The sequence below is a fragment of the Diadema antillarum genome, unplaced genomic scaffold (genome assembly GCF_040938485.1).
Source record: "Diadema antillarum isolate AM-2024a unplaced genomic scaffold, OU_Dant_1.0 scf00000065, whole genome shotgun sequence".
NCBI lineage: Eukaryota > Metazoa > Echinodermata > Echinoidea > Diadematoida > Diadematidae > Diadema > Diadema antillarum.
In genome coordinates this window covers 698,424-766,339 of record NW_027270954.1, presented here as the reverse complement: position 1 = coordinate 766,339, position 67,916 = coordinate 698,424, and the positions used below count along the sequence as shown (strand labels likewise).

Genomic DNA, 67,916 nt, shown 5'->3' with positions numbered 1-67,916 from the left:
TGGAGCTATCTACAAGAGCTACTTGAACTGAATAGCTGAATCTATAGCTACTAAATAGCTAGAACTACAAGAATCTACTTGAATTTTTGTGTTTTTGTCATTACAAATGCATCACCATATTTGCCTAGAATTTCATGTTGTACAGTATCATAGATGCACTAGTCTGTAGTAGACCAGTGAAATCCACCTGTTTGTTTGCATTTGAACATTGTTTCTGATGTTCATTTCTATTTAATAGGAGAGGTCTTGTATCATGTGTATTCTGACATAGATGGAAGAGAGGAAGGTTCAGCTGTGAGATGTGTAAAGAGTGTTGCGGAGCACTGCTGATGACACACAGCCTTCGTCTTTTGACTGCATGTTTGATGAACTTGTCAAGCATGCAGCCACCCCCCAGCTACGTGTTGCATTAAGAAACCCATTTGGACGAGGCGACTCCTGCGATTACCCCATGAATATTTGATTTCTCCGAGCCTTGTTTGAACCATCCCCGTTGCTCTCCCCTAATGGCCTGGCTGATTCAGTGCTCTAACACAAACAACCTTCAACTACACTTAGCAGAATTCTGGAAGTTGATTACTCGCTACACTGAGCCCAGTCGTGCTCTGAACATCAAATCAGTGTGTTCCATTTCCTCCATAACAATCAATTTATCTACCCCCATTTTCTCCCTTCTTGGCGCTCTTGTCTGAAAATGTATGTGTGCATCTGTTCGTCTGTCCATCTGTACCTCTTTTCCCTTAGGAGCAATTCCATTTAACTTGCTGATTAAACCCTTTCCCCATGATCGGTGAAACAGTCAATTATATAAGAATCACCCTGATGCATTTTTGTTTGAAGCATATCCTGCCTTTTCTTTTTTATTTTCAATCTTGTAGGATGATTGCCATTGTTGACCTTAAAACCATTTTCAATTTTGAAGTATTTCATCATTATGCATCGTACGTGTGACCTAGATGTAAGTGATTGTGTATTTGCAATGTCATGGCTGTATGTTTACAGTGGTATATAATGAATCTTATACTAAATTTGGAGTGTATGCTATAATCGATAACCTTGGCACAGCATTATGAGCATACACATGGTAATGATTGACAGGGTACATGACGTGCATGGATCACAATATTTCTGCTTCTTGTTTATTATATTATGTAATCTTTGTGATGTACAGGTACTTGTAGATGTTTTTTCCTTCATTTTCCATGGAAGAAAAAAAATATCAATGCTTAGTGATGAATTATTGACAACTGGTATATGACAAGTTTATATGTAAAAAGTGGGTATATCAGAGGTCTTCCTTGTCATTGATAATTATATATTATATTTGTACATTAGATTATCAAGGAGGATGTACGTGTATTGAACCCAAACACACACTTGGCAAAATTAGTAAAGAATTTTATTTTATTGTGCACTCTGAAAGGGCTATGGAAAAAGTGCCATGGAGACATTCTGTGCAACAGGAGGAAAAAGGTAGCAGATTGATCCAAAACAATGGAAAGTAAAGGTTCCATTATTCTTTCTACTTGTACTAAGGACTTCAGTTTCCTTTAATATTCAATGATTATCTTGGAAGTATGCTTTAAGGTCATGAAACTTACACGTGACCTTTTGGAGAATGCAGAGCTGATGAATTTCACAGGCTCTGCCGGCACCCTGTTCATCAAATTTTCGAAGATGGGACTTGTGGCAGACACCATGCCTGCCCCAGTGGACCACCCGCACAATGTCTCAGCAGGTGCATGTGTGAAACCAGAAAGCCTCGGAAGGCAGAAACAATATCCCACAAACTAAAAAGCTCCGTGTGATAAAGAATAAAGTATTGGTTTTAGCTATATTCACGCCAGTGGTGTTTTTTGTGATATTTGTAATTCATATCATGGCTTAGTTCTGTGGGGTGAATTGGAGAAAAAAATGAATACTAGTTTGGTTAGTTTGCCAAGATATTCAAATGAAGGCCCTATAGTTTTGTGTTTCTTGTTTTTTTCAATTGAGGATCTAGTGCTAAGATCTTGAATTGTTCCCACTATAACATATCAAGGGGGGGGGGGACAACCCCAACCCCCGACCTAGACCCCCCCCCCCCCAGACCTAGACCCCCCCCCCCCAAAAAAAAAAAAAAAAAAAAAAAAAAAAAAAAAAAAAAAAAAAAAAAAAAAATCTGCTACAGAAGTTTATCAGTCAAAAGTGGAAAAGTCCAGCTTTGATGCCTTTGCTCTATGAAGTGTTGCCGGAGGCATCATTGCTTTCACACTTTACATTTGACCTTGAGATGGACAAACTTTCTAGAAGTGTGGTAACCCATCAAACCAAGACTTTGCTCTTAAAATGTAAAACATGTTACATAAGCTATAGTGAGCATTGTTTTGTTGGAATTCAAACTCCTGTGTAATGTTTTGGCAATTATTCTTTTGCCTGTGTGTGAATCCCATTTGCAAGTGCACAGTGATGCATTAAAGATGTGTTACTTGAAACTCTGGTATTCATTGCTTGTGGGTATGAATGCTCATCAGTTGTATCAATTGGATTCAGGGCTGTCTCAGGGTTGCTGTATTCTTGTGGCTTTGAAGCTGTGACAGGGACATAGATACATGAATTGCAATGTCACTGACCAAAGCAAACTGACCGCTCAATCCGATGACCAGTCTCAAGTGGTAGTCTGCTGCATCCACAGAGTTTCTCTCTCAAGTGATCAGGCTGTGTTTCAATACCCCCTCAAAAGAAACACGAAAAAAAAAGGATGATTGTTTAATGATGTCTCACATTTATAATTCACTGCTGGCAACTTATCTGCGTGGGATGCCGATTGCATTTTGAAATTACGCTTTTAAAGTGATGAATAAAATACTGGTAGATGATTTGCATAGTTGGCTGACTGTTATGAAACCATGGAAACTTTTTAAACTGATTTTATGTTGCAGTTGTTAGCAGCTGTTAGCAGCTGTCTGAAGTAGAACTGCAGGACTGGACATACAAGATTAGCAAGTGATTGTAAAGTTTGCTAAATGCATGGGTAGTCATCGGGATGTAATCAAACCTCAATATAAACCGCAAGTCTTTTAATGCTGCGTAAAGAGCCCTGACGCACACATTCAAGTGTTCATTAATGTCTGTAATGTGAAGCACTAATTTCCAATCTGTTCTGACAACAATCAACAACACATTCTGAAGAATGAATTTGGAGTGGGTAAAAGTGGTGGTGTATTTGCTGGTATGGTGTACTGTTCAAATGGGGGAAACAGTAATTATTTCTACAGTACTTGATCTTGCCATCACAGCACAAAGAACCACTGAAGCTCAGATAAATATTATTGATTTATTTGTGTGTTTTTTGCTTTCAGCTGACATAGAAGTAGTAATTCAGGAACCTCTTTAAATTTGAGTGTTAGGTTCATTTTATTTAGTGTGAATCATATAATGGTTATCTCTCTCCCACCGGTGAGAATGTTGCCAAGAAGAAACTTAGATAAGATAAAGCAAGCCATTATTATTTCCATCAATTATGTAATATGTATGTACATAGTATATGCACAGTTCTTCACATGATGAAAATATTTTTTGCTCAAGTATGATGTGTAATTTGATTGAAAACAGACAAAAGGTTCTTTCTAATGACTTTCGCAGATCGACCACTGCAAGGAAAGGATATTAAATAGTTTATTCGTGCCTCCTTTTCGTGCCACGAGAAAGCGTGGTCAAAAATTCATAAGGTTTTAATGAAGACACATGACGGCAGAGGAAGAGATAAGGTATGGGGTGATGTGAATGTTATGGACAGAGGGTCACTCGCTGGTGTGTCCCGACATAAAAAATGACCGTCTCACCTATCGGTCTGGTGTTTTTGAAGGTCCCGAGGGATTGACCCTTCCTCAATTAAACATGGACAAAAGCTCCATGTAGAATTGATGCTGCAAAACAACACTTGACGACAGCTGGTGATAACACAAACTTGGCAGTGATTTGTTGCTTCACGAGTTGTATCCCAGGGGAAACTCGAGCCACCATCCGCTGCAGTCAAGTGTTGGACCTGAATCATATTGAGGAGAGTGGAAAGCCTAGCCCTCCCCATTATAATCTTTGGGCAGAAAAGAAATGGATACATGTGTACCTTTTCATGCCGCATTGGAGACATACTGATATTTCTTTATAGTGTGAACCATTGACATTTCATGCTGTGTTTTTGTTTTAAAAAAAAAAATGTATTTTTTTTTTTTTAAAGTGACATGCTGCTCAATGTCCCTATATACCAGTATGTATGATATGTGTTGATGAAAGGAATTGTCAGTGTCACCTTGCCCAAGCTGATTTCTGCAAATTTTTGTCGGCCAGATAATTCTGTTTACTCAAGGTTGACCATAATTTGGAGCACTGTAGCTAAAATATTGATGCCATTTTAGTTAAATTCTGTACAAGTTTGTGATGAGCTTTTCATATCATGTTTGAATTATTTTGTAATCATTCCTTTGTCAATGAGACCAATCTCTATTTTCAGCAAATAGCTACCTCGGAGTGATAAAATGGAGAAGTTTGTCTTGATCAAGTGTGTGATTCTGTTATAATATTAGAGTGTTTGTGTAATTTCAAGAGCTATTTTTGGTACTCACTTGTGATTATGAATTCTGAGCATAACTTCCATTTTTTTTTTTTTTTTTTTTGTTTGAGATTCTTTCAGAACTGAAATCAAGTGCACATTGAAATTGATTTATGTTCAATATTTTTTTTCTCTTCCAGCTGTTTTAAAGAAATGTTCTTTGCTTTGCCTTGTGGTGCCATGCTATTGTACATTTATGTTCGATTGTTAACTGCACTTTATTTTGAAATATTCGCCTTGTTGCTACATTATTACAATTTGTACTCATTCTTGAACATTTTCACTCAATATTATATACACATGTACTCATAAAATTTGATAGGTGTATAAAAATAAAGTTAATACATAAAGCTCAAAAGATATCAAATTTTAGTCTTAAGTTTTTATTTGCTTGTATGTGTCACTTTGCTGTAAAGTATTGTTGTGCTCCTGCAGTTTAGTGTGTGTATACAGCATACATCAATTTTAGATTGATTCTGGGGAAGAGATTACTAAAATTCCCATTGCTTCAAAACAAGGGGCACTCAATTCCCGTAGACAATGGGTTAAAGAGGAAATCCAGTCCAAATGTAAATTAATCTGATAAAAAAAGGAGTTAAATCTTACGAGTGTAACTGTTAAAACTGGCTGAAATTGGATGAAAAATAAGGAAGTTATGACATTTTGAAGTTTTGCTAATTTCTGCAAAACAGTTCTTGTACAGTGGATGTGAATATGCAAATGAGTGAGCTAACCATGTCATAACCTCACAATTTTCCATTGATAGTGTACAAAAAATGACAAAAATGCAATGTTTCTGTCATTGAAGTCTGAAACATGATGTTATTCCTGGTTGAATAACATCAGAATAGTGATCAATTAGATATACATCAAGGATTTGAGCCTGGGGCATAATTGCCTTTGAATGAAAAACTGGAAGTTTGAATGAAAAATGGGAAATTCCAAAATTTTATGTACGAACTATAATTATGGTAAGTTGTGAGGGAATGACATGCACACTTTGCCATTTGCATATTCATATTGACTGTTCAAGAACTGTCCCCCCCCCCCCCCCCCCCCCCGAAATAGCAAAACTTCAAAATGTCATAACTTATTTTTCATCCCATTCCAATCAAAATTATACCACTGAACTCGTAATATTTTACTCTTTCTTATCAGACTAAATTATAATTATTTCGACTAGATTTCCCCTTTAAGCTATGGGAAGCTTAAGTAAGAGAATGTCCATGCAAGCTCAACAGCCTCTCTATCTGTCAGAGGTAATTTGCATGGTACCCTTTGCATGCAGGCAGGGTACCCTCATATGGGTTTTACAAGACATGTAAGAACTGTGGAAACATTGTAAAATGAGAGCTCTAAAAATTGTTACTGTTGAAGTAGAGCTCATCTGCATTCTACACAATAAAATATTTTATGACAGGATGCATGTTATGTGGATTGAAAAGCCTACAGAAGACCGAGTAAATTCTGTATCCACCTGCACAACTCGTAGCAGGGTACTGTATCACTAGGAAAACCTTGCAATTGATTGCAGTTACCATGTTAGCAACTATGCATTAACTAATCAGCTGTGGTCATTTAACCCTAAAAGGGCCAGTCTACCATATTCAACAATTGTACATCACAAAAACTTCCAAAACTCATTTAATTTCTTATGTATGTTATTGTTTTCAGAATTTCTTATGTATTTCGTTGTTTTTCAACTTTTGTTTTTTTCTTAGATTTTTCATTGGAAATTGTCACTGACCACTTTTCTACCATAATTAGCACAAAATTAATCAATGAAAGTGATTAATTGTGACCCTGCACCACAAAACACACAAAAAGTCGCCAGACATGGATTTTTAGTTAAGGACAGGTTCTGAAAGAGCAGACTCTAAGCTTTAAAATGATGTATAACTCAACTCAAATGGACTCTCCTAACCTATCTAAATATAGGAAAGAAAGCGCACACTCTGGAAAAGTGTGAACTGAGAAAAGAGGCAGGGTCTGAAGTACATGGTCTATCTGTCTGTTGAAGCGCTTCAAACCGTGCTGGCTGTGTGATGAATGGGACAAAAAACAGCATGTAAACCACTGGAGCAACAAAAATGAAGGGATTATCAGATTAAATTGAAATTGAGCATGCTCTATCAACACATTCTGTCCATGATTAATGCCAACTTTCAAAGCAGTAGTGCTATACCTTCAAAAGTTATCAGACTTGAAAGTGGAGAGTGTGCAAAGGGTCATCAAGAAATGAAAAGGGGCCTCTAAGACATATCTCACTACTCTACAAAAAAGTGTTGTAGAAAAACTATTGAAAATGTACTTTCCCATTCATTTTATGATCCCAAACTTAAGAATTGTGTAGAAGAAGAGTTGCTCTTTAAGAAGGTATGAAAAACTGAATATTGACTTGGTTGACCCATTTCACCTTTTTTGAGTCCTCACATGAAATCAAGGGGTGCGACTTTTTGTTCGTTTTGTGATGCATGGTCACAATTGTAAAAATAATCAGGTTTTTATGACTTTCATGACAGAGCACTATTTTCCATAGGAAATGTACACAAAATCACAAAATTGTGCCTGTTTTGGGGCGACATTCCGTTACAAAAATGGGCATGGCTTCGTGAAAGTATGCGCGGACGTTGCAAATTTGGTCTCAAAAGTTGCGTGAGACATGAACAAACAAAGTCAAGAAACCTCGCGACGAGGCCTTCTCGCATTACAGAATTATAGCGCGAAACGTCAGGGGGGGGGGGGGCGGATTCCCTTTTAGGGTTAAAATGAAGTACCACTCCATGTCCAATTTGACTGTCTAAACATTCTTTGGTGAGATCATGAGAAACCTCTTATAAAATATGAAAGAGTATGTAATTTTTCAAGAAGGACTCAACGTTTATTTGATGAAAATTTGCCTTGAAATGGCTGAGATATCCAAAAAAGCGATCCTACTATGAAAATTGACAGGCCACGACTTTTATTAGTATCTTTGTTTTTCATAGTTTTTAGAAATCTCAGTCATTTCAAGACCGATCATATAAACTTTTGATTCCCATTAGAATTGTATGCCAATAGAGTGGTTTCTAAATACATGTATCTCGCAAAACGTTAGAAGCTGAATCTTCACCTCAACCAGTACTGTACAGTCCCTTTAACCCTTTTATGTGCCAGGCTTTAGACAGTGAGTATAAGGCTATGGGTGTTTCTGTGCCTAGAGCATACAAAGGGTTAAACAGAGAGAAATCCACCCAACCCAGCAGAAAGGGAGAATGTTTAATTAATGAAAGCCTTCCTGACTGTTGGGATAGGAAAAAACTGAGTTTATTGCCAGGCTAGATTAATTCTCCAAATAATCCTTCTTGTCCCCTGCACTATGATAAGTTGAATACAAGCCCAACTCATCCCCCATCAAATAATGTCCTTGTTTCTTTTTGAGTCTCTTTCTGTGCTGTGGCTGTGTCCTACTTCTTACCTCAAGTACAATCAATCATAGCAAAGTTAGAAACTTTACTATGACCCTCAATGAAAATTCATTGTACAAGTATCACAAATATACATGGCACATAAGAATACCAACCCCACAAGCAAATAAACAATCACACAGAAAAACATGAAAACCAAGAAAACACAATTTTTCATAACAAAATTGCTGAAATTTATATCCTGTACATTATCAGTCTAACTGACTTTGACATAAACATGTTTATAAGGCTCTCGTGGCTGGTACATGTACAATGATAGAGCACGGCATAGCTGACACAACCCCTGTGAACTATCTACCCAAAGCACTACATGTATATTGCCTTTGGGATAAATAGTGAAATGTAAGACAAGAGGGGAGGGTACACAGTGCAGCAATGTTCACGCAAACCATCCAAAATTCTGAGCCACTTGCATTATCAGTAGGTCACCTAGCATGGCATCTTTCAAGTGCAGTTTTTTTTTCCTTTTCAGTAAATTGAAGATTACCATGAGTAAAAGGCAATTCTACACAAGATTAAAGTTAGTCTGTAAGGAAAGCAAGATTTGTAAAAAGCACAACAGTGAAAGCACTGTATTTGACAAAATTGGATAAGAATTAAGGACTTTATATGGAGATATGAATTTTTGCTAATTTTGCAGTTCTTTACCAGTTGATATGAATATGCAAATGAGTGAGGTGATGATGTCATCCTCTCACAATTTTTTTTCCATATAATAATTATTTTCCACAAAAAAAAAACAATGACAACCAAAAACTGATAAAATCCAATTTTCTGCAATACAAGTGTAGATAAGAAGTGTTATTCCTCTTGGAATATCCTCAGGGTAATGATCAAAAGTTTAAAAATTTCATAACTTCTGTAAAAGTTTTATCTGATTTTGATCAAATTTTCACTATTGTGCCTCATGAATTTTACTCTTTCTTTTCAGACTGACTTTTAACTAATGCAGAATTGCTCTTTAAGATGTCTGTGTGGTTCCTAGAAATGAGCACTTATATATGTGACCCGCGACAACGGTTTCAGGCAAAAGTCGCAAGGGCAAATTCCCTCCTGGCGGGGTACAAAGATTTTGGCCATTATTTTTGTCGATTTAGGGTTTTTGCAGAAATCAAATCTTTGATATGTTTTCTACATCTACACTAAATTTCAGAGCATAAGACTAAGGTTTTCCTATCGAAAATGGAATTTTAAGCACCCTATGTTGGATCGCACTCGTCAGTTTTGAGCTTCTTTCGAACGCCGCGCCAATATCCCCAGCGTTGCTACGGCGCAGGGTCGCGCATGCGATTGGCTGGTGCGTCGCATACATTTACATAATTCGGCTTAACGGAGACACCAGTTGAAGCGTTTGGGGGGGAATGCTTTGTCCACGCGTGCACGATTACATGCTTCATTGTTCTTGCTATAGTGGTTTATATACGCTCGCTCTGTAGTGCGTGCTCTTCGTTTGGCTGTCTATCCAAACTACTAGTATTCTACCGCAATGTTCGACAACGGAATTGAAACAAAAATCATGTAGCATGACATAATTGTGTGAAAAGAAAACTAGTTATTCTCAAGTTTGTCTACTTGTGCATGTAGTAAAAATTATGACAGCAGACTGACTCAATGGAAGTTAGATGAGGAAAGGAGCAGTCACATGTGACTAATTATATTCAAATACTACACGTCAAGGATGCACCAAACTAATGAGTCATGTTTTTTTTTTTATTTCATTAACACCATCGAACAAAGCAACATATGAATGTCTTGTAAAAGCAAGACAAACAGAAAGCGTTACCCTCGCCAGCACTAGCAATTTTCTGCCTTTCGGGTCGCCAATGATAAAGACAACTTCAGACAAGTCAACCACAATGAAAACGCGATTTGTACATGTGTGGATTTGCCACCGCTCCTGTTACATGCACACGGTCATGGCGTGTGGATGCCATTGCGTAATGCGCGCACCATACACATGTGCATGTACATGTACACCATACGTGCAATTACCGTATTCGCCATCTTGAAAGACGCATTGTAAACAAACCCGAGCGAAACGCATTGTTTTTCGGCTCCATCCGCTGAGCTCCGAGGAAGGTGCCCGGGAAATTTGAGTCTCTCAGTGAGCCAATCAGAAGGCGATACGGTTGCTAGAGGTGGAGCTTAACATCGATTGTCACCATTGTACGGATGGGTGATTCTCCCCTCACATCGCCGCTCGGACATTGTCTTTGAGAAAGAGGTGAATCTTCAAAGCCTGTTTTCTCGCAATTTTGTCAGGCTAACAACTTAAAAATTGCATTTTATTTCTCTTTCTATGCCCACTTATAGTGCCGGAGAATACAAGTGTTTTATATCAATGCAAAGCTTAGATAATGGGCAGTTTGATTCAGTGAAAAAATGAATTTTCAAAATTCCCGACTTTTGCCTGAAACCGTTGTCGCCGGTCACATATTATAATGTATACATTCATCCTTTAATCCTGCATCCATTCATTACAAGGTCTCATCATCATGCTTCGTAATATGGAATTGACTTTTCTAAATTCTACTTCAAACAATTGTCCTCAGCCTTTGTTTCTGCCCTATGTTTGTTGTACTCTTCATTAAGTCAGATTGATTGATAAACTGCAAGAAATGCAAACATTAAGCTTCCTGGTTGTGAAATGCTGACAGTGCACATCAATCAAAGGAAGCTTAAAGAATTATTTATCCTATTCACTCCAGATACACATCTACATTATGTCATAATCTTTAGAACAGTTTGAGACAATTGCTCTAATTTGTTCCTGTTTTGAAATTCTGTAGCAAAATAATATATGACAAATAGGTGCATTTGAGTGCAGAGTTACAGAACAAATCGCCACCAAACTACTGTCACCAATAACATGATGAAATTAGACCTTAAAGGGATAGTACAGTTTTGGTTGAGATGAAAATTGAGCTTTTAAATTTTTGCAAGATACCAAGAAAACACTTATGATATAGTACAGAGCATACCATTTTAAGAGGAATTCAAAGTTTATTTGATGAAAATCGGGTTTGGAATAACTGAAACATTCAAAAACAAAGAAAAACAAAGCGATCGTTACAAAGTGTGGGTCCCACACTTTATTGGAATCGCTCTTTTTTGATATCTCAGCCATTTCAAAACCAATTTTCAACAAATAAACATTGAATTCCTCATAAAATTGCATGCTCTTTTATATTTTATATGAGATTTCTCATTATCCCACCTGAAAATGGTAGAAACCGGAAATAAGGTCTCAACCAGAACTGTACGATCCCTTTAAAAACAAAAGATCTAGTGGTTTGAGCAGTCTTGGGTTTCACATGTTTTGCTTTCCACACATTTATCTTCAATATCAATCTTAGGGAAGATCTGACTCGACCTAGAAAAGTGTTAATGTACGAGGATCTCTACTTTGACATTCAGCAAACACAGCTCTACAATTCAGATACATGATGATGACGTTTTGCACCAAAACTGACAGGATGTGGGCTGAGGGTCCTAACCACTGAAGGACTGGATCTACCAGCAGGAAAAAAACAAACAAACAAACAAACAAACAAGAATGTGGGTTGCTTGTGGGCGATTTGATTGCAAGCCCTCTGCAGCTACTCCCGTGTTAACATTGTTCTTATGGAGGTATAGGTTTCATGCCATTATTTTACCAAAATGAAGAAAGGTGAGCAGCTGTGAGAGACAGGGCACACAGACCAACAGACAGAAAGACAGCCAGAATTCTTCTCTTTGTTATTTCTTCTTCTTTTTCTCTCAGGCCTGCATTCAGTCCTTGACAGAGAAGAGCTCCTGAGGGAGGGGTGTGGTTTTGCTACCAAAGGAAGCCGGTATCGCCTGGTTGTCAGCGAGGGCAGCAGACGGAATGAAGAATAGGGGTACAAAGGTCACCTTGCCACTCTGCCAGCACTGTAAAACATGACAGCATGCAGTGGGATAGAATGTCAGGATTTAAAACAGTAAATTCAATTCAAATTCAATTCAATTCAATTTTATTGTCCGTTTCTGGAAATTTGTTTTGTTTGCATGCATACCCGGTTACATCGATATATTATACATATACAAAGCACACGTATTACATACTGCAGATACATAGACATGATAGACATACAAGAGATACATGTATACAGCAATACAATATCACTATCATTGTCAAAAATACATAACATTAAAGAAGTATTAATCTGTATGAGTCAAAATTGTATTGGGTAATATACACGGGTGTATAAATATGTGTCAATTAATAATAACTATATAAGAAATTAAAACGCAGTATATGAGAGCCTGAGATAGGGTTGTGTTTTTCACAGAACAGTCATATGCCTGTTACACAGCATACAGCATGACGCAGAAAATACATTACAGTCTGCATGAAAAAGAAAGTGACTTGAGGCAGATGCATTGACAAACAAACCATTTTGGAAACAAAAGTTACTTTTAGGACCCCCATCATATATCTATATCTCTGTTGGTTCCTTCTGGAGTACACTTGTGCTGTTTAACAGCACTTCAGGACAATCAAATACTGGTCATATTTGTGCCATGTCTACATGATTAAAAAAAAAATTATTGAGAATTGTGTATTTTACCCTACTTGGTAAAATCTTGTTCACATTCTTCTTCACCCCTTGAGTACTCTCAAGTATACTAGGGCAAACGTCTACGGGAAATGCATGTAGTAGCAAAATCAAACCGTCCTCAATGGGTTAAAGTTTTCAGTCCAAAACTATAGTTGATAATATTTATTGGAGAAATGATATTACAGCATCACCTAGTCAAACAATATCAGCAACCAAACAACCAAGTTGGCTGGTTTTTAATTTATCAGTCAATATTACTAGTTACACAACATGAATGTTTATGGCAATATCACAGCAATAAAAGTAATCATAGCAGTGATAGTCATGACAGCAAGAATGCTGCAAAAGCTTTGGAGTAACTACAGTGATAATTGTGATCATTACGATCACAATGATGAAATCTAGAACATGAGAAGAGGAATATGAAACTCACAATGGTGAGGAGAGCTCCATGTTTGAATCCTGGCTTGAAGGAGATGAGTTCTGGAATCTCTCCTGGCTCTCCGCGGATGAAGCCACTGTACGGTCAAATATGGTCGTATGAAAATAATTGACGTTGACAGAATCTGAATGCCAACGGGATACTATGTAATACAATGGTTGCACTAATAATTCAGTACACATTGAAAGTAGGGGTGACTCAGAAATCTTGTAACCCTTCATTAAAAGCAAATATGGGAGAGAATTGGGTATGACAAGAAATGAATCTTGATATGTGTCTGCTATATTAAATCCATCTTCTTTTCTTTCTTTTTTAAATTTTTGTGCAAGACTTCAAAAACATGTCAGATTCAGAGGGATTTTTTTTTCAAACTAGCCAAATATCAGTGATGTAGTTTGCTAGCCATCTATGCCCATGGCACTGTGCTATAACTTGAAAAGCTAAAATATAAGCTTTTTCCTAATCTTCTAAACTTTGGCCAACCATTCACTTGTAAACAATGTAATGAACACATCTACGCATAATGTCAGTAGCAATTTGAGATGGTGGCTCTGAGAAGGTTAAGCAGCTACTGATCAATTGGAATGTGCTGAGCACAATAATTCACATCTGCTGACATTCATTGGGGGCTCACCCTTAAAACACAGGGCATACACGTTACCTCTATTTCCAACACACAATTGGTCAGTCATGATATTCAGATAGTGAATAGTACAAAAAGACCACTCAACAAGGAAAAGTAGAAATTACGCGGTGCGTAATATATGTCCCCGCCGGAAGTAGCATTTTGTAACAAAATGTGCAATATAGGTAAAAAATCAAGGTCAAAGGTCAAAGAAGTCAAAGGTCAAAATTCTGTGTAGAAGTGTTGAAGCCCTCACCTAGTGCCATCACATAAAGCAAACGGAATCGAAATCGGGTTAGAAATGGCGAAGGAGTAGCATTTTGTAGCAAAATGTACAACACAGGTAAAAAAATCAAGGTCAAAGAAGTCAAAGATCAAAATTCTGTGTAGAAGTGTTGAAGCCCTCACCTAGTGCCATCACATAAAGCAAACGGAATCGAAATCGGGTTAGAAATGGCGAAGGAGTAGCATTTTGTAGCAAAATGTACAATACAGGTCAAAAAATCAAGGTCAAAGGTCAAAGAAGTCAAAGGTCAAAATTCCGTGTAGAAGTGTTGAAGCCCTCACCTAGTGCCATCACATAAAGCAAACGGAATCGAAATCGGGTTAGAAATGGCGAAGGAGTAGCATTTTGTAGCAAAATGTACAATATAGGTCAAAAAATCAAGGTCAAAGGTCAAAGAAGTCAAAGGTCAAAATTCTGTGTAGAAGTTTTGAAGCCCTCACCTAGTGCCATCACATAAAGCAAACGGAATCAAAATCGGGTTAGAAATGGCGAAGGAGTAGTATTTTGTAGCAAAATGTACAATACAGGTCAAAAATCAAGGTCAAAGGTCAAAGAAGTCAAAGGTCAAAATTCTGTGTAGAAGTTTTGAAGCCCTCACCTAGTGCCATCACATAAAGCAAACGGAATCGAAATCGGGTTAGAAATGGCGAAGGAGTAGCATTTTGTAGCAAAATGTACAATATAGGTCAATGGTCAAGGTCAAAGGTCACGACTGAAATTCTGTGTAGAAGTTTCAAAGCTCCCATGTAGTGCTATCATATAAAGCAAACAGAATCAAAATTGGCTCATAAATGACAGAGAAGTAGCAAATTGAAGATTTTGATCACACACGGACGCACACACGGACGGACGGACACACGGACGGACGGACGGACACACGGACACACACTTGTACGGAGCCCGTTTCATAGTCCCCTGCTCGAACTCGTTCGGCGGGGACAAAAAAATCATTACCAGGAAACCGGCTCAACCCTTCATCACATCTCCATTAAAGGAGACCTATGGATGATTTTCACACTTTTACATTTGAACTACATGACATTGTAAAAGAAATTAGATATACTGAGAACAGAGTTTGAGAATCTATATTGATTGGGTTGAAGAATAAGAATATTTTCAAAATATACGATAAATTGCAATGAACAAGGGTGATGCATGAGTTGGGCCTCAAGGAAGCACAACAAAAGAAGAAGGCATGCATAGATTTTACACAGGTGAACTTATCAAGCAAGTGGTATTGTAATGGAGTTGCACTGCTACATTTCTGAAATATGTGTGGCTCCTATGTCATCGACACTGTTCAGTGTAATTTGTTTAAGATTTTTCAGAGTATTGGTTTCTCTGCCCAAGGACCACAATAAATTCCACAAATCTATACATGGAGCTGTCAATTTATGTACTACATGATGTAAAATTATGAAAATCATCTGGAATGCCCCTTTAACATCTGCAGCCAACACAGTAGTTGCAAATGCATTAAATGCCAGTTTCCACTACGACCGAAAAAAAGCATTCCTCATGCCCAAAGTCCATTGCTTGGATGCACTAACTATAGTGTAGCAACTACTCTTTCTGATTCTGACAGGACTGTTTCTTTACTGGCACAAGACAGAGTGAATCTGTATAAACTCAAACATGTTCACACTTGTTACAGTGAAACGTCCTTCATGCATGCCTACCTCGGTATGAGTTGCAATGTCGGAGTGAGTCTGGTGTTGAAGATAGCGATGAGATCCCCCATATTCTCTGTTTCTTTGTTTGCCTTGAAGAGGACAGCAAGTCTCTCACCGGTACAGTTCCACACCATGTCTTGAATCAAGCCTCCAATCCTACCCAATATTTAAAAAAGGAGACATAAAATGATTGATTATTCAGAATCAGACTGTATACTGCATTAGCTATAAGCATCACAAATTCAATCATTCATCTATTTTGCAAGAAGCAAGTATTTCTGACATGTTCAGCTTCAGAAGAAATAATAAAAGATAGAACATATGCAAGTTTCCTTGTATTCCATTTCCGTCATGGAAAGCAGGCTGAAATCAGTTTCTGGGGCAGAATTTATGACAGATATTGAAACATATGACGGCCGTAATCTGGCAGAACTGCGTATCTCCTTTAACACATTACGCCAGAAATCGGGTTTAAAGATTCAATGTTACACCTTTCTAAACTGAGATACGATGAGTTGCATTTTTCCTCTTTTCTCGGTCATAATTGGTCTAAAGAATTTATTTCCAGCAAAAAAATGACAATTTGACCTTTTTAAGTAGTAAAAATTACCAATTTAAAAAACTTACGCAGTTCTGCCAGATTAATCGTCGCCAAATTTTTGCGATCGTAATCTGGCAGAACTGCGTATCTCTGGTCACGTGCCCGGGTTGATCAGCCAGAACTGCGTAAGTTTTCGGCCATGCGGGGGGTTTTTCAGGCAGAACTGCGTATCTCTAGGAGTTACGCAGTTCTGCCTGATAAGCACGTGTTTTATCAGGCAGAACTACGTATCTCTTTTCGTGGTCAACCACGTGCTTATCAGCCAGAACTGCGTATCTCCTAGAGATACGCAGTTCTGGCTGATAAACACGTGGTTTATCAACCAGAACTACGTATCTCGGTCTATTTTCTGCGGGTTGTCTATCGTATTTTACCATCCATCCTCTCACTATTCAGCGGATGCAGTGTCAAAACAATGAATATTTTAGATCGAGTACAATTTTGTTGAAATATTTGTATGTATAAAGTCATCATTATTGATTCACATTTAATTTCATTTTATCCATTCATTTGTATGTGGAAAATAACTTGCTTTCCCCAAATGTTGTCAGTCTGTGTTCATGTTTCAGTATTATTTAGCGGCACAAGAAGTACTGCTACATCAAAAGCCTGGCTGCTGCTTGGGTTATTGTCGATCTCATGAAGCATTGCATTTGGATTAAGAATATTATTAGACTAGGTTCTAGATGTTAAGCTATATTGTTCATGAAGACTACAGGTACTACACTGTAGACCGTCTAGACCATAGTCTATTCAGGCCTATAAACGATACACTAGACATCTAGAGACTAGTAGAGCGGTACGTAGGAATCTGCATACGATAGGCCTACTGATCTCATTATCCTAGTATACCTACTCTATGCCCAAAGTAAGAGTAAGCCTAGACCCTTTTGGCTGAAGGCCTAAACTCTATTTAAACTAAAGAATACTAGGAGCTAGGCCTGACTAAAAGTTTATTTACAGCTTTATCAGAAAATAAAAAAATAGACCCTAGTTCTCGTTTGTGTCGACTCCTACTGTAGGCCTTATTGTAACTACAGTACTAACGTTAGGGTAGTAGTGTTCTAACCGTTACTATCTACGCAGGCCTATTAAAACGTACGAGAACTCTCGAACTCTGTCTACTCGATTGTCTAGGTCTATGTAACATCCAGACGTCTATTTTGGGGCGTCATTATAACAGAGACTAGTAGATCAATAAAAATGAGTTTCTAGATTTTCTAGTCTAGACTCTAGATCTCGACTCTATATCCAGGTAGGGGCTAAATCTACAGCTAGACTGTTTATTGGGGATCTAGGCCTAGAAGGTACTAATGTTATAGTAGATCTAAGAACAACGTAAAGCCTAACCTGCCTATCTATAATGACTAACAGCAAGACTATAAAGTCTATAGCCTATAATGTCTAGTAGTACTAGGCCCTAGTAGTAATGTATAGAACACGGATCTAAATCTAAGTTTCAGATCTATTTCTAGGGCTAAATGTTTATAATTTAGCGTTTAACCTGTAGATTCTAGATTCTTCATATTACAGATTTCAAGAATGTCTGGCCGAATCAAATCTAGAAAAATAGAAAATTGAGTAAAGACAGAATAACCGGCGATTCAGCCTAAGTTAAGTAACGGTAGGCCCCAGTAGTCTAGTAGGCCCCTACTGCACAACTCTACTGAGAGTACCGGTACGGTACCCGTATTAAAAAGTAAACTTTAAAAGTGTTAGTATTGGTCAATTTCTGACGTCTGTAGGATTGGATCGAAAATGCCATCGTTATGGACGGTATCCCAGATATTCATTAAACTTCTCGAGATCAATCCCATAGATCCAAGCCCACTAACCGCTTATTACAATGAAAAACAAAATAAGAAGCTATGGTCAATGGATTACAGATATTGTTGTTCGCGTGACCTACGCTACCGCACAGTACATTGATTTCACGTACACTAACAATGGACAAGTGCTGCAGCAGTACTAAGTAGGCCTAAAGTTGACTGGAGAGTGATGTCAGACAAGATGCAAACTATAACGTTTGTTAGATCTAGAAATGCTCTAGGCTTAATAAGCATTAGATTGTAGCAAAACTTAATAGTAAGGCATACCGCATATTGACCTGTTTTGAAGCCTGCCAGTCTATGAAGGGAAAGAAAGTGGCAATTTCCCCCAAGAGTAACGAGGGCTATTGCTTTAGCGCGACTGTCGTCGTGTACAATACACGTAGCCGTACGACGTGTCTAGCTAGGTAGCTAGGCACTGCTAGCCTGAACGCGCAGCGCGTTCGTCACTACCAAGGTCGCGCACGCGCGTGTTAAGATATACCATGTCCGTGCGGGATGCAGGAACACCTTGGTCCAAGCGTTGTCGTAAGTCGACTTACGCAGTTCTGCCTGATTAACATCGGAAAATTCATTTCGAATCTCGACTTACGCAGTTCTGCCAGATTAATCGCCCTCTCTCCTCAGGAATTTTGCCAAAATTACTTTCTAAAAATAACTTTCTGTACCGATTCACAACTTATTTTTTGGCCCACTTGAAAGAACATGAGAAAAAACACACAAAACACTCAAAACCTGAAAATCGACCAAAATCGACTTAGGGAGTTCTGCCAGATTACGGCCGATGAGGCATTGGGGGGGGGGGGATCTACAGAAACTGTGTATCATCATAAAAGCCCCTATTCATTACAATACAATATAGATAGAAATATGCTCATCAAACCTTCAAGGGGCATCAATGTCCACATGCCTATTAATAACAGTGTTTCACTTCAATTTTTTTTTCATCAAAAACTACGGAACTGAATTTGAAGGGTTTTGTGACCTTCCCCCACAAAAATTCTTTATACAGCACACAGCATGCATTTCTTACAAACAAAAAAAGAAGAAACAAACAAATGCAAAAGATCACTGGGAGTACTATGGTGCCCTGATCTCTGATTGTGATGTCATAATCACCTCACTTCCTGGTCCCCACACATCATGGTGACCTCAGAAGTGTCGGCACACTTGATAGCGTTCTCCGCTCCGCCCGTCTTGCCTGCACTGTGGAGGAAGTTGAGACAGAAGATTGCCGGCTCGCCCTCAGTGCAGAAGAGGAGGAAGCGTCCATTAGGGCTCCAGCAGGCGCTCTGGCATCGTCCCGAGAGCTGCGTCCACTTCTCACATGACCATGACTTTGTCTCCCATACTCTGGCAAGAGGCAGTATAAAAACAGAAAACAGCTCTCACAATGACACTCTTTGGATTGGTAACTGACAGGATGGTCACACTGCAGTGACTGCAAAGACGTCTTACTACCTCGTTTTACCCCATCAATACTGCACACATGCTTTCATATTGTGATTTTCTGAAGATGGATCTGCACAAACACCTTACTGCAGGATAGAATGGCTTGCAGTTCCAGCAAATATTACTTGGCAAAAAGGTGCACATTGCTGAAAAGACTAATCCAAGTACAGGGTAGATATTTTAAAGTTTTAGACATGAAAATTATGAAGAAATGAAATCTTAAGAATGAAGTAAAAACTCCTATACAGATAATACCTTTTTTTTTCTGGCTTCTTCTTGTATTGAAAGCATTAAAATCTGTGGGTTAATATGTTGGACTTTTTAGTTGCTAGATAAGAACAGAAATATGTATTTTTTCAAAATACAGTTGAACTTTGCATAAAAGTAAAGTAAAAGTACGGGCAAAGGTTGAGAGCATGAAGGCACTTACATTAGATACTGTGGTTGCCAATGTGAATCAGCAACAGAGCTGCAGTACTAGTATTTTGGTTGTTTTACAATATGTTTCAAAGTCTGAAAATAGTTTTCCCTCGGTAGCAAATGGGTCTCTCACCTATAAAACTAACTTGTAAGAAAGAGACGAGGCACTGTGGTTGACAAATGCTTCAGAAAGATAGCAGCACCATGAGCATATATTGCTTCAGTGCAAAGGCTTAAAGCCTGAAACTTTAATAGTCTTTACTCTGGACCTTCTAGCATCTCACCTGAAAACTTGTGATGGCGACGATGCAAAGAGCTTGGAGCTGTCAGGGGAGTACCTGAGTAGTGCCCCGCCCCCTCCTCCAGCCCTTCTGAGGGGTACACATGACTCTCTTGGCACATCCCAAACCTAGGGGAAGGAAAGATCATTGAGGGTATTGTGACAGATTGATGCTATCTCCATGTTTCCTGGCTTGCTCTTTCTTTTCATTGTTTGTTTTGGTTTTTTTTTTTGTTGTTGCTTGTTTTGATTCACCTAACAGATATGGAAGTTATAATTATGGTGAATTACAGGTAACCTCAAGTTTGCATACCTCTTATCCATGAAATTTAATAATTAGGAAGAGATGGGAGAAACTCATTTGAAGGATAGGAATTCTCACACATCTCCTACAAAAAAAAAAAAAAAAATATATATATATATATATATAAATTATATATATTTACAGGTGTTCATACAAAAAAAGTGGTAGAGCTTCTCCATTCCTGAAAAAAGCAACAGCATGTGCTTGGGCTGTGGAATGGGTTAAGGATGAGTTATATATACATATATTAAATATAACATAATAGTAACAGAGGAAAATATCACTTAAGGTGATTAATACCCCCGCCCCGTGACGACAGTCTTACCCAAGGAATGATCTTTCCTTGATCTTCTGCCATTTAAATGCCGTTACCATGGCAACGCAGCTTCCGACACGTCCGAAAAATATGTCTTGCACATCTTCCCACCAAGACTATTGTGTGTGCCATATTTCATAAGCTTTTGTCAAAAACTGAGGAAGTAGTTCAATCCACAAGATCTTTCCTTGATCTTCCGCCATTAATATGCTGTTACCATGGCAACGCAGCTTCCGACACGTCCAAAAAATATGTCTTGCACATCTTCCCAGCAAGACCAATGTGTGTGCCACATTTCATGAGCTTCAGTCGAATACAGAGGAAGTAGTTCAATCCGCAAGATCTTTCCTTGATCTTCTGCCATTAATATGCCGTTACCATGGCAACGTACTTTCGGGTACTGTCAAAAAATGCGTCTTGCACATCTACAACCAAAGGCACACATCTGTACCAAGTTTCATGGAAATTGGGCAAAAACTGAGGAAGTAGTTTGCAACACAAAATTTTCCATCATTTTGGCTCATAATATGTGAGCTGTTACCATGGCAACATACTTTTTGTCACTGTCAAGAAATGTGTCATGCTGACCTATATCCTAAGACAAACATTCAATATGAATTCCATGAGAATTGGAAGAACACAGATGAAGCAGTTTTGCCATGAAGCATTTTGCCCTATATTTTACCAATAACATGCCGTAACCATGGCAACGCACTTTTTGCCACTGCGGAAATATGTGTCTTGCACATTAACATATTCAGATGAACATCTGTACCTAATTTCATAAAAATTGATAAAAAACTGTGGGAGGAGTTCGCGACGCAAGATTTGTACCCATTTTTGCCCATAATATGCCGTTACCATGGCAACGTACTTTTGGGTACTGTCAAAAAATATGTCTTGCACATCTACAACCCAAGGTACACATCTGTGCCAAGTTTTATGGGAATCGGTTGAAAACTGAGGAAGAAGTTCGCGACGCAAGATTTGCAACGGACCGACCGTCCGACTGACCGCCCGACCGACCGCCCGACCGCCCGACCGCCCGACCGACCGCCCGACCGACCGTCCGCTGATTCCTATATACCCCCTTCAAACTTCGTTTGGCGGGGGTATAACAACTTCTCCACCTTGTGACATGACACATGCACAATGCACAAATTCAGAGATGACTTATAGATTTCCCATATTTGAAAAACTAAATTTGTTTTATTGCATTTGGCTGATATCATATGCTCGCTCTAAAAACAGCCACTCAAACATACTCAATGAGAATATTGCAAATGCTGACTACTCAGATGTAAATATGAAACAACTGAGCAAACAAACAAAATATCCTTTCATGTTGCATTAGATTTATACATCTTTTTTGAGAAAAATCTCAAAACAAGGCAGACCTTGAAGCACTTTTCTCAAATTTTGATATTCTTATCTGATATTAGCTTTGAAGAACAGCACATTCGAAACAGTATTCTGTGGTTGACACCTTTAATACACACATCATACCATACCAGTATTGCTGTGTCTCTGGGTGAAGCGGAAACAAGAAGGCGCCCTCTAGGGTCCCAGCTGAGACATGTGACTGGTGCATGGCTTGCGTAGGACAGGACTTGGGCCGCACTGGCCGTTGGTCTGACAAAGGAAGCGAGACACAGAGGTGGTTCTGATGTGGATGCCAATATTATTTCATGCTACAGATGGTTTTATCAAAGTTTCATGATTACCACAATATTTTCAGCCAGACAGTGTATAAACTGGCTGATTTGATAGAGCAATGACTGTAGGGATTTTGCAAGAACAATCTCTTTACCCAAGACTCTCTGCAGTTGTCACAAACTTTAGAATTTAGTGACGAGTGTACTACAGAATTAAAGTGGCACATTAACATATGTACGGTGGCCCGCATTTCAACATTTTGGCAGATTGCATTGATAATGACTTTGTGTGTACAGCATTTGTAAGATGGGCATCATGAAGCAAAAAGTATTTTGCACTCAGGTTGCTCTAGGATTGTAGATGCTTTTCTGGTGCTATCCTAGGCTTTATCTTTTAACATCTGGCCAAAGTCAAAGAACGTATTCCAAGGATGGAAATCTATACATATATTTTAAGATAAGTTTGTAGACACATGTTTATTTGCAGGTTTCTCAATATTTTTAGTGTATCATCAAATTTTGGCATGTTGCTGAGTTTGTTGAGTGCTTTGTTAGGATGTTGTACAAAAGTTTTCATATGTTTATTACCGCAACATGCTAAACCTCTCGTAGACCATCCTGTACTTGAACAGAGCATTCAAGACTGATAATCCTGCAGATTTCCTAGATTTTTAAATGTCTGCTTTTGTAAGTTGTAGTGTTTTGACAAAGAGCTGATACGTGAATGTATTGATGAACTATAATTCTTGTGTCTTCTGCAGCTATGTGTACTACAAAGCATCCCAACTAATTTGCCCTTTTGAATTCTGTGGAATAGCTATGGTCCTCAAATAATAATAAGAGTAAATTTGTTTCAAAAGGGTGTAAAAGCTGACAGGGTCTGTGACTGGTAAAATAGAGATCACTGGCATGCCCTGAAATCTATCTTAACATACACTGTGGCATAAGGGCACTGTTGCATAGTGGATAGGACTCTTGACTTTCACTCAGAGGTTCGAGTCTGAATCCCGTCAAGTTCCCATGTCCTTGGACAAGATATCTTCACCCACCGTGTCCCACTCAACCCAGGTGTATAAATGGATACCTAGCAAAGTATTGGTGGAGATGATGATTGGGCTTTTAACTCTTTGGTGAGATACCAAGAAACCACTTATGAAATAGTACACAGCATACCATTCTAATGGGAATTCAAAGTTTATCTGATGAAAATCGGTTTTGAAATGGCTGAGACATCCAAAAACACAGTAAAATAAAGCGATCGTAATAAAATATGGGTCCCACTTTTAAACAGGATCGCTCTGTTTTGAATATATCTCAGCCATTTCAAAACCAATTTTCATCAAACAAACATTGAATTCCCCTTGGAATTGCATGCTCTTTATAATTTCATAAGAGGTTTCTCATAATCTCACCAAATATGTTAGAAACCTGAAGCTAGGTCCCAACCAAAACTATACGATCCCTTTAAAGTAATGATAATGACAGGGTCCTCTGACGGAGCAGATATCAATAATGAAGACAAAGACCATATTATTATCATTATTACCTTGTTGACAGTGAGTTGGGGTCAATGTGCCATATGAGAATGCAGCTATGGCAACCAACAGCCAGTACTGTGGCAGAGAGAGGCTTCCATGCTAGGCAGGACACGCCCCTCTGGTGTCTGTGTTTCAGAGTGGGTACAACGTCACTGTCAAAGAGAAAAGATATACATGTGTAGAAAGTGTACTGTAGATGATTGCATTGCAGCTAATGCACCTCATGAGTAATACATGATGACATAATCAATGCACCTCATGAATGATACATGATGACATAAAGTCAAAGGTCAAACACTGATGAGATCTTAAAAAAAACACAACAATAACACTGCAATTTCTACAAAATTTTCAACAGGAAATACATATGATTGAGGCACCAGGCACTGTGGCAGAACTGCTGATAAGGCTAAACATATTTGGTTGTCTGCAGGTGACAAGTGGGATACATTAGACTGCAATCTAGAAAGGCAACATGGGAAACAATCTGACAAATGATCACTTGAAAATCCTTTTACCACTAGATTACTGGGGTTCAGTATAAGGTCTGGAGGAGAAAGCCAAAACCCTCACTCTGGCTTGGAGTTACAAATAAGGGAAGACAGAGGAAATATCTGACCAAGCAGTGACACTGATGAATTGGGGATGTATAGCAACTGATCCCCTAGATGTCTCATGTTAGCAATGTATATACCCTTGCCCTTCATTGCCAAGTACAATGTTTTTTTCAGGCCAGCTTTTTTTTGGGCTGTTCTGTGGCCCGGGGTTGAATCTCATGTATTTCCTTGTTTTTCTACCTTTTGTTTTTGTCCTTTTTTTTTCATAAAATTTATCTCAGAACCTACATGTCTTTCAAGCATAATTATGCTAAAATTGATTGACTTCAGCCAATGAAAGTGAAAATGATCATATCTTTGTTGATAATGTGAGAAAACTCCATTGGCACAGACTTTGTACACAAAATCAAATTTTTGAGCCATTTTCAGTCAGACCAGCATGTATAAAAGGTCGTGCAGCATCCTAACGATATGCCTGATTTTCCCGAAAATGGTGTCATAAGATCTGCAAGACCTGAAAGTACAAAGTCAGCAAGCGGCGCAGTCAAAAGAAATCATGTGGTGGAATATGTCCGGGGGGGGGGGGGGGGGGGGGGGAGTTTGAACCGGCCATTTAAGGGTTAAGCAATTGCAACCTTTCCTGTGGCTGTAGAAATATCGTTTCCAGCACTAATCTGTTATTATAAAATGGGTTCAAGAATGTAGCCAATTGGAAGCGCTGAAATGAGTCACGTGTGCGTGCATTAATTTCTCACTAACATGCACGGCCTGACGTCACAATGTTTACACTAGCAGTGCACACTCAATCAGTTGTTACAAGTGCGTCGCGTGCTACTATACGCGCTGTCAATCCTTTAAACAACAGTTACTTCTAGTTCGGGCTGCCGGCCGGCCTTTCTTGTGTGCATAACATGTGTGGCGTACGTGTGTACTCTTATACGTACAGTACTTATATGTGCGGGATTTCCGAGTGTGACGTGCGTAAATGTTTGGGACGAACATCTTCGGACATCTTGACTCTTGAGCGAGTGCTACATGTAGCTGACTGGTATTGACCCACAAAGGTACGTGAAAAATGCTGTTAGTTTTCGACCCATTTTATAAAACAAATGATGCACAGGATTATTTCGTGGCATTAGAGGAGATGCAGCTCCACTAACGCACTCTATCCTGTGCATCATTTGTATAACAACATATCACAATCTCAGGATTTTATTCTGCATGTCCTTCTCATCCTTCTTCTTCTTCCTTTTCTTCATCTATGTAATTGTCATCTTTACTTGACATACAAATCATCGTCTTCTCCATCTGCCTTTCCCTGTTTATAACTATGATGATGATAATGCTTAAAACTACTGTCATCATAATTACAGGTATAGTTGACTCCTGTTATAAGGAAGTCCTTAGGACCGGCAGTTTCCTTTCGTTATATCGAAATTTTGTTATAACCAAACAAATAAACAATTAAGAAAAAATAGAGCGGATAACATTGGGGCCTGAATTTTCACTTTGTTGTAACCGGAATTTTATTCTAATTGTGTTTGTTAGGAAGGGAGTGCATGGTAACAGAAAAGGGAGAAGTAGCAGAAGTAATGGTAATTGTAGCAGTTGGCACTATGACTATTAGTATCACTACTTTCAACATCCTCATCATCAACTTCGTTATCGCCATTATCAGCTAATCAGAGTCTGTATGAAAAGATGAACTTTCCATCACCAACCTGCCAGAGGTGAATATCTTGATGGTGTTGTCTCTCCAAGCCACGGCACACTTGTTTGTGTGCTGGTGCCAGGCAAACGCTCTGATCTCACTCTCCCTCCAGTCCCGCCCTCGACTGAATTCTTGGATCATATCGTCTGGGGACAGCTGATCAAATGAACAGAGGTTGGCACGGCAACACAACATGTTTACTTCAGAACTACTGTGCCAATACTACTATTTGCTTGCTTTTTGCACTTCTTGCGTCCAACTGAGCATAAAAAGCAGGACCAATGAAATGACAATAATATCAAAAAAAAAAAAAAGAAAGTAGAATGTCTGTGTTGGCTAAGGATCTCTAGTTACATGTACTATATTGTCCAATATGTACACTGTACATGTACCTACAGTACAATGTACAATGTGCAAGTATCCTTCTTGAGCCAAGTATCAAAATGACATTTACCCGCTGAGGATGAGCAGATTTTCCTTTAACACGCATAACCCATTGACACCTCTCCAACAGGTTAACATTGCGTACAAATAAGTCACAAATGGAAACAATACATTTAAGACTTACATTGAATGCTAGAAATATGTTTGGTACATTATACTTGCAAGCAAGTACCTTAACAACTCCATAACAGAGAAAGTGTGAGTGAGGCCATAGCACAGCATAGGCCTCTTGCTTTTTAAGGGATCATAATTATGTTTCTAAAGCACACACAGACACACACACACACACACACACACACACACAAATAAAAAAACCAACGAATGTGAAGGTAGAACAATCTAACTCAGGTAAATAAACTAGGATCTGTATAAAGAAAATAGCTCCCATTAATCTTACCATGAGATGAGGATACAGGGAGCCTCTGAATGAATTGACCCAGGTTACAGTTGACAGACATCCACAGGCCAGCATTGTGACAGGCCAGGGGGCTGGGAGTGGGCAATCACAAAGTAAAGATGACAGGAAACAATATTTCAATACAGACAGGCCCAAGGTCACATGATCACAGAAACACCATGGATTCTATGCAAAATGTGTGCTTGCCATGGTAATACTACCATATTGTACATAATCTAAATAACAAAAGGTAATAAGATGAACCAGTCCTAAAACCTTGTAAAGTATATGTTTAATGAGCTTGGTGCTCTTGTGGGCTAGAATAATTGCAGTTACTTGGCCAAGACCATGAATGCTGAAACCTGATTGGTTACCATTGGCCATAGTAACTGTAATATTATTGAAAGGTTTAATGATGGTAAATCTTTACTACATGCAAACAGGAACCTGGGATGAAGTCTATGCCCATTGCTGTCATAGTCATCATTACCTCAGACAAATGTAAAGCAACGCTTTGTTTCCACATGGTAAACAATACAATGACATTACTATGTACACTGTAGCGAATAACAAGTCAGAAAAACAATCAAAAGTAATGCAGGACACAACTAAACATGTCTCCTGCTTAGATACACTGGCAGCTTTACAAACTCTGTTAAACAGTCACCGCACACTTCATACAAATTGAAATATTATTCCTAATTACAAACTACACTGATCTTAACGATTATGGTGGAAAAAATGAAAAACAAAATCAAAGATTTACTACCATTTCATATGTGGCGGTCCATGAATTCTACAAAACTAGTTGAAAGTCAAGTTGAATGTAGATGAAATATTTACCTTTCTTAAGTATAAAATAAATTTTGAAATTTAGAATTTCACAGCTATAACAACTAGATACATTTGTACACACTCCTTTGATTTCTCTTTGTGATCAAGTGGATTGTTCTCATGAAAGAAGGGGAAAGGGAGACTACATAAAATAAGGAATGAAGCATCAGGCAAAGGTAACTTAGGAATATGTGGGTGCACTTAGACCAAATATGAAATAGACATGAATTAAAAATAAAAGAAGAAAAAAAGACAACAGCAGCAATAAAAAAGATCTTCATTGAAAATTGCTTGGCAAAACACACACACACACACACACACACACACACACACACACACACACACAAAATCTTTTTAATCCTGGCATCACATCACTAGTGGATCACAGCAAAAATCAATGTAATGTTTTGGGGGTTTTTTTTCTCCTGTATTCATTGTGCATCACCCTTTACCTGTCTCATTTTTGGAAACTTCATCCAACATTTCTGAGAGACCATGGACACGGCAGGTATACCAGGCCTGTTTCCATAGCGACACATCTGTCACATGGGGCAGGAATGCCGTTTGGGCGGCTTCATCTGTTGCTAAGGAACACAGGCTCTCTGTCGAAGCGCTGATAACAGGATACTCTAATCCCTATTTACAGAAGACACAATTCAAGACAGAAGGTAATTACTGCACTCAATTAGATATCTGCATCACTTCTGGTATTGCTGACACAAATGTAAACATGCACTTTGCAAGACATTTAGGTACACTTGCGAGTAGCCAAAAAAAGAACAACATAAGAAGAGGAAACATTTTCAGATAAATGTTTCATTGTGTGACCTGCATGAGCAATTTGAGTTACGGAGAGAATGTTAAGTACAGTATTTGTGGACTTGACTATCAGTTGTGTGTGACACCCAGGGGATAAAATAGACACAAGCAGTAATAATCCATGTCTAACATAGATATCATGATTCAGTACTTGTCACTAAATCTCGTATAAACATGGAATCTTTTGTGATATATAAACACAAGTCATGTGCAACTATGCCTTGAATATTGGGTACCCCAAGTCAAGATTATTCATGGAAAATAGTGAATAAGACAGAACAAACTGGCTTTTTTTTTGTAACATCCTTCACAAAACTGCAATTCAAAATGAATATTCAGACCAAAGTACATGATTTTCATGTATAAAACAAAGTGATTACTTTACCTTCTCTTTGTGTGCATGTGTATACTGGTAATATCTTCTAAACAAGTATCAATTCTTTGCATTCTCTTTTTAATTCGTGTTATTCAGGTATTTATACCTAAAAGTATTCATCTACGGCATATTTTGTAATCTTTACTCATTCCCCTTTATAATACTTATCTATTGATTTATTCATCTACCCATCTTCTGTTTATCTACTTGGAGTATCTTCTCTCATTTTGCTGTGGGGGAAAGGGGGGGGGGGGGAGGAGGGCATGGATCTAACACTTACCGTTACTCTAGGGGTGTAATTAACGGGGGCAGTTCTGGCACTGATGGTCACCAGGTCACCGTTCTCCTCACACACTGTGATGTAACCCTCAGGGGGTGGAGACGGACCTTCAGCTAGCGAGCACATACTGCTACTCAGGTCTCTGGGTGATTTCACAGTTCAGTGTACTCAAAGAATCTGTTATGTGGGAAAAAAAAACTTGTCAATGTGATGCTCAGTGATTCTGCTAACTGTCGTTTTCCAAACACAAACTTCTGACTAAGTGAGATTACATGCTGCGCACTGCTCGAATGTACAAAAGCCAATAAGGTTCAAACAACTTCTGTACACCAAAAATGTGTGGTGCCATTCTGTACTAAGAGGTTGAAAAACATTTTGTTTACATTCAAGACACAATTATTGCATTAGTGAGAAGAATTTACATTTTCATGTCTGGTCTAACCCAGTCTCGTTTTCACAGTACATCAAGCACAGCTACATGTACGTGTAAACATTGAAACACGTACTCATACACACGAAACTCATACAAAAGCTGTAACTACTGGTCTTCAGCTGATCATCATTCTTTCTATCTGAATCACTTGAGGTTCAAGTGAACATTTTTGTCAAAAATCAATGGAAATGTAAGCATTGGAAATGTTTTTTGTATCACGTGTACATAGTATGATAAAGTTTCTTATCAGACTTTGGGAAGGGAAGCCAGCAAAACAAGGAAAAGTAGAAATTACGCGGTGCGTAATATATGTCCCCGCCGGAAGTAGCATTTAGTAGCAAAATGTACAATATAGGTAAAAAGATGAAGGTCAAAGGTCAAAGAAGTCAAAGGTCAAAATTCTATGTAGAAGTTTTGAAGCCCTCACCTAGTGCCATCACATAAAGCAAACGGAATCGAAATCGGGTTAGAAATGGCGAAGGAGTAGCATTTTGTAGCCAATGTACAATATAGGTAAAAAAATCAAGGTCAAAGGTCAAAGAAGTCAAAGGTCAAAATTCTGTGTAGAAGTTTTGAAGCCCTCACCTAGTGCCATCACTTAAAGCAAACGGAATTGAAATCGGGTTACAAATGGCAAAGGAGTAGCATTTTGTAGCAAAATGTACAATATAGGTCAAAAATCAAGGTCAAAGGTCAAAGAAGTCAAAGGTCAAAATTCTGTGTAGAAGTTTTGAAGCCCTCACCTAGTGCCATCACTTAAAGCAAACGGAATTGAAATCGGGTTACAAATGGCGAAGGAGTAGCATTTTGTAGCAAAATGTACAATATAGGTCAAAAATCAAGGTCAAAGGTCAAAGAAGTCAAAGGTCAAAATTCTGTGTAGAAGTTTTGAAGCCCTCACCTAGTGCCATCATATAAAGCAAACGGAATTAAAATCGGGTTAGAAATGGCGAAGGAGTAGCATTTTGAAGCAAAATGTACAATATAGGTCAAAGGTCAAGGTCAAAGGTCACAATTGAAATTCTGTATAGAAGTTTCAAAGCTCCCATGTAGTGCTATCATATAAAGCAAACAGAATCAAAATCGGGTTAGAAATGGCGAAGGAGTAGCATTTTGAACATTTTGATCACACACGGACGCACACACGGACGGACACACGGACGCACGGACACACGGACGGACACACACACGTACGGAGCCCGTTTCATAGTCCCCTGCTCGAACTCGTTCGGCGGGGACAATAAATGGCTGTGAATAATACGAAGAGTGCCAATGATTGTAGAAGGGGTAAGAAAAAAAAAAGGAAATTGGTGAAGCAAACAGAATCGGAACCGGCCAAAGAATGGCAATGAAGAAGCATTCAGTAGCAAATCTATAATATAGGTCAAAAATGAAGATAAAAGGTCAAAGGGGTCAAAGGTGAAAATTCTGTGTAGAAGTTTTGAAGCCCTCACCTAGTGCCGTCACATAAAGCGAAACGGAATCGAAATCGGGTTAGAAATGGCGAAGGAGTAGCATTTTGTAGCAAAATGTACAATACAGGTCAAAAAATCAAGGTCAAAGGTCAAAGAAGTCAAAGGTCAAAATTCTGTGTAGAAGTTTTGAAGCCCTCACCTAGTGCCATCACATAAAGCAAACGGAATCGAAATCGGGTTAGAAATGGCGAAGGAGTAGCATTTTGTAGCAAAATGTACAATATAGGTCAAAAAATCAAGGTCAAAGGTCAAAGAAGTCAAAGGTCAAAATTCTGTGTAGAAGTTTTGAAGCCCTCACCTAGTGCCATCACATAAAGCAAACGGAATCGAAATCGGGTTAGAAATGGCGAAGGAGTAGCATTTTGTAGCAAAATGTACAATATAGGTCAAAGGTCAAGGTCAAAGGTCACGACTGAAATTCTGTGTAGAAGTTTCAAAGCTCCCATGTAGTGCTATCATATAAAGCAAACAGAATCAAAATTGGCTCATAAATGACAGAGAAGTAGCAAATTGAAGATTTTGATCACACACGGACGCACACACGGACACGGGCAATTCCATGAGAAATGTTCACTTTGGTGAAAAAATGAAGTTTTGAGTTTCACTTAAGTTCTCAAATATTCTAAGAAAGTAACATATATATTTTCATTTTTCACTAGTCGCATCTTTGTCATTACAAAATTTTGTATTTTTCTCAGTCAATGAAAATTCTGTATGATGTGTTGCAATGATGCAAAAATTTGGCTATTTTTAAAGAGTTAAATGTTCTTGTCTCTACAGGAGGCCAGATATGTCCTAGAGGCCTTGCTCAGCTTTTAAATTATAGTCCAGTGTATATATCAATGGAAAATCACAACCAACTTCCGTAGCATTCATCAGTTTTTGACCCATTGATCCTCAAAGTTGTGTGATTTCTATAACATTTGAAGCGTCATGTCCGTTACGTTTTTCACTATAAGTTTTCATAGCCAAGAGGAAATTAGTGTAAAGTTGCTGTAAATTAATTTTCTATGTTAGGATTGAATCCCCTTGCATGTGTGAAAACCACTTTTCTATACCACTTCTAGTTTTCCTGTAAATGGCGTAACGGACATGACACTTTGCGTAACGGACATGACACCTCATATTAGACAAGTGGCAAAAATAACACTGTGGCCCAGTGAAACAGGGTGGTGATTAGTTTTAATTGCTTGAGGATAGTAGGACATTTCTCTACTTCAGTAAATAATTAAGTCTGCACATAACTCAATGAAACAAAAACAAGCAGAGTTTGCTTTCTGCTACTGGAAGACTGTTGATTTTAGATGATCTTGCTACCCTGTTACACCGGTTTGATCCATTCCCACCTCTTGTAATCCTGACTGATAAACAGCAGCTGTCATTCCAAGGAGTATTTAGACAATGGAGTTTTCATTGTTGGCCTTCCCTTCAATACTTAAAGTGAGCACTTTCTACATATAAGTACATTGTAGACCACATTTAACACATAACCACCATGGAGTCAACACAACAGCCAGGAACTCCTGCACAAATGGATCCTCGTGCATCCAATGAACATGATCACTGATGATACAACAACAAAGAATCCAAATGTCACCAGCATCAATGTCTTCAATGATGGTGTTGCCTCATAATTTTAAAAAAAAAGTTTGTGCTGCATCCATACATACCTCTCTCATCTCTATGACTATATAAATCCACACCTTCAGTGGCACTTTAATGAGATATCACTTGCCAAGAGGGCTGAGAATGGAATTGTTTGCTTTATTATGCGTGTTGACAGTACATGTAGCTCTATTGTCAGAGAAAGTCGGTCTGAATGCTGGCTATCCATTTCATCAATACAACTAAACTAGATGTACCTCTATGCCAAGGGATATACTGGTATAATGACAGCGCACAGCATCGTACAACAAGCACAATTTTGAGATGCTATGAGAAGATGTTTATCCACTGAAAGGTACACTGTATAATCATTTAGTTGGTACGGAAAGCATCCAGTATTTCAAGAAGTCCTAACCTCACAAGCTGGTGAGAATAATGTAACCAGTACACCACTCTGGCAAGCCTTAAGAAGTGCCTATGAGAGCAAGCAATAAGTTGATTATACAATTTGAATGAGTTGAATTTGCCGAGAAGAAAACAAGAAATACTTTGTTGCCCAGGTGACCACTCTACATGGAAATGGATTATATGTTGTGAAAATTCTCAGAAAAAAAGGGGGCTTGATCATTCACTTCTAGCCAAGAAAAGAAAGCATTTGTTGACAATGATAAAGTACTGGTAGTAGCAGTGGAATTTTTACAATAGTCTATCCAAGATTGGATAACAGAGGATGATTCTACTCCAAGGATGACATTAATGCCAAATGAAAGAACTTTGCAGAAATGAAATTTTCATACCTTATTTCTTTCAGATGATAACACTAATTTGATAATGGTACCAAACAGTTTTGTGGTCCTGTTTCATTGCATAAAAGTTGATGCAATCCTGAGTGCATTTTAATGATGTTGTATTCAAACTTTTTATTCCATACAGATCTGGTTCGTTCTGTTTTCTTTGCCTATCCGCAGATATGGAGACATGGTCTTCTGTGTTGAACATGTATGCCATTGTGGTACTCTGGGCATTGTACTCCATGTGCTTTAGAGTAGCTGTTAGATCACTGAAACCTGCAATAAAAGGACTTTTTGATGTTTTGTTCAAGATCATAATGTAGTTAGCAGTGTGCAGTTATTTTAATCTTTTTATTTTGAAACAAAGAAGTGAAAGTATGGTTCACCTTACAAGGGTGTCATGTCCGTTACGCTAGTGTATAATACTAAGTATCAAATAGTAGGCCACTAAGAGAAAAATAACCATAGTATAAGATAGTAATATGTCCTGTTTTGCTATGGTGGGTGGTAGTAACTGGAAATTTGTTACTAATTGTAGCTAGCTGGTGCAGGAGCGAATTTGTTTTATATTTCTTTGTTTTGTAAATATATACAAAGACTAACCCCCCTAAAATGATATAAATATAAGAAATATTACATGATTGCAGTTATGATGTGTGTCCCTATGTTCTAACCTTACTATGCAAACAATTGAATATCTGCTATACCTTGTAATAAAAAAATTCTCTTAGCTTACAAAAAGTGGACAAAACTGTCATGTCCATTACACTCGAAGTGTCACGTCCGTTACGCAATATTTTAAACTATTAAAAAAGAATGAACAATAAAACTACTCTAAATTAGGACTTTATGAGTAAAGCATGATCTAAAGGTTTAATCAAGACCAAAACCAGCTGCATCTTATCCAAAAATTCACAGGAATTTTCATAATGGTAAGTAGATCAAAATGCCTTGTCCATTTAGTGTCATGTCCGTTACGCTCGCTAAAAATGCAATTTCTCAACAACCACTTGATAAATTTCCATGAAATTTTCTGTGTACATTACATATACTTAAATGTGTCTGATAAACTCAATTAGAATCTTTTGGAGACTCCCAATTTCATTGTGTGATGGTTTGAATCACAAAAAAGTGGTCTGAATGTCATGTCCGTTACGCTGGAATTGACCACACACAGACGGACGGACGGACGGACACACGGACGGACACACGGACACACACACGTACGGAGCCCGTTTCATAGTCCCCTGCTCGAACTCGTTCGGCGGGGACAATTACCCCACTGGCCCCTATCATGGTTTTTGGAAGGGAAGCCAGCAAAGCAGCATGACGATATGCTGTATACGCCAAATATTTCGCAAGGTTTTATCTTCGCGAATTTCGCGAGTTGGGTGTTATTCACCAAATCAAAGACACATGAAAATGTGACATACGCATACATTTCTCTGTTCAGTACAGCACTCCACGATCACAAATCTAACCACTCGCAAAATTATCGGAAATTACCGATTCGCGAAAATTTAGACTCGCGAAATATATGGCGTATACAGTATGCAATGCATGTGGAGAAATGACTTGTGGAGAGAAGGCAGGCCTGGCATGCTTTGCAGCAAAACATGCACAATGAAGAACACTCAGGAGATGGGGCAAACACCAAGAAGCCCCACTACCCCTATTTTATAATTTTTCAGGGGTTTGATACTAATTGTATTCAGATCCCTATTTCAGGATTACTTCCAGGGAAAGATTTGAAAATTACCCCTAAATAGAAATATTTTGGGGGAAAAATACTAAAAGACCCCTATTGCATTGTATTTCAACAAATTTTCAGAGTGGGGGTGGGGGTCCTTCTGCATAATGAATGAATGAATGAACATGAAAGATGCTTGCTTCAGTATTTCTGTTGTTACTGTTTTTTTCTTTATTTGCAAGTTGGACAGAATCTGGATGATAGGAAGGAGTCATAAAGAGAAAGAAGAACTTCCTCTTCTTCTCTAGATTAACTCCCTCCTTCATTCCTGAATATGGCAATTACGCCGATACAATGAGAGACAGTGAACCAAACATCTTAAGAGAAACTAGAAATGTCGCTATGGCGACTGGTATGCCTCTGCCATAATGCATGATTCTCCTAATAGGTCTAGATAGTACATGTGGACAATGTGCACCAATTACATTTTCACAAAATTGGCAAAATATTAAAATGACAAGTTTGTCACAAATGTGTTGAATGTTCACCTTCCTTGACCTAGGTTTTCATAATTGGGATGAATAGGAGAGCATGTATTTGGGGATTTCAGGACTTTATCTTGACTTTGACCCATTCATACGTTTATGCATTGAGTAATTTTCATGGTATGGAGAAAAAGTGCAATTTCTGTATTGAATAGTAAATTGTTACCATTTTCATCTGGCCTTTGACCGTAAAATTCATTTAAAGATAATCACTGTCAGGCAGAACATGCATAAATATGTGGTAGTAAGTTTCAAGATAGCTTGAGCCACTTCCGAGATATGGAGGAAAAAGTTAGTTCAGCACTTTCACTTGATCTTTGACCTTTTGACCTTTGAGGCAAAGAAAAGAAAAACTTTCCAGAGAATCTCTATTAGTTTATACATGCATAAACCAAGTGTAAAAAAAAAAATCCTGCTTGCACTGCATAAACATGACAGAAATAGTAAAATTTTGAAGTGTTGCCCTTGACCTTTGACCACATGAACCCTAAATTGTCTAGATAATCACTGCCAGTCAGTACATGTATGTTCCATGATGATACGGAGAAAAAAGCGAAGTTTTAATATTTTTACTTTTTTGACCTTTGATCTTCGACCTCATGACCCCAAACTTTCACCAGAGAATCTTAATTGGCTAATACATGTATACACTAAAAGAAAATATCTTCAGGCATTGCATAGCTACAATGTTGTATGGTGGAAATAGTGAAATTTTATTATTTGACCTTGACCTTTTGACCTTTGACCTTGAGCATGTGCACCCAAAAGTTGATAGGCACAACTTCACCCCCTAATACATACATGCCAAGTTTCATTAGGATACCTCAAAAGGTTTTTTAGTTCCGCTGTCCACAAAATTCATTACGGATGGACGGATGGACGGAAGGACGGACGGACGACGGACCGACGGACCGACGGACAACCCGAAAACATAATGCCTCTGGCACCACTTCGTGGCGGAGGCATAAAAAGGTGAAAGGGATAGTACAATATGGGTGGAGATGAGAATTGAACTTTTAACTTTTTGCAAGATACCAAGAAAACACTTATGATACTGTACAGAGCATACGATTTTAAGAGGAATTCGAAGTTTATTTGATGAAAATTGGGTTTGAAATGACTGAAACATCCAAAAACTAGAAAAGTACTCTGAGAGCGCAGACCTCCGCCAAGCATGCAGCTCATTTCCACCACTGATCTTGTTCTTCCATAAAGATGTCAGTGATTTCCACCCATATGTGCTTATAGCATTGTGTGGTGAAAGTCGCCCGATTTCCCAATATAGAAGCCTTTGTAACGTCATAAACCCTCAGCTGCACAGCGCGCCTCGCCCTAGCAGAAACTAGAGCACGCACTTTAGTGCGCGTATGCAAACTTCAAATACACGCAGCCTGAACTCCCAAGTTCATTGGCCCTACCTGGCAAAATATCAAAAATCCTTCATAAATTCCCCTAAAATTCTCGGATCATTACCAAAAGTTAATCGTTTGTTACTCGTGTCATTATCAACCTTTCCTGCAAGTTTCATCCCAATCCGTTCACTACTTTTTGAGTTATTTTGCACATGGACAAACGAATGAACGAACGAACGAACAAACAAACGAACAAACCAACGGTAACAAAAACATAACCTCCTCCCTTGGCGGAGGTAACAAAGTAAAACAAAGTGATCGTAATAAAGTGTGGGTCCCATACTTTAATAGTTCAATCGCTCGTTTTTGGATATATCTTGCCGTCATTTTGAAACCAATTTTCATCAAATAAATGTTGAATTCCTGATAGAATTACATGCTCTTTCATATTTCATAAGAGGTTTCGCATAATTATCTCACCAAAAAATGTTAGAAACCTGAAATTAGGTCTCAACCAAAACTATACGATCCCTTTAAAATTTAGCCTGCCTGTAACTCTATCTGGACATGTGTAACAAAAATGCATATGAACCTGGAGGACAGTAAACACCTCACATAAAACTGCAGTGCACTACAATTATAACCAACACAGTAACAACAAAATTCTTGTTAAAACAAAATGAAAATTCAGGGACCAAATTCATTGCATATCAATTTCTTTGCATACTCTACTATTCAGTCATAACGAAATTTTGATATTTGATAACAAAAGAAAACCTCCAGTCCTATTAACTTCCTTATGATGGGAGTGCACTGTAGATTGCTGTGGAGAAAAGCATGTTGTAACCAATGACTGCGGGATGGTCAGGTGGGGCTTTTAGATTGTGTGGACACGACAGTAGTCAGGCCGCCCGAAAGTCGACACCAGAGTAAAACCATTTTAGATTTCAGTCAACGGTGAGTATGACTCAACAGATTTGGTGACGTCATGATTGTCATGTTAAATACATGCTGTACATGCTGCTCGTCTTCAAGCTGATATCTGGGAAGAAATCCCTCGAAGACACGCTTTGATTCTTTACGCTAGACGTGCCAGAAAATCTGGAGCATGCGCAATATCATGAAATGACGTCATCATGTCGCACTCCACGTCCTGGATGAGAAATCTAAAAGTCCCCATTAACACATTGAGGATGAGTCCCAAGTATTCTCGAGTACCGGTAGGGTAAAACCCCCAGTATTCGGTCATTTAAGCTTTCTGCAATATTCTTTAAACTAAAATAAAACATACACTACATCATATCCACAGCAATGTGTGTGAAATATATCAAATTTCTTTAATCTCAGTTTTCATTTTGTTAAATATCTCACAGAATTTCACAATCTCCCAAAATATATCACCTTGAAAATCCCCCAGAATACGGTCACCGCGATCAGAATTCGGTCACGCGATATGCGCATTCAAAGTCAATGCATGTTCAAGACAGCTGAAAAAAGCGCCGCGCAATACCTTGTTGACGCAAAATTGCATCGGGGACATTACGGCACCCGTTGGTGACCGAATACTGGGGAATCAGCACTGGCATTCAACCCTTGTACATTGAGTCACTGCATCGGCACGTACGGAAATTTTGATTTTCTTTTGTGTTTTTGAGGATACCATCACACTCCAAGCTTGTGATAAGCAAAAAATCGCGCAAGAGAACAGCGTATTTCTCGATTTTTAGCGCTTTTTCGGCAACCCGTTTTCTTAAAACTGGGCTCAATCCATGCACGCTTTGGGAAAGTCGTGCCAATTCTGCACTTTAATGGTGAAATCTGGGATTTTGGATGGATTTTTGGAGGGGACTAAGGGACTTTCCTGTTGTGAATGAGTGTGCAGGTATGTGAACTGATGTGGTTTGTGTGTGTTGTGACAGTAGAACTTACTGGCTGGTGACTAGTGATAAGTGACCGAATTCCGGTGGGTGACCGAAGTACATGTCAGGCCTATACATGTATGTAGGTCCTACTGGTAGAACCCCTACTTGTTTACCCTAGGTCAACAGTGTTTATGAGAAATGTGTGTTGTTGTAGCAAAAAAAAAAAATCAGCCCGTCCCCAACAGCAACGACTGGCTGACTCTGAAACACACTACCATAGGTAGCAGTTAGAACCCCTAACGTTAGGCATAGTCACCCTAGGCCAGGATCTAATAAAAGTCTAATGACCAATGTTAGACCTCTAAATTACCTCTTAATTGAGTCTAGAGGGTGCCTACAGTCAATTGAACGTTACACCAACTTATGAAAGGAATGTAATTTTTAGGGTCTGAAAACCAAAAGGGGCACACAAAACTTTAAAGATCCTTTTTGCAAGAATGGCTTTCTTATACACTGCAGAGTACATGTAGACCATCTAATCTATAGTACTAGTAGTAGACATACGGCTCTTTGCTGATGACTGTATTATCTATAAGGAAATCTTAATCAAGTCACCTGAAGATCAATGCAGACTCCAGCAAGATAAAATATGTCATTGTCTGGGAAAAGTAATGGGAAATGAATTTCAACAAATCCAAATGTTATTCTATGAGTGTTACACACAAACGCAAACCTCCAAAGTTCACATACAAGATGAACGATACGCCCCTCGCTGAAGTAGAACACTACCCATAACTGGGAGTCGAGATACAGTAGCTAAAGATCTTACCTGGTCGCTTTATATACAGAAAATATGCAACAAGGCAAATAGTATGCTGGCAGGGGCTTTTGAGAAGAAACATCCACTGCTGTCATTCTGAAGTCCAGTCAATTACTTATAAATCACTGGTATGCCCAAGACTGGAATACTGCAATGCCATCTGGGATCCCTACCACGCGCAAGGTACACATATTATCAATTGAAAAAATACAAAACAGAGCTGCACAATTTGTAACCGGCAATTACAACAGAGAAACCAGCTCGTCTTCCCTGGTCCAAAGACTCGGATGGGAGACCCTTGAAGACCGTCATTCTAAAGCTAAACTTACAACCATCTGCAAAGAAATCCATGGACCGATCCCAAGCAACGTAACGTTAGAGAAATTCAACCACAAAGGAAACTACCATACTCGTCGGCTTCATGGCCATGGACGATTTTCCTATGAGAGGCCTAGACCTCTAATTAGTAATTAAATTTAGTAAGGACTGTCTCACAAGTATTCCCTCTACGCTCGCACTATACCGGAGTGGAACCTACTACCAGACGGCCCAAAACCTTGACAAGTTTTAAAGCAGACCTATCCAATATAGGCCCTGTAGGCCCTGGCATGGCCCTAGGCCTACGCTGTAGATGTTCACAATCACAGTTTAAAGGTAGGGGATACCTTTTACAGACCTCCCAAAATGCAGCAAAACATTAAATATGAACCTCAGGGGACTTGTTTAGGCCACTGCTGAGAAATTTGGAAGTCAACAGTTATCTACAATTTGAATAATGCACAAAACTCAACTACTCAGTAGTTCTGTGTGTCAGCCACACTTAAGCCTTTTTGTTGTAGTCTTCTGTATTTTTTATCTATAAACACAAATCTAAAAGTATAAAAGCTGATGTAATAACATATAGAGTGCGTGGCAAGAATGTATTTAGAAATGTTTGTAAGTTTTGATGAACTTTCTTTACAAAATATACATGATGGACACACATGCAGTGCATGGGTCTGCAAAGCTAGCCTAGTAATGTACTGGAATTTACGGTGAGCCCCGAAAAAAATTCAATTCAAAATCTAACGGTCAATAAAAATGTACTAAATGTTACCTTCCACTTTCAATACTTTATGGGAGTTTCTAAAATGATACTCTCTTCAACATACCACTGCATTTATACAACTCTTCATTTAAGGCATGCAAATGGGATTCCCTACCTTTAACATACATGTCATTGACAATTGTAACCCAAAATTAAAAAGCTCACTTCAAAATTTAATTGTTGCTGCTGCCAAATGTCTTTGACCACTGTACCGTGATAGTCCACCAGGGCGTTGTGTGCAGCATACAACCAGAACCAGAACCTAGTATAATGTAGTCTAGTGTAACTTCCGATTTGAGCAAAGATTTACACTTCTTTTATTTTTAATAGTTTCGTTCCTTCATTTGCAATATATGGGACTATTGCAATCCATATTTTACACATTGTCACTGGCCTACCGTAAGCAGTAAGACCCTTTAATCATTCTACTCTTCATGTCTTCAGTGAACTCTGAGGCTGCAAATGCTTCATTATTTGGCAGTTCAAGTTTTGTAATAAATAATTTACTTACGAATTTCAGCTACAGTACTCTGCCTCTGGTGATGTTTTTACTTGTCCTCTTCATCGCGCATCGGTCACGGGGCCGGAGGAGCGTGTCGATAAGTATATACCAGCAGCGTTGCCAGGTCCCAACAGAGCAAAATCACCAAAAGGCTTGTAAAAAATCACCAAAAGCCATCAAAAATCACCAAATTTGGAAAAGCGTAGGTAAAGCTTCAATTTCAAGACAAAATTATATCAATAAACCTTTATCAAACACTGCGCCAGTCTCGGTGCAATTTTCGGCGCACCGTAGTCACACACACTAAGTGCAAAATGTGTACGATGTGTATGGATATTTGACTATGAGTGTTTGTGTGTGTCGCTGTGACCAAAAAAAAAAAAAAAAAGAGGGGGGGGGGGCACATGTTATGTTTCTGCAGGAAATAAGGGGAAAACTTTGGGCAAAATGCATTTTCGTTTTCAATTAGTGTGATTATTTTTCATGGGTCTAAAAATCACCAAAAAGTTACCAAAAATCACCAAATTTTGATTTGGTTACCAGGCTAAAATTTTGTCACCAAACAACTTCAAAAATCACCAAATTTCACCCTTTTTGGTTCCCAAAATCACCATCTGGCAACACTGTATACCAGTACACATGTGTGTGTACAACAGTGCACAAAACTACCGGCACGTACGTAGGCGGCGCCACAGTATGTTGATATCATCAAATTCTCGCTATCGCCAATGACGTAAAAAGTACCCGGATGTGGCTTTCTCGTCAAGATTTAGTTCACTTGGTAGCAAGGGCACTTCCGGCGCGGGGCATAATTTGCACAACGCTAGCGTGCGCGTACGTGTACCTTACCTATAGCGCAGCGCCGACCACGGATACTAGTACATGTACTAGTACAGTAGGCCGCTGTACTGCCCGAGCCAGCGAGTGGCCAGGCCTGTCATACTCGTACACTGTAGTCCCCGCCGCCGGCGGCCGGCCTTTCTTGCTATAGCTAGCATGCATGCACCACTCACTGCACGCAGCGCATAAGCTAACACATACCGGTACGGCGTACATCACAGATCAGTCATCTCTGCATACGCTGAAAATATGCTGGAAAATATTCACCCACCTGGATATACAGTATATCGTCATGGAATGCCCATCTTTTTTCTTTATTTGTTCTCTGTCGAAATGTCGCGAACACAATCGGGAACGAACAGTGATCTCGAACTTATCCTGTCTCCAAAGCAATTTCTTCCAAGTAAGTACGTACAATGTACGTAGGCACTGTGCTAGGCCTACTACCTAATGCTACTACCACTACTAGTAAGTCGCGCGTGCACGTACTGCGCTGTGGAGTCACCCGCAAACTTCACCCACGCTGCCACGTCACGTCTCGCATGCCAGTAAGGGTCCTATTTCTGCAGATTTTTTTCATTTATTGTCGTGCGAACAACACATGGCAGCTTCGCAGCAACAACCAATAGTTGTAGTAATAGCAATTTCTTAAGAATGGAGAAATTTCAAATCATATTAAAGCTGTAATTCAAGTCGAGAAAACCGGAAGTACACGTAGAATACAGTCGGTTGTGTGTGTAAATCGCATTAGTCACGTATCACGCGCGTACGAACGGAAGTGACTTTGCTACCGGACTATCCCATAATGCACCGTAAATGACGCTTAAATCAACATCCGGGTACTTTTTACGTCATTGGCGATAGCGAGAATTGCCCGCGCCGAAGGTGAGGGCGACATCGTGTCTTCACATTATAATCATTATGCTCGAGTGCTATCTGTAAGAACCTGCCTGTTACTACAGTAGTATGTTGCTGATCTGGTGGTTCTATAGGGCAATACCCGCGACGGGCCCCTGGACAATTATTCCGGACCCTGACCCTAACCCTATACAATCCTGATCCTGAACCTAATCCTAACCCAAACTCCAACCCTAAACCTAACCCTAGCTAACCCTAATCGTTACCGGTACTCTTGCCTTTATCACTTAACCAGGATTTAGCCGGGGGTATTGTAGGGGGGGGGGGGTAGATCTATAATTAGATGGAGCCAGCTTATTGTGTTGCTGTGGTTCTAAGGGCAATACCTGGACAATTACCGCAGACCCTTCCCCTTCCCCAAACCCTAATTTGATCCTGAACCTAATCATAACCCTAACCCAAACTCCAACCCTAAACCTTACCTTAGGCCAAATCTTTACTCTCACCTTATCACTAACCACAGGATTTCGCCGGGATTATTGTCCGGGGGGGGGGGGGGGGGGGGGGGGGGAGGGGAGGTACACATTCGTATTTGCCCTGATACGGATCTGGTTTATTGTTGCCAGAATGTACGAGAGATAAGTGAGATGCCGTCTTTCATTTTCTGCTTAGTTTACTTTTTCTGTTTTTGTTTTTCGTTTACTTGATTTTTGCTTCATACTGCACCTGTTTTCTATTTTATTTCATCTGTTCACATTAGGCTTATGTCCTGTAAAATGAACCCTTCGGTTCATGCGTCATTAGGGTATTAACTACAACTTTGCTGGACCCATGATGATGATGATAATGATAATAATATGCGTAGTAGTAGTAGTAGTAGTAGTAGTAGTAGTAGTCGTAGTAGTAGTAGTAGTCGTAGTAGTAGTAGAAGTATTGTAGTAGAAGTATAGTACGGTACTAGTGGTAGTGGTAGTAGTAGTAGTAGTAGTAGTAGTAGTAGTAGTAGTAGTAGTGGTAGTAGTAGTAGTAGTAGTAGCAGTAGTCTAGTAGTAGTAGTAGTAGTAGTAGTAGTGTAGTAGTAGTGGTAGTAGTAGTAGTAGTAGTAGTAGTAGTAGCAGTAGTCTAGTAGTAGTAGTAGTAGTAGTAGTAGTAGTAGTAGTAGTAGTAGTAGCAGTGAGTAGTGGCAGTACATGTAGTAGTAGTAGTAGCAATAGTAGTTGTTGTAATAGTAGTAGTACTCTCTAAAAAAAATCGAGTGAAAATTTTCACTCTAAAAAGAGTGAATACAAAAAAGAGTGAATTTCGAGTGAAATTGGAGTGAATTTTGAGTGAAAATGCTCATTTTCACTCATTTTGGAGTGACGTCAGGGATCACTCCAAAATCTTCGAGTGATCCCTGACGTCACTCCAAAATGAGTGAAAATGAGCATTTTCACTCAAAATTCACTCCGATTTCACTCGAAATTCACTCTTTTTTTGTATTCACTCTTTTTAGAGTGAAAATTTTCACTCGATTTTTTTTAGAGAGTAATAATAATGATAATGATAATAATAATAGGCCTATAGTGGCTAGTTGTACAGCGCACAAGTCCACCTTTAGGTACTCATGGCGCTTCAAAAATGAAAACAAAAAAATGTATACACGTACAAACATGACAAATTCAATTCTATTCAATTCATTTATTTTCATTCTTCTTTTTCCAACAAAACATAACACATAATAGATCTGGAATTACATCATAAACATAAACATTCGACTTTGCTAAAGATAAATGATACAGATACACAAAAGAATGCATACTGGCAAAAAAAAAAGTACAAAGTTATGCTTCAGTTGAGAAAATAACCAGCAACAAGCAAACACATACCAGATAAGGAGCACAACTTTTCTGAACATCATAATAGATCGCAGTTACGTATAATCCTCAATGTGAGAGGAACACTGGTACGTTTTCAGATTTGATTTGAATGTTTTTGTAGATGACAATGTTGGCGTAACTGACTCATATTCCACAACAGTTTTGGTCCCATATCAATCACTGTCAATAACGCAGAAAGCACTATCCCCCGTTCATGTTTTATTCTTGGTGTTTCACTGAAGTATAGTGCATCAGCTAGCTGATAACATTATTATTGTATACTTCGTGTCAGGTTTTAGTTGGGAATAGAGTCACGCAGGAATGCGGGGGAAAGAGAGTGAACTAAATGTAATGATAACAGAATCTTGCTATAAAATAGGCATGTTTTCATTTTTTCAATTGGCAGCCTATGTGAAGAAATGGTCACAATTGTTATGACATAAAACTTTTGCGGCAGAATTTTGCAACCTTTTTTGTGACACTTTTCTTCCTCTCCAATTTCCTCTCCACATCTTGTCCAACCCAAATCCCTGACAACTATAGTATGAATTTACACTTATCCGAAGTCATTACTTTGGCACATTCTGTGGTGACAATACATGGCGCTCTACTATTTCATCTGGCTTCATTTTGTCGATAGAATAGCATTTACCACGTGATTCTGCAATAAGATATCATAAAAATTAAACAACAATACTTTTTTTTTTGCCCAGTATATAATGATGTATAGTGCACATACTCAGTTCTAAAACTGGTGATTATTTCGACATATCCTCACTTCTCGGGCATGCAGTCATAACCAGTGACCACTGCGACTTGCTCGGACATAGAGCTTTCATATTATAGGGAAACGATATTGATATCGTTTTAGTTTTAGTTTTTTTTTTTCGTTCAACTCACTAAGTTCATGTTTTGTCTTATCCTCATTGTAATGCACCAACTATAAAACGCATTAACGGTTGAAAAATACTGGACTATCATTACAAGGAAAAGTGAAGAAATTGACGGGAGGTATGATAACACGCACGAGGGTTCTCACAGACAAAGAAATGATAGGCCTATACTCTTCCACTCCAAACATAATTCTCGTATAACTACCATTTTCACCACTCCCATTATCTAATGTTCAATCTATGCGCTTTAAGGACATCTGAAGGAGAAGAGACGAAGAAAATTGCTATATTTTACAGTTAATGATTGCTCTCACTAGCTTCAGACCTACTTAAAAAACAAACAAACAAATAAACAAACAAATACACGCCTTTCTGCTCTACCACTATACTAAACCGCAATTATCCTTTCCCGGAGGTACGGGAAGGTTGTCGCTATACCTATTATGTACACAAATGCATTCTCATTTCTTTTTTTCTCTTTTTTTTTTTCATCGTTGAACTTTCTCGTTCTCTAAATGAGTGATGCAGCGTTTGATTGTGTTCGCGAAAAAGATTCGAAAAATAAAATTCGTAACGTATACTCTCACCTCAAAGGCCCAGGCTCAGACCTATATCCGTATGTATACTAAGTCTATGCATGCTGTCAGATCATGTTCGTCAGAACCTCCATTTCCTGGTATTGTTTGTATGATTTTATTCGCTACGTATCAATCATCGTTGAGAACGTGCACGTTCGAATACGGTAAGTCATTTTAAAGAGAGGTTGCCACTACAACTTGGGCGTTGCCTATATGGATCTTGAATGTTCATTTATATTCGTGGTTTGACGTTTCGTCTCTGACTATTTTCTGTGACAAATTATGAAATGGATCTCACCCAAGAAGACAAAGAACACGGAACCAGCATATAAGAGTTGGTATATAGGCCTATTGTCAGTGGCGTATCTAGGGGGGGGGGGGGGGGGGGCAAGGGGGGCACGTGCCCCGGGCGCCACTCCTTGGGGGCGAAAAAAACGAAAAAAAAACGAAGAAGAAGAAGAAAAAAAAAAGAAAAAAAACGAAGAAGAAGAAGAAAAAAAGAAAAAAGAGAAAAAAAAAGAAGAAAAAAAAACTCGCGGGGGGGGGGGAGGGAGAATGGTGGGGGGGGCAGAAAACCAAATCAAACAAGATAAAAACAAAACATGATGATGACACGGACATAATGACAATGTTTATTGTGTTCACACAAGAATTCCATGTTCTGTCAGCTGAAATACAAAAATTTTCGGCTCGCTCGCTACGCTCGCTCGCCAAACTTTATATAAAAAAGAAGGTAAGAAAAAAAAGTGATGATGACGCTGTAAAATGACAATGTCTATTATGTTCACACATGTCATTTTATATTCAGCAGGAAAATTGTTACACGGATCAGCGGCTGCAATTTCATTCGTTCTGAAGCGATCGCCGATTGGATCAAAAGAGGACTCCAACGGATTCGAACATACGTGGGGGGGGGGGGGCGCAAAAAAAATCAAAAAAAAGATAAGAACAAAACGCAATGATGATGCGGAAATATACAAGTTTCGGCTCACTCGCTCGTACTAATTTAGAGTATCATAAGTGCTCAGTTTGTTGGTATAAATCGTTATCTATAAGGTCGTCACTATATCTTGATTAGAATTGTAAGATTTAATAAGCAAAAATTGACAAGAATTCCATGTTTTGTAAGCTGAAATACAAAAATTTTCGGCTAGCTCGCTGCGCTCGCTCGCCAAAATTTATCAAAAAAAGAAGATAAGAACAAACGTGATGATGACGCGGAAATATACAAATTTCGACTCACTCGCGCGTACTAATTTAGAGTATTTTTGTAAGTCCTCAATTTGTTGGTATAAGGCCGTCACTATATCTTGATTAGAATTGTAAGATTTGATGAGCAAAAAATGACGAGAATTCCATGTTTTGTAGGCTGAAACATAAAAATTTTCGGCTCGCTCGCTGCGCTCGCTCGCCATAATTTATCAAAATTCATTACATTTATATCACCCTCAAAAGACCCTCTTTTAAGTGCTTGAAAAAGCATATCATGTGGACTTTGTTTAAAGTCCCTACCGGGATGAGGTTGGGGTTGAACACTTTTTCAGAAATTAGGGGCGCAATTTTCGCGCTCGCCCCGGGCGCCGTTTTCCCTAGATACGCCACTGCCTATTGTGTACTATAATCATAATTATATTTATATCACTACTCAGAATTACTTGCATAATAGGGTATACGAACAAATTGATTAACAGAGATATGCCCGCTAAATCACAAGTTTCATGGTTAAACCAAGTTTCAGGTTTGGAAAAAAGCGAATTTGACTTTTATAGACCGATCATTGGAGAGCATCTACGTCATCTTACTTGCATAATGACTTTCGTTATATAGGCCCTCCTATACTTTGTAACTAAGTATATTATTATCGTGTAGAGCACGCAGTAAACACAGTGATTACGTACCGTAACTATGTTGTTCGAGGCCTATGGTGAGTACATCAAAGTCCGCCGGTGTTCGTTCCTGTTTAAGAAGATTTCACCACTGCAGGTAGGATTACGCCTTTCTCCTGTCCTGCCATAAGGCCTACCAGCTTTACAATTCTACAGCTTTGCATTATAACCTCTATAGTTTGTCTGAGTTGTTAACCCAGTAGTCACTGAAATGCCCGAAACCGTCCGTCCGTTTTTTAATAGTTTTGTGCTTGCTTTGTGCTTATACAATAGCATACTTCAATAATTATTATTCTAAGTATAACATACAATAATTCTTTAGGACCTATGGTATGTCAGCGTGTCGATACAAAAATGTGCTTACAATTATCTGCGCAGACTGTCCAAGAGTTAGATCTTTATTCTTACTTTTAATTCTTTTATTTTAAAAAAAGCTGACATGCAACAACAAAAAAAGTGTCGAGGTGGTTTTTTATATATATTTACCGTGTACTATGTCTCATGTGGGGAATGTAAAGCACTACCGTAGATGTATGACAGCAAACGGAGACGTATCATAAAACCACCTCGTTTCTTAAACTTTATGCCCCCGGATCGGAAACACGGGAAAATCATCAGATGCATCGAGAATCATTAATTCTAAACATCAACAAAAACGAACGATATGCTATCAATATATATGGATCTAGACAGAAAAATGAATAACAGCGGACTGTTTTGGATCATGGTTTACAATGGCGATTGCAAAGATCTAGGAAAGCAATGAACACACGAGTATCGTGTAACACGGCAATCACGGCATCTGATTCATTTTTTTTTTTAAATACAACCAAAAACAAACAAAACCAACAATATAAACAATGTACAAATGACCAGCCTATATCAATAAAAAGGGCTCAGTAAACGAGTCAACTTCAACTATCTGCCATAATGGAAATTGGAATAACGGCATCTGATTCTGCTGAATAGTTTCAGCACTGAATTGCACTGACTTAGGATCCAGATTGCATGCATGAGTTGTGCTGCGTCGGAAAGATTGTTGCCCTTCGATTATAAAGAAAGAACAATCCCTGGTTGCAGAATGCGACGTTATATAATCAGTAGAATACTCTTTCCCATCAACTTCAGGCGTGTGATGCCTCGTTAGTCCCATGCGCAAGCCACGTTTACCCGTGGTCGGTCTTTTTATACGGTTAATAGACCGTAGAGTTCCTTACCAAGCTCGTAACGTTCTGAAGCAACCTATGACCCTCATTCATTGTTTGCATGCCCTGTAGCTCTTTGCTGGAGGTAGGGCCGATGTCATAACCAATCTTGCAATTTCCTCGTATATATTTGACAGCTACACCCGGCTTTATATTTGAATGTTGAGGCTCTACTCTACGTTCTCGGTTCGAGAGAACACATTAGACGATATTACAGTCAAATTACCAACCGACCTCGCGTGGACCTGTCTGCTTACCTGGAACCAAAGTCCTGGGATTCCGGCCCTTACCACTTGGATATGATTATTGTCCTTTTGATGCAAGTAGTGGCGACGAGTTTAGAAATGTGATCGAGAAGAAACATTTCATGCGATGAAACCCTATCAGATTTCTTCAGGTAATTTTCGTTTGTTTTCTAATGAAACGTCTCCATTTGTGGATTTTTTTTTTTTGCATGTATGTATAGGTCTATACTACTTATCGCTCTCACATATCAGTTATAATCCGACAACGATATGTTGAGGCCTAATTCTAAGGCATTCTCATAATATCTCATACAATGATTTTCATGTCAATAAAATCATTCGATGTATAGCATTGGCGGAAAACTTGTAAATTTGTGGTGTTCATGTTCAAACAGAGAATGGACTCGCGTTGAACATCGGCGATAGCAATGGCCCGGACATTCTACGCTTGGGGAAACATCCATCTTATTGTTTTCATTGAATGTATTCTGTTAAAACTCGTTTCTGCCTGCGTTTCTCCTCCTTTCTCCGAGAGCCTTCAATGCCCCGAAACTCGATTCTTTTAGCAGGTCGACGGAGAACAGACAGGTTGGTAACCCACCCAAGGAAAAGCAGTCAAGCGGTATAAAAGTGCCACTATCAAGTGCACGTTCCATCGAACAATGCATAATATCGATCGGGTGTGAGGTGTGAATAGAGAACGTACGCTGATGGGCTAGCCAATTCTTTTGGTAGCTATAAGAAGGGCGCCCGAATGAGGTCAGCAAAAGTCAAAATATCTAGTGAGCTTTAAGCTTGATAGCTATGTGTGTCTTCTTACGAGTTTTACAGCAAAAACTGACCCTGCTTCGTTGGAAAAAAAGGAGTTGACACGGAAAGAAAACAGAGTATTGTTACAATAAACTCTAATTTCTTGATCAAAGTCATTTTGGGGACAGCATAACACAAATTATAAGCATGAATGCAGCAGGACTGTGTCTACTTTCGGGACCTTGTATATCCTGTACATCAGGTTTCAGTATATCAGTTGGCACCACGGGAACCCACCATTGCCAAATGCTAGGTTTTCCTGTCAGGTACATGTGTTGGCAAGCTTCATTTATAAGATTTAATAGAGTGTCACTAATTCACAGATGCTTTTCTGATTAAATAAAAAACCAACATGCCTGCAGTTTAGTAATGTCTCAGCTTTTACTGGCTGAGCTTTTTCTGCTCATGCGCAATGTGGAGCTACGACATGCATGGCTTATTGGCACGACGTCCTATACGTAAAATTGTCTTCTCGGAATGAATGTTCATTCTAGTGAAAGGCAGTAATCTATGAATACGATGCGGGAGACGAGCGACTTGGTATACCCGTATGTTGTTTTTTAGAACAACATACGGGTATAGGGCTACGTTATGTCATTTACGGCGAACACATTGGCGAAAGCAGGCTTATGCCTGTGTGTGTGTGTGGGGTGGGGGGGGGGGGTGGGACTGGGGGCTAGGGGCTAGGGGCTAGGTGCATTGGTAGTGGTAAGGAATAATCATGGCTGTCAGTGTGGAATACTTAATATTGAGACTTTTTAAAAGTGACAGTTTTCTTATGAATTAATTTCTACAGGTAGACTGATATCAAGTGGACAGACGAAGCTATTAAACTTTGCATAGAGAAGTGGAAATTGTGGTTAAGTTCTCCTGCAACTTTGGATGTAACATACAGACTGCCCAGCCAATGTGAGTGCCACCATTAATGACGTTGATAAAGCGTTCTGTAGCATGGGCTCTACAGAAGTAACCCCTGTTGATCATACAATCAGGAATGCTCTTCAATTCAACACTGATCGAGAAATATGGACTTCATCATCCGTGTTGGATTTTAGTGATGCGAAGAGACAAACTCATCAACCAATCATGGAAATGCCGCTACGGGAGACTGGTCCTTTACTCGTGTCGTTCCTTCTTTCTACTCGCAGCTCTTTTCGTCACTTCTGGGCATTATTGGCAATTGCCTTGTCCTATTTGTCACAACCAGACGCCAGCGAGACAAGCGTTCCGTCGTCTCCCTTGTGGCATCTCTCGCTGTAGCCGATCTGATGACGTCTTTTACTCTCCTACCCTTTCCCGTCGCCAATACTATGCCTCAGAATTGGGTTGGTCAGTTATACTGCAAGGCAGTAAAGTCACACTCCTTCTTGTGGACAACGATTGTTGCGTCAATATTTACCCTAGCAACCATGTCCGTCGACAGATATTTAGCTATATGTCGTCCAATCATTTACAAACGCCTAATGACTACAGGACGCGTGCGATGCTCCATCGTGGCCATTTGGTTAACTTCTATGCTAATCAACGTCGATAACATGGTGGTATTTCGTGTGGACGAATACTGCAAGTGCGGGGTTCATTACTCTTCAATGCGCCTCATGGCGACTTATGGCGTCATCGTATTTTTGGTGCAGTTTATCGCTCCTACGGTCATTATGCTCGTCACTCACTTCTTGACCGCGCGCTCTCTCGACGTAGAATTGGCGCGCTTTGACAGTAGACCAAAGAATCGAAGGATCACTTGCGGGCCAACAGCTAGGCTCCTCCTGGCCAGAAAGCGCAACACGACATCCCTCTTGATCATCGTCCTGACTTTCATTGTTTGTTGGGGACCCCATCAGATCAGTTTTTTATTGTTCAACTTAGGAATGCTTTCTCCTACATTCCTTTCGAGCGAAGTCCACGAGTATTTTGTCATACTGGCTTTTTTCAACTCCTGCGTCAACCCGCTGATTTACACCATACGTTACCCGAAATTCAGGGCTATGCTGACATCGAAGATACCTTTTCCAGCCCGCGAGAGACGGAGTGCTCGGCTACCAGCTGTTTGCACTCACGTAACTTGTAAGATCGAAAGATAGCGATATAATAATGACTGTAAAACTCAGCTTTCTATTGTAGAGCACATTCTTTCCAGTTAAATGAAGCGCGACGGTCCTTATTTTGACTGTTTTGTTTTTCTTTATGATTCACCAAGGTGCATATACATTAATGTGAAAGCAATGTTTTGACGAAACCTGTTTTGTGACAAATTTGTGGCAGTTGACTGAAATAATGCATTAGCTGAATGGGCGCCACCACCGTACTCTGCCATACACGGTATGATTGTACACGCCGTATATTCTCCGGTCTACAAAAAGTTGTTTCATTTTTCTTTTTCAAAGGAGCTTCTTCGTCTGCAATCTATACATGTGAACATGATCTACACCGAGCGTGCTATCAGTACAATTTCAATGTATTTCCTGTCATCAAGAATTATGATTTTCATAAGTATGTTTATTTAAAGCTGAAAGAACGAATTATTCCTAGAATATTCAGAGCAGCAGCGGATTCCTAAGTGAGTTGTCATTGCCATATTTTCACTCATGCTCTTATGCATGTGAAGCAAAACATTAGAAGAGGGCAAGTCAGTAAGAAAAGTCAAATCTAAACAGTATTGTCACACTCTGGATTTATCTTTTGAGAGCGGACATTACTCGATACCGGTGGTACTCTGTCAGGTGTGAATGGTGAGGACACGTCGTTGATGGCATAGGAATAGTGGAGACAGTAATTATATACGTACAATAAACTTCCTACCCACAATGATCGTTATAGTTTTCGGTGTTCAACCGTTTAAAACTCATTGAATCCATGTTTTATTTACTGGTTTACTATACTTATGATAACATAATGATTATTACAAGTCATGTACTAAAGTACATCATAGCTACAAAAATGAATCATGAGTGGCGGGTGCATGTAATGACGTGTCAGATATTCGCCATTTATCATTACGTATGTCTTGATTATTGTTTTTCATGGTCAATGTAGCAGCCAAAAGCAGGTGAGAGACAGGGAAATGTCGCTACAACACTCTCAGCCAGTTACTCAATCTGATTTTAAATTCCATCTCCATAATCTTCCTCCCCATAAGTTCCCATTTTGTGTCACTTTTATCAATCTATATTCATACTTTGTACTTGTACGTCTCGGTGTTCAGACGATTTCGGCAAATAAAATGAAACTAATTGGAAATCGCATGATCCTGTTAAAACAGTCTGATCATGATTGTGCATATATACGTGCAATCCATCTCCCTGACAGTTTACCACGTTACTAACTTTTAAAAAACTTTCAAGGAATAAACATTCTAGTAGGCCTAATTTCATAAGTTCAGATTGGTACAAGTTGATTGAAAAAGGGATATTTGGTACATGAAGTTTATGGAATTTTCAATTATGTTTTCAATCAAGAGGCAGCGATAGCGCGTTATTTTTGAAAACATTCATACAAAGTTGTACCGTAATTGCTGAGGTGAAGGTTTGAATACCCCATGAATCCCCGTTAGTTTGAGGTAAATGTATCATCAAAATCATACTTTCTAGTAATTTTCTGGTAACTTTCTAATTTCTTGTTACTCTGTATACTCCCGAACCCTTACACTTGTGTACATTTATCACGCCTCTTTACCTTATTTAAACAGCCATTATTTGAATTACGGACTACGACTCTTTTCTTTCTCTCGTCAGAAGTGTGAAATTAGTGCAGATCTCCAGTAGGGGTGATTTGTGGGGCGATGGCGTCATCAACTCATGAATATTTATGATCGTGTTGCTCTATCTTATCTCCGTATTTCACGAAAACCTGTGAACAAATGAAGCTAAATAACTTTCTCGTTCTAATGGTATTTGCTTAACTTATTTCACTCTTTATATTGTGCAGGTGTAGATACGGTCAACTTGAACAGGGAGTTTGACACAGTCATTAATGATATCCAAAAGAATATAAATCTAACTGCTGCCTACTTTGTGCATGGCATTTAAGCCCTGTTAAAAGCAATGGTAGCTTGTAGCTTTCGCCTTTCAATAAACCGACAAAAAACAATGTGGACAATATCGCATTCATCATATCTACCCTGGCTAACACGTCATCGTTTGTGTGTGTAGTTGAGAAGAATCTTTAATTCAAGTGTAAAATTCTGCTCTCTGCAAAATCAAGGGCACATCTTAAAAATCGCTCTTTAATTTTCAGTTACAAAGATAAAAACTGCATTGTGTGCATTTTTTTTTAATTCTTGAGTGAACTGGTGTGCATTTTCAATTGTAAGCACTCATACTGTCCTGAAATTGATATCATTAACTGCATGGATAGTGAGTAAAAAAAAAGACCATCCATCACGTTTTATCAGGCTTTATCATGCCGGCATGAGCAAGTAATAAAATAAAAAAGTTGAAAATGCTTAAATTGATGTATTCATTATGCAAGTGTAGGCCTAAAGTAATTTTTTTTGGTTTTTTTTTACAAAATAATAGCTCATTGTACCGTGAATAACTTTTCCAGAGTGTGTATCATTTTATTCTGCTTGTGCATTAATGCGAGGAAGAATAAAGCAGACCTTTTATGTAGCTACGAATTTATCATAGAATGAATTCATTAAATGCGTTGTTTGGAAGAAGATAGCTTTTTGTTACCTTTGTTGTTGCTGCATGTTGAAGGATGAACTTTATTGCCTCAAAGAGTGGGAATTAAAACCAAGTGAGTTTGTGAGAGTATTTCTGAGTGTCTTTGTATGTAACTTAGGAGAGTGATGACGACAAAATCAACAACAAACAAACAAACAAACAAACAAACAAACAAACAAACAAACAAACAAACTAACTAACTAACTAACTAACTAACTAACTAACTAACTAACTATGAAATAAACAAACCAACAAACCACAAATCGCCAAAGGATGTAATTACAATACAATAGCGCAGATACAGGCTGCTCAACGCGTGTGATGAAAGAAGATGCAAACACATTAGTGAGTGATGCAACTTCCTTTGATGAAGATCACATGAAAATTACCTTCGCACATACACAAAAAATTGGCATGTGGAAACAGATAATGCTGAGTTTTTACTGGGTGTCCATAATATTTCATCAAAAAGTGATGAAAATGATAATATGCATACTTGGGAACCTAGCCGTGATGATCTCCTGGAAGAGTGCTGCAGTGATGAAAAATAACTCAAGAGGTATTTACCCCTGATATACAGTGTACATGATGGATTCAGTAAGTGCAGATAATATGGGCCTTGATAATGGAAGACATTGGCTAAGTGAAATTCGGGGAAAATCGAACGGTCTCTTCAAAACTTGTCAGGTTTTTAAAGGCTTGCTTTATCTATGCCGTCGTCGCTGGTTAATGAGTCTGCAATAATTCGTGAATAAGAATTCCACAAGATTTTAAAAATGAACTTTGAGTACAAATTTCCTCTAATTATTTCTGACGTGTGTAAAGACCAATAATATTCACACTGTCTTTAGAAGGAGGTATATAAATCAAGTATCGTTGTATACTAGAACCATGAAAATATGTCGATTTTCTCTATTATTTTTTCATGAAGTTCCAATTAATGTTTATAACGTCACAAAGTGTTTTAGCCTTTCTTATAAGAATGAAGGCATGCACATGAATATCATTACCTTTTCAAAGATGGTAACTGTTGACAAGATTGTCCAATTTCCCGCAAAACCACTTCACTGATGTGTTTTATTGGCACTTGCATCCACTGAATCAAGATAGTGTTGCATTGTATTCATTTTGAACGTGGGTTAGATGGAACACTCTTATCAGTGTGCAACGTAAAATCAGTACTAGCTAAAAGGGTTTCAGAAACGATTTTGTGAATCGTGGCTCGTAATCGTCTGTTTTAATACCCTTTTTTATACACTCATCTCCCAATCATCCGCGTTAGGGAGTAATGCGGAGAATTTGATAAAGATTGTGCTCACAAACTCTGAGAGTATAATCCGCACTATTTTTTCTTCGTTTCGTCTTCTTTTATATATATATATATATATATATATATATATATATATATATATATATATATGTATATATACATAATCGTCCGTTTGAATAAGAGGGAGAATCTTCAGGGTATGAACTGCCCAAGCCCCAGGCTCCGATGAAGTGATGGATGCTTCCTCGTGTGGGGAAAAACTGGTGACCTTTTGATTTCACCTGGGACATCATCCTAATTACTACTTTGGGATTGGGTTTGCAATCTCTCTCTCCACGCTGCTAGGTGCGATGAGGATAATGCGGATGATTTCGACAGCGTCGAAATGGTTAGGGAGGTGAGACTAAATTCACCCCCATCTGCCCATCGTATGATCAGGGAGCTGACCCTGGTATATGATGATGTACATACCAAATACTAGTAATAGGGTTGTAGGACATTAGAAGCATACAGGGTTATACAGGATAGTAGCGTAATAGGATTACGGGGTATAGTACAAAATGTAGCATTGAATCAGGGAGTTGAGACGAAAACCTTCCTTTTTATGTGGATTGATACTTTTGTCTCTCTCCAGTTTTAGAGAAAGTGATGCAGATATTATCTGTGATTGAGTCTATGAAAGGGGTTTATGCGATGATTCGTACAACTTGTCGTATTGCCATTGATTGCAGACTTGTGAGGTGCCGATACACGATCCACATCCAATAACCAATGCGTTCATTTTGGGAAGAGTATGCATACTATAGCAGATCGAATCCTCCTTGCACTGGTTTGATGGTGTCAGACACAATGATAGTACCAAGATAAATTGATTTCATAAGATGATGCCTATAGGCCTATATGGAATGAGGTTTAATACTGGCATTGAGAAAACCCACTTCACAAACACAGATACAATACGCACACGCAAACAATTGTATCAAACAATGTATCAAACAATTGTACATGAGAGTATATATGTAACAACGTTAGTCCATGAGGTCTTTTAGTCATAATTTTGTCATCGTTCCGTCTGATAAGAAACATTCAATTGTATTGTATCATATCATGTTATACTATCATACCATATTATGTCATATTACTTTAAATCACATTGCATAATGTGATAAAAACCTAAAATGGCATAAAAATGTTTTATCTCGCCGGGGAAGTGCATGTTTTAGAAACCAAAGCACCAAACAGGTAAGTCATCGCATTCTCCATCAGTGACCAGGATGCGATGAAGCAGACTTACACAAAGTATATATGCGTCTGCTCCTGGTCGGGCGGATTGATTATATTGCATTACATAAGGTATAGTATATGTGTGTGTGTGTGTGTGTGTGTGTATGTGTGTGTGTGTGTGTGTGTGTGTGTGTGTGTGTGTGTGTGTGTGTGTGTGTGTGTATGTGTATGTGTATGTAGGACCTATATATATTAATGTATGTATGTATAATCATTGTAATACATACATGTTGAGATTTCATGTATTGGCTCCAAAGAGAAGTGAAATAGCAAACTGGTAATGCGTTTGGCCAACAAACTACTCAATAAATGCTTAAAATGAACATAATAGGCCGAAAATGCAGTACCAGTTTATTTGTTTGTTTTGTTTATAATAGTGTTTGTATAAATGTTTTCTTTCTATTTTATATGCATACTATGATCAAGACATAATAAAACGTTTGACAAAAAAAGAAAAGAAAAGAAAGGTAAGCAAATCTGGCGATGAATCCAATGTTCCGAGAAAATGCACACCCCAAACAAATCTATATAATTTTCTTGACTGTGAAGAAGACAGGATGTTAGAACATTTCTGAATCAATACTTCTTTCCTCCCGCTATACGTCGTGGCCGCAAATTTCTATACAGGATCGCAGTCTGAACGTCATTCCTAAAACCAAACTACGCGATTACAGTGCATGGCACGTACGGTTACTGCTGTAGATGTCAGGGAACTAATTGAATATTCTCATTTTATGCTCTTAATACCGTGTCTAGCACGTGTTGTGCATTAATCATTACAACAACACAAAGCGCATGCGCGCAATTATGGTCACGAGAGTAAACCAACTGCGAGCGCCGGGCCGAACGTGAAGCGAGAGATTCAAGCGCTGCGTTGCAGTGTGTTTGAGATATTCATCAGAGGTAAAGCTACCTCTTACTTTACTATACTTCCAGTCAATCATTTAGTCAGCCCTCGGTATTTCGGAGTTGCAGCGGAGAAACCGAGAAGCTGCGATGTCTTTCGTCACAGATGTCAAAATGTAATCGTAAGTATCATTATCTGTATGCACTATACACGTCTCTAGAGATTGTACAATGTGGCAACGCGGAGAGAAGATAAAAATGAGAATAAGATAATGCTGATTAGTGCGATCGTGTCACGTTACCAAACATCGTACAATGCTGACATTTAGAACTTCAAGGATTGTTATAGCTGTGTCTAAATTTCATGTGTGTTGTGTTTGTTTAATTGCTTCTGTTTTATCAGGAGTAAGCAAAGTAGCGGCCCTTGGAGAAACTTGGAGTATACCTTTTAATGTGGCAGATGATGTAACAAAATATTTAATTATATGATGGGGATTCACACTTTAAAGACACGGAGGGATATTGATAGGGCTAGAAACACGTTTCACCCCCCCCCCCCCCCCCATGATTTGAAAAGCCAATCAAGAAGGTTGAAATGTGTATAGTAGCATTGCTGGGAGGCCCCTGTCGGAGTGTCATCAGCACATTCTAATTTCTTTTATCCGGAAAGACCGGAATACATGAACATTGTGCATAATTATGATCTTAAAAATGATTTTAATGGAATTTCAACTCCTAAGCTGAAACTTTGACATGATTATTGTTGCTAAGTCCTCGTGTTGAAAAAGGAGAAACATCATTCAAAACTCATAAGTAAACAATTTTGAACGCATTCATTAAAAGAGAAAAAAAATTACGTGTAAAATATATTGTGCTAGAAGCCTTTCTTTTCTTTTATAGCTGTATTCGCTATTATAACTATATACGCGTAAGGAACAAGTGTCCATAACTGGCAATGCAAGCTTTTGTATGGAAAAAAACACGATTATGATTATGATTTTACCTACGATCGGACTGTCAAATACAGTACAAACTTAATGGTACCATAATACGTATATTATCGTACACAAGTCATGCTTTGTGTTACTCTGGACTTCAGAGATTTTTTTTTTTTCACTGAAGGTCACCTTTGAAAAGGCTGCGCTCTGGTGAAATTTGAGCCGGTAACCGAGATCTGCGTATAATAAAACACAAAAATAACAACACGATTCAATATCTGCATTTTATTTTTTTTTTCTTTTTGCTGGGAGTTGGAGTAGTAATACTTTCAAAGGTTTATACTAATACTTTCTAAAAACATCTTATACGTTCGTTGGTTGCATGCACTTTTATCCCTCCTCGGCAGAGCAATCCATTCAATGCAGTCAGACTTATCAAACACTAATACCCATTTCCCTGTAGTGAATAAAGAATAATGAGGAAGACTCCCTTCAATATATACGTTTCCTTTCAGGATGTATCGTCCATTCCATATTGGAAATTGCAAGAGAATTAGTAATATTGTGACTGATTAAATCATGAAACGTGTTTGGCCGATAATCTGATTCCCTCCCTCAATGAACACTGGTTTATTCAATGTCACTTCCATTTTGACTGACTTATCTTGAATTCAATGATATTGTGTAGTTTTCATGATGGGCCCACACAATCCAATACCACTCACTCCCATTATTATATAATGTCTGTACAATCAAATAGATAGCAGACGTTTGAGTGAAGTAGGGATTTTCAGCAGATTTGGAGAGAATACTGATTAAAAATGATAGTAAATCTATCACAGAGGCGTCAAGCTGTACTTTGCACTGACACCGTCATTATTCTTCATAATATTGTAACTTGTTTTCAATTTGATGCCTATATCATAATAAGTGTTTCAATGGTTGTCTTTCCGTTGACAGTTTCCACGCTCAACCTTCGACAAGTTCACATTGTAGAGGCTGAAGGTCAAACTAATAAAGCCCGAACTTATATGCTCAAAATGGGGTGTCCTTCACCGCAGAACCTGAATGTAGATTATGTAAAGTGGATCAAAACAAGGTGATTGTTCCATAAATGCTGCGCCCACATAGAAAAGTAAAATAAAATTTTGAAATTTCCCATGTTCACGAAGAATAACGTCGGTTGCATCCGCGTATAAATAGATATTACAGATAAGATGAGACCTCTTTATCTCCTCACACCTCTCCTACTAGTTTAGGTATAAAAGCGTAATCATAACGGAAGTTGTTGATGTATCAACATCTATAGTATATCCCTCTCTCTAAAATTTTGTGATGGGTTATTGCACTTCTTCAATAAACTAATGGGTAAGAAATAATCACTGACTTTATTTCATTGCATAATGAACAGTGGCTGACTTATACGGGGGGGGGGGGGGGGGCAGGGGTTTAACTACTCCTCCACCCTCTCCTTTGAGCTGACAAAACGTAATCTGCTCAGAAAAACGCCATCATGCGGATTTTTCTTTTTTTCTGTTTTGAGGGGCGGGGGGGGGGGGGGGATGGGGCTTGTCATCCGATTTTTTGCCATGGGTCATCCTACGCCCCCTTTCGCCAAAAAAAAAAAAAAAAAAAAAAAAATCGATCCACCCCTGAAGAAACGTCATAAAAACTTTAGTAGGTTAGTGACAAACTTTAGATAATGACAACTTCAACTGTTCGGTATTGCTGTCTTTATCTTCTCGTTATCTTTCTTCCATCGTCGACATGTATATCGAATAATTACTTATATGTCGGCCTACTTATCATAATGAAGCAGTTGACAAAAATGAAAAGGAAAATAGCTCTAAATGATTCACTGCTCCATTACAAAAGGCTTGCATTTGTTCACGAATTTGGGCAAGAACAAACCTTTGAAAATGAACTCCCCATTGCTTCCAAGATATCTGCCAATATGATTTTGTCGTCAAGCTTTCTCAAAATTCACACTGTGCGGTCATGACGTTGATATTATTCAAAGGATGTGAAGAAGGAAGTTAAAAAGAAAAAACACTGGGAAAACTGCCGACTGCATGTCTGAAGCTTCATTTTTTTTTTTAATCATACGAAATCATGCAATACAATAATACCTTGATGGAAATTCGTGCTAATGTATGGGGGGGGGGGGGGGTCTTTAAACGGATCGTATAGTTTTGGTTGATACTTAATTTTAGGTTTCTAACATTTTTTGGTGAGATGATGAGAAACGTCTTATGAAATATAAAAGAGCATGTAATTCCATAAGGAATTCAACATTAATTTGATGAAAATTTGTTTTGAAATGGCTGAGATATCCAAACCAGAGCGATTCTAATACAGAGTGGGACCCACCCACGATCGTTTTGTTTTACTTTGTTTTGGGGTGTTTCAGTCATTCCAAACTCGATTTTCATCAAATAAACTTTGAATTCCTTTTAAAATGATTTGCTCTGTGCTATTTCATTAGTGTTTTCTTGGTATCTCGCAAAAAGTTAAAAGCCCAATTCTCATCTCCACCAATACTTTACTATCCCTTTAATTTCAGGGCTAATCAGCATACTGCTCTCTTCAGACGACGAAGAAGGCTATAGGGTCTTGACATGCTAGAAACCATTAGTCACTGTCATTACAAAGCAGTTCAACATGAACGCGTACTGAAAAGGGTTGATAGATATCATGATCTATACTTGAGCTGAAAGGAATGTATACACGTGAGGCTTCTCCCCACATGATAATACCTGTAAAAGAATTATGGATACATATTTTAATAAAGGTATTGAGTTTCAAAGATATCAAGTAGGCCTTTGTCGCTCAAAGGCGTGAGGTTAAATAAAAGAATGTAGTCGGGATTGATTAACATACACAGACAATCACTCTCTTTCGCCGTAAGTGCAGCACGCTATCACTATACAAAGGAAAAACCGGAAGAAAAAAACAGAAAACGAAAGGACTTCCTTTTTTGTATCCACCAAAATAAGCACAGTCCATTGTTGGTCAAGCTAAATTAAGACATTGATTGATAATCAAGGCCAATCGAAACGAAGAACACCTTATAACGTCTTACTAATTATTGTGTCTTAAAAAAGAAAAAAAAATACCGTGGGTAACTGCATGGTTTTGAGTTTTGATTAATAGAGTGCTTGACATGGTTTCATTCATGTCTGACGGACAAAGAAGTGTGATAGAAGAGTCTACTCATGCTTACACAGGATGTTGATTTGTCGATTAACCCTCGGCTCTGAGATGTAGCAATTTTAAACAGAATTAATGCATGTTACACCATTTCTAGGTAAAATAGATTATTATATTTTCCTTCTCATTACTGCGACGTAGAGATATGTTCAATAAGAGAATTAAAGTGAAGAAATCTCCTGCAAGATTGAAGTACTCGAGTTGAATTTCATGGTTACCAAAGATTAGGCACAATGATTCATATGAGAATGAGAAGGGCTTTACGTCTTCTCGAACACTATGGGTTTTGTGGTCACATAACGCCCTTATCATTCTCAACCGACGATTAAGTATACTCTTGTTGCTTCATTAATTTTGCAAACGGTCCCGTGGGAAAATCATGTAGTACATGACTTGTGTGCGACATTAATGTCCTCTTGAAATGTTGTCTCATTTATTACGATAGAACCATTTTTTATGTTTCAGAGAAGGATGCAATTGTTCTCTTCTAGATGAAGGTGGCAGTGTGCTTGTCATACACTGACAATCATTAGCAAGACCTTTGAGAGAAAAATAAGTTAATATTAAGCTGAGAGAAATTTGTTTTTCTATTACTTCTTTGCATTACCCTTTTAGTAATGGTTCTGACCACGTATTTCAGTGTTGGCATTTCTTTCCCTCCTAGTCTTACGACAGGACAGTCAAAGCGAGCGCTCAGTGATTAAGTGATGCTAATTATGCAATTTTTCGTCTCTGAAAGGCACATGGGGGTATCGGTGAAGTTAAGAGTCCCCCATCCCAACCTCCCCATCAATCGTCCATCCAAAGGTTACTGGACTATTGTCTCGTGTCAGAATCACTCACACGCAAGGCGCTCTTAAGTCGGTCGCGCCCACCGATAGAGTGACGTGAACTTTCTGTGCAAGATATATACTGGTAGGGAAGAAGACAATGTGCTGTTTTCAGTGAAGAGAGAAAAATGACACTGACAAAGGCTCTCGACATGAACTTTGCATCAGGAAATAACCCCGTCCGAACTGGAACACTGTTTATGTACTGTCCATGTCAAGTGCTCACGTGAGATCTTTCACTGAGGAGACGAGTACAGAGTATAAAGCAGAAGTGTTATCTTGATCACCTATCATGAGTTTTGAATTGCTACAAGTTGACCAGCAGTGACAATGCAGTGCGTATCCAAAAAAAAAGAAAGAAAAGAAAGGAAAAGAAAAAAATGGTACTCCAAATTTGAAGGGCTACCATTTCATATCGTCGGTTTTGGAGAGCACAATGTTGAGAGTGAAGAAATTGGAACTCTTCTTCTTTCCATTGATACCTAATTATGTTAACAAATGTCATGCATGATTGAGTACATCAACTTAAAGGACAGCAATGACAATTTGCACGTTTTCCAAGTTTGAGTATTACCATGAAGGAACAATGAATGCCTCACTGAATGGATGATATCTGCCAATGAAAGTGGTCAAATTAACAGGACAGGCTTCATGACTGCAGATTTGTGTTTAGGGTTTCTTTTAACCTTTGATGGTTCATGAAGTTCAACATGGCCACGTTGTTGATAACTTGGTCACTCCCACAAAGGCTAACCCATTACCCATTTTCTCTCTTCATATTCAAGACATGATTTGTCGCTGTGAGATATTATGTGTTGAATATGAACAGAAAAAAATGGACTGTGTGTGTTGGCCTTAGTGGGAGTGACCAATCCAGTTATCGGACAGGTGGTCATTTAAAAGTTACCGACCATAAAATGTTAGAAGAAACCCTAAACACAAAACCTGCATTCATACAGGCTGGCCTGTTCATTTGGCCACTTTCATTGACAGATCTCATCCATTCAGTGAGACATTCATTGTTCCTTCATGTGACACTCACACTTGGGAAAAGTGCAATTTGTAGGTTTTGAACTTTTAAGTTCATGTGCTCAGTCATGCATGGCATTTGTCAACATAATTAGGAATCAATGGAAAGAGGAAGAGTTCTTCTTTCCTCACAACCAACACTTTGCTCTTCATGGCTAACAGTTATGAAATGGTAGCCCTCCAAAGTAATTTGGAATGGAGGATGGGTATGGAGCGTACACGGAACTGACCACTGTCAGGGAAAGTAGCCAACGTCAAACTCTTAAAATTCCTGAAACTAAAGACTTTTCTTTGAAAAGGGGAATTGATCCTCCCCCCCCCCCCCCTGAAAAAAGAAGAAGTATATAGCTGGAAGCAAAATAAAGGATTTCAGAAACTCCTAGAAGGGGAAAAGGCTGAGCATGTTGACGTCACGAGGTATCTAGGCCACATAATATCAAGATGACATCTGCCCTTTCTGCGTATTTTAAAAGAGAAATAAGATATGACAAAGATCATATTCCCACTTTGTAGAAAGTTAGCCAAGGACGCTTTATTTGATAAACACCATTAGATATTCATGGGAACAAGCACACGCAATTCAAAAATGAAAATCAGCTTTTCCTCATTGCTCCATGAAGTGAATCTGCGAAGAATGCAGGTGAACTATATTCACTGATATTAGTAGGACTGCTGCACGGTAGACTAATTGGGAAAGTTTGACACCTGTTTATTGTAACACAAGGCATGGGACTGTCCACGACAACACAGAAAGCAAAGGCGATAATAAACCCATATTCTCCAGCTGTCAGAACATGGAGCTGTTTAGTAGCTCCATGGTCTGGAGTTCCTTTTCTTATGACGTTGAAATGATTAGATCGAAATTACAGTCTAAAAGGTATACAGACGGGGGAAATAATTATATCACAAATGAGTCTTGCATTATTGCAGAAAATTGCGTGGGACGCAGTTCATAAACATTAAATCTTTAGCCATTAGATTTTTTTTTTCGAACGCATTTGAATCAATTCATACGGTAAGGGCCATCGGCAAGTTTGCCTTTTCCGTCTCTCTCCCTCTCTTTCTTTCTTTCTTTCTTTCTTTCTTTCTTTCTTTCTTTCTTTCTTTCTTTTTTCTCTTTCCAATATATATATATGTATATATACATATGTATATATATATATATATATATATATATATATATATATATGTGTGTGTGTGTGTGTGTGTGTGTCTTATACAGTAATGTTGACATTTACCAAGAAAACAAGATGTAATGACAAAGGTCATATTCCCACTTTGCAGGAGGATCGCCAAGGACGCTTTATATAAAAAAAAACCTATCAAACATTAATAAAAGCAAGCACAGTCAATCATAAAATCAAAGCCAAGTTTACATCATTGCTCCATCATGCAGTGCATCTGCGAAGAAAGGGCTGAATTATATTCACCAAATGAGTACTGAACCCTGCGTAGGGAGCATGATGGAACTACATCGCAACACAGAAAGCAATGGTGATGATGATGATGGCAATAAACCAGTCTAAAAACAGTCCAATGTACAGACTGGGCAAACCTTGCATCAATGCAGACAATTGTGTTTTGGAAGGATGTTTTTGAACATTTTTATGCCTCCGCCACGAAGTGTTATGCATGACGCAAATCTCTCGTTTGAAGAGGCTACACCCCAGTAAATAATGCCAGTGCATATCTTGGCAATCAATGACTTAAAGTCAAAGATATAAAACACCTGTTTCTTGACCCTGGCCTAATCTAAGCATCAGTCATCGCCACAGCGCCACAGGAGGGGGGGGGGGGGGGGGGCACCGCGAGAGGAGGAGATTGTTTTGGTTTTGGCATGGGCCATGTAGCTCCATGGTGCGTGTGTGTGTGTACGTGTGTGTGTGTGAGTGTAGACATTCAGCGTATGCAGACAGAGCATGCCTGTACTGTAGTGACCGGAACTATTGTCATTCCATTTTGCTCTCCCCTTCTCCCTCCCCCATCTCTCCCCCCTCTCCCTCCCTCTCTCCCCCTCGCTCTCCCTCTCCCTCTCCCTCTCTCTCTCTCTCCCTCTCTCTCTCTTTCTCAATGATCCAGTCAGCAGGCTGATAGTAACCAGGGAGGTAGTCTCACCTCCCCGTTGTAAGTCACTGCCAAATAGCACATTGTCAGCACCGGCAAACTGGCAATGCTCTCCTTCTTATTCCTGTATTTTCGTTATTTACGGGTCAATTTTTTTCGTTCGAAATGTAAAATGGATGACCATAGAATTTCTCAATAGAATATAAAATTGAAAACTTTAGAAAGGATAGAGAAAATTGAGTTCACTTTGAATGGTCTGCCACAGGCAGATATCCTTATCATGCTCTTACGTAATACGACAGCTGCTTTCTCAACGATCCAGTCAGCAGGCTGATTGTAACCAGGGAGTAGTCTCACCTCCCCGTTGTAACTCACTGCCAAATAGCACCGGCAAACTGGCAATGCTCTCCTTCTTATTCCTGTATTTTCGTTATTTACGGGTCAATTTTTTTCGTTCGAAATGTAAAATGGATGACCATAGAATTTCTCAATAGAATATAAAATTGAAAACTTTCGAAAGGATAGAGAAAATTGAGTTCACTTTGAATGGTCTGCCACAGGCAGATATCCTTATCATGCTCTTACGTAATACGACAGCTGCTGGAGTCATCAAACCCTGGCTTGGCCTCCAGGTTTGTCACACCTGAGCAGAAAGTTTATTTGCAATGGACAAGTACTTCGACTCCCAACTCCCAAACGACAAATATACGCACCCCACTTTGGGTAACCTCAGTTGAGGACTCGCCTCAAACGAGGGATTGACGGCATGTTTTCGGGTTGTCCGCGTCCTTCCGTCCATCCGTCCGTAATCGATTTTGTGGACAACGTAACTAAAAAACGATTTGAGGTATCCTAATGAAACTTGGCTTTGAAGTTGTGCCTATCAACTTTTGGGTGCACATGCTCAAGGTCAAGGCCAAATTTCCCCATATCTATGCCATGCCTGAAGGTATTTTCTTCAAGTT

At 38.8% G+C, this 67,916-nt stretch overlaps 1 protein-coding gene across 1 annotated transcript; it reads right to left on the bottom strand.

Annotated features, from left to right (window-relative positions):
- Positions 1–11,829: 11,829 nt before the first annotated feature.
- LOC139716416 (aladin-like) lies at positions 11,830–29,606 on the bottom strand. The gene is made up of 11 exons (XM_071627963.1): positions 29,481–29,606; positions 28,458–28,641; positions 27,172–27,263; positions 26,341–26,486; positions 24,071–24,214; positions 22,381–22,501; positions 20,254–20,378; positions 19,217–19,450; positions 15,674–15,823; positions 13,075–13,159; positions 11,830–11,970 (listed from the first exon to the last, which is right to left on the bottom strand). The coding sequence occupies exons 1-11, from the start codon at positions 29,604–29,606 to the stop codon at positions 11,830–11,832; spliced, it is 1,548 nt and encodes a 515-aa protein (XP_071484064.1).
- Between the last annotated feature and the right edge of the window lie 38,310 nt (positions 29,607–67,916).

Bases quoted from the DNA above. Each gene is read 5' to 3' on its own strand.
- LOC139716416 (XM_071627963.1), bottom strand. From the start codon at position 29,606: ATGTGCTCGCTAGCTGAAGGTCCGTCTCCACCCCCTGAGGGTTACATC. The intron at 28,642-29,480 runs GTAAGTGTTAGA...TTCTGTAAATAG, and splicing joins ATTACACCCCTAGAGTAACG to GGATTAGAGTATCCTGTTAT. The intron at 11,971-13,074 runs GTGAGTTTCATA...CATGTTTTACAG, and splicing joins ATGGAGCTCTCCTCACCATT to TGCTGGCAGAGTGGCAAGGT.